The 72,089-nt window shown below is 35.8% G+C and overlaps 1 protein-coding gene across 1 annotated transcript; it reads left to right on the forward strand.

Moving 5' to 3' along the window:
• Window positions 1-20,062: 20,062 nt before the first annotated feature.
• LOC145614145 (uncharacterized) lies at window positions 20,063-31,947 on the forward strand. The gene is made up of 8 exons (XM_081669150.1): window positions 20,063-20,252; window positions 20,835-21,119; window positions 22,121-22,173; window positions 22,269-22,314; window positions 25,711-25,788; window positions 26,333-26,467; window positions 29,654-29,733; window positions 31,465-31,947. Exons 2-8 carry the CDS (start codon window positions 20,865-20,867, stop codon window positions 31,550-31,552), a joined length of 735 nt encoding a protein of 244 aa, XP_081525276.1. The 5' UTR covers window positions 20,063-20,252; window positions 20,835-20,864; the 3' UTR covers window positions 31,553-31,947.
• Window positions 31,948-72,089: the final 40,142 nt, after the last annotated feature.

Raw genomic sequence — 72,089 nt, forward strand, 5'->3', positions numbered from 1 at the left:
TGCATAATCGTGGCAAAAAGACAATGTTCAACAAAAATTCGAAGTTTCTACATATGACTTTGCAAAAACAATACTAATGATGATCAATGCGTCCATCTATGGACACTCTGGCTCTATCATTGTTACCTATGATACAAGTATTAACTTATTAAGGACAATTATAATGAAATTTAATCGTCTCTCATTGACTAATTACGGCATCATTTATGCCTTTGGGTCATCTTCTCTTTCACGTAATTACTTATTTATACAAAAACGACTTTTTAAATTATCTTTCTTGAAGAGTAGTACTAGCCAACGTACAAGTCAAAGGGGCAACATGTCATGTGGTTCAAAAATATAATTAAATAAATTTGGTTTGGGTTGTGGTTGTATCATTAATCATTCTCTATTTTTTTTTTTTTTTGTTATATTCAAGAATAATTATTGTTCCAACGGTCTGAAATCACTAACAAGTTAATTTGGTCGGAATTAGTAGGTTATCACTTGAGTAAGGGGAAGTTATAGGAATTTCCACCCTTTAAGGGTCGTTTCTGTTCAGCTTAATTTCAGTTCAGTTTGGTTCAGTTCAGTTTGGTTCAGTTCAGCTCCAATCAATTTAGATTAGTTCATTTCCTAATTTTCTTCTCTCACAAATAGTTTAGTTCTTCGGTTAAGTTGTTTTCAGTAAATCGGAACAGGGCCTAAGTCCCCCCTATGGTGAGAATTGATTCCCCAATATTACTATATTAAGGTCGAATATGTTTTTCCTTTATCAACCACTAGATTAACACTTATTTAGTGATTAATCATTTGGAATTGGTAAGTGAACTTGGTCATACTAACATATATAGAATTACAGAGTATATAATTCATCATAGTGATGAGGCCCTATTCTTTTCACCCTTAAAATAATAATTTTGATTCGATAAATACATAGCTTAGCAAAACTAATTTCAGTTTAGTAAATGTCAGTAACTTTATAGAAAAAATGTAAAAGTGAACAAATAAAAATAAGTTTTAATCAGTAAGTACAAAAATAATTTAAATTCAGCGGTTTTTCTAGATCACCCCGACCAATGATCGTAATCTCCCCTATCACTACTCTGACCCTGTTCTCCCTTATCCCCACCTAGACCCTGCTTCCCCCACCCCTTTATACCCACCATCACCCTACTTTCCCCACCCCTTATCCGATCCCCACACAACCTCTTCTCTCTCCCATTCTCTCGTTAGTTGGTGCAAAAGTTCTTGGATGGCGGAGTTTTGAGGGGGTGTTCAACAGTGGTGGAGGGGATGGGGTGGGTGTCCATGCTAGTTGGGGGCTAGGTGTGGGAGTTTTGGGGTTGGTGGAGGGTAGGGGTTTCAAGATGGTGTTGACTAGCAAGTGATGGTCGGTGATGAAAGGCTGGGGGTACGGTTGATGGGAGAGGTGGTTGTTTATTTTAGAAAATTTTAGAAAATTATATAAAATTCTACCAATCACAATGCGACACTTGTCACAAAATGAACCTATTAAATATAGGTTACCAATGTGCAGGTCACATTTTATTTTGAACATCAAAAATTTATTTTATTTTTGAAAGAATAAGCAAATGTTGTATTGTTGGCCATTTTTTCAAAAAAAAAATAAAAGATTTTGAGAGGATATATGTTTGTTTTTTGACAAATGAGATGATATATGTTGTGTCATGTCAGCGAGGTATGTTAAATGACTAATAGCCTATTATAAAGGCCCATGCATTCGGGAAATTTAGATTACATGTAAAACAACATTAATAAATCAACAATGTAAAATATTTATCCCTTTTGTGATTAGAGATTACCCTAACTAATAGTAGTATAACCCTTTGAATTTTCTAACATAAATGACTAATCGTTAAAAAAAAAAAAAATGTTAGAATGAAAAATAAAAGTAAAAGAATTTCTACAAATATATGTAACTATTCAATTGTATGATTTTTCACATCATCACATAAAAGCTTTAACGATTATTTAAATTTTAATGTTATTATGATTATGGTTAAAAGAATAATAAATAAAGGTTAAAATAAATTATAATAACCCAAATTTATTTGGTAATATATTTTGTTTTATTTTATAGATGCTAAATTGTTAATATTACTCACATGATGTTTCTTTAATTTATATAATGTGTCATAGATAGTTTATAAAAGCTATTACATCATTTTAACTAACAACTTGAAAAATTTCATGCATTGTAATATATTGATGAAATGATAAAATTTTATTACATCAATGATGGACTTAACGATAATTTATGAATAAAAAAAATCAAAATTTGTAACAAAATGTTAATTATAATGTAAAAATATTATACAGATCGGAGTAGCAAAAAAATCATACTCCCTCCATTTTATAATAATCGCAATATTAGGTGTTGACATAGAGTTTTACAAAATTTATTGGTGAGACCACATGAGGAATTTCATAATATAAAATATCGTTAGTAGGGATATATTAATTGTTTGTAGGAGACACAAATAGCAGAAAAAATATCATAAGTGGGTTGATAGGAGAGTTAAATAATAAAATAGTAGTAGGTCCTTACCCAAGGAAGTGTTGCAATTATTATGAAATGTATGTAAAAGAATAGTGTAGCGATTGTTATGAAATGGACGAAGTATATCGTTTTTGTCTTATTTGTTACTGTAATAAACCAATAATAAAAAAAATCGAAAAAAATGATGAATCAGTTAAATAAAACAATTTATAATATATTTATTTAGAAAAAAAAAAGGATTGAAAACCTTAAATTGAAGTGATAGATAAATATGAATCGCTAAAAGTATGATAATTAGAAGATAGTAATTGTGAAAGAGGGTGGAACTACTATATATGTATATGGTGAGTAATCACTCATCTTAGGCCCTATTCTTTTGAGCTGCTATGCCCTGCTGTGCTCTGTTGAAATCTACTCTGCTCTGCTGAAATATACTCAACTCTTCTAAAATCTGCACTGATCTTCCCTGCATAAAAATAATAATTAATAATAATTATTATTAAATTTAAATATAAATATAAATAGAAATTATTAATATTTATTAATAATAACTAATATTTATAGACAATAATAATTAAATTTAAATAATAATAATTAATATATAATACAAATTGATAAAAATAACTAATATTTAATGATAATAATTAATATGTTATATTATTAAACGGAAAAATTGCTGGAAATAATCTCACCTTTGGGGCATCCGCGAAAATTAATCCCACCTTTGGGATATTCTTAAATAATCTGACCTTTATACTCAATCCGCTTAAAATGGTCCCAACCGGTCATGTAACATGTTATAGCAGCCCTAACCACCCACCAGCCCTAGCCACCCTACCTCACCGCTCCTGACTCCCATGCCCCGTTGGCCACTCAAGCCCCCTACCCCAGCACCGACGCCAGCGCCCGACTCCCCTCCCTTAAACCACCACTCTGCCACCCTTTCCCACGAAAACCCAGGAACGTTTAAACCCCGACAGCCGCCCAAACCACCAACCCGCCTCCCTCCCCCATGAAAACTTAGGTAGCAAATAAACCACGCACCGTCGCGATTCTGACCGCCAAAACCACCACCACGCCTCCCTCCCTTTCCCCGTTCCGATTTCGGCACCTCACTCCATGCCCGTCCCGATTACCGTTTCGATTCCGACCTTCTTCTCCTAGGGTCTGGTTTGGTGGGTTTCGATTTTTCGAAATCCTACCTTTGGGGTTGGGCAGGGTGGGTGGGTTTAGGTCATCGGCGCGGTGGTTTCATGGTGACGGTGGTTTCGGGGCTGGATTGGGTGGTGGTTCCGGCGTCAAGGTTCGGGTGGTGTGTGGGGATGGTGGTTGCAGAAACGTGGTGTTGGTTTTTTTTTTATATAAATTGATTTTACTTTTTTTTTTGTTAATTTTTTTTTAACTTTAGACAAATCAAATAATTGTGACACGTGTACATTAAACTTAATAAAAAAAAAATACCTCTTCAACCGATTACTAGTCACAAGGGACCATTTTGAGCGGACTGAGTTTAAAGGTGGGATTATTTAAAAAAATCCCAAACGTTGGATTATTTATCGCGGACGCTCAAAAGGTGAGATATTCCCAGCAACTTTTCCTTATTTAACACATTTTCTAATGTTATAAAAAGAGTAAAAAAAATCTTAAAAAATCAAGTCATAATAATAATAATAATAATAATAATAATAATAATAATAATAATAATAATATTGCGATAATAATAATAATAATGATGATGATGATTATGATAATAATAATATTAAAATAATAATAGTAATAATGCGATAATAATAATACTTCCTCCATTTTTTATTATTGCACCATACAAGTTGGCACAACAATTTTGGTGGTGAGAAAAGGGAAGAGAGATAAAGGTAAAAAAATACAAAAGTGTCCATATAACGTAAACATAAACTAAATAAAAATTGTGAAAAAGTAGGGTATGTTGGGTATTTGTAGTGCGAACAAAGATTATTTTTGTCCTAAAATAAAAAAAAGGTGCAATATTTGTGAAAATTCCTTAAAAGGGTTAGTGGTGCAATATTAAAACAAATGAGGAAGTAATAATAACATTTAATAATAATAATAATAATAATAAAAATAATAATAATAATAATAATAATAAATAATAATAATAATAATAATAATAATAATAATAATAATATAATTACAAAGTCGTTTTGATGAGAGTGCTCCAAAATCCAAATGCTCAACTCTCATGCATTTAGGGGTTTTTTTTTTTAACAAAAAAAAATAACTATCAATCCCACTATTTTATTTTTAGTTTTTTTATCATTTTTTTTTAAAAAAAAATCAATCACTACCCATTCACTATTTCTTTTTGGTTTTTCTTTTTTTTTTTTCAAGGGATTACTACTAACATTTCACTTAGTGATTTTTTTTTTTTTGGTACGTTGTATAACATATGACATGCATTAGCACGAGTATACTTTTATCAACAATTCACTATAGCACTCAAAATCCCTAACATTTCACTTTTTTTTAGAAAAATGTGCAAATTGCAGCCATTTAAAGTTCGTATTTAAAAAATTACAGCCATTTTTTTTTTTTGCAAATTGCAGCCCAAAAGTTTGTAAAAAATGTAAATTGCAGCCCAATTCAACTTTTTCATCGGTTAATGTCAAAAAAAAAATCTTTGTTTAAGGTTTTAGGGGCCATTTTAGTGCTCAGGGGACCGAATTGTGCTCGGAATTAGCAAAAAAATAATGCAAGTGTCTCATTTTTCTAGTTTCCCACAAATCGATATATTTTTGTTACGCAGAACATGGCACTTATGTTATTTTTTTGGCTAATTTTGAGCTCAATTTGGACTCTTAAGGGCTAAAATGGCCCCTAAAACCTTAACCGAAGATTTTTCGAAATGTAAATCGATGTAAAAGTTGAATTGGGCTGCAATTTACAAATTATACGAACTTTTGGGCTGCAATTTGCAAAAAAAAAAAAAAAAATTAATGGCTGCAATTTGCAAAATATGAACTTTAAATGGCTGCAATTTGCAAATTTTCCTTTTTTTTAAACACTACGTACTAACATTTCACTTTTTTTTACGAGTATTTTTTGGTACATAGTATAATATATGTCATGCATTAGTACGAGTATACAGTTCCTTTATCGACAATTCACTATAGTACTCTAAATCTCCAACCCTTCAATTATATGCATTTTTTTAGGGACTACCCTCCAAACATTTTCCACTTCTTTAATCATAAATGTACAACACGTTTTTGTGCAACTAGCCTCAGCGAATAACTACTTGCAATAGAACAAAGTATGTAACTCCTAGAGCAAGACACTAACCCATATGACACTAACCGAGTAACACGAGTAACCCCTATAACATTAAACGGGTAACCTCTATAACTTTGAAAAAGTAAACCCCATAATAGCATTGCGTGGCCACCGACATAAAAGAGTAAGATTCTGTTTTTTGAGCTTCTAAGCAAAGCATAGAATATCATATTTCAGCAAAGCATTGCGTGGCCACCGACATAAAAGAGTAAGATTCTGTTTTTTGAGCTTCTAAGCAAAGCATAGAATATCATATTTCAGCATAGCATTGCGTGGCCACCGATATAAAAGAGTAAGATTCTGTTTTTTGAGCTTCTAAGCAAAGCATAGAATATCATATTTCAGCATAGCATTGCGTGGCCACCGACATAAAAGAGTAAGATTCTGTTTTTTGAGCTTCTAAGCAAAGCATAGAATATCATATTTCAGCATACTACTACTACTACTGCTACTACTGCTACTACTGCTACTGCTACTGCTGCTAATGCTACTGCTACTGCTACTGCTACTACTGCTACTACTGCTATTACTGCTACTGCTACTACTTCTACTGCTACTACTGCTACTGCTACTGCTACTGCTACTACTACTGCTACTGCTACTGCTACTGCTACTGCTACTGCTACTGCTACTGCTACTGCTACTGCTACTGCTACTGCTACTGCTACTGCTACTGCTACTGCTACTGCTACTGCTACTACTACTGCTACTGCTACTGCTACTACTACTACTACTACTACTGCTACTACTACTGCTACTCCTACTGCTACTGCTACTGCTACTACTACTGCTACTGCTACTGCTACTACTACTGCTGCTCCTGCTGCTACTGCTGCTACTACTACTGCTGCTACTACTACTTCTACTACTGCTGCTCCTGCTGCTACTGCTGCTACTACTACTACTTCTACTACTACTACTACTACTTCTACTACTACTACTACTACTACTACTACTACTTCTACTACTACTACTACTACTACTACTACGACTACTACTACTACTACTACTACTACTACTACTACTACTACTACTGCTACTGCTACTACTATTGCTGCTGCTACTACTGCTGCTGCTACTACTACTGCTACTGCTGCTACTGCTACTGCTCCTACTACTACTACTGTTGCTGCTACTACTGCTGCTACTACTACTACTGCTACTACTGCTACTGATGCTGCTACTGCTACTACTCCTACTACTGCTACTGCTACTGCTACTGCTACTGCTACTGCTACTGCTACTGCTACTGCTACTGCTACTACTACTACTGCTGCTACTGCTACTGCTACTGCTACTACTACTGCTACTACTACTAAGCTTGAACCCCACTGTGATCATACACTAAAGTACGGTGGCGTCCAAAGGGAAGGAAGATAGAGCAAAAGAGTCGCCAACAAGTTTTAGGAACTTGTAAACGTTCACGGGGTGAAGGTTACACCCCTTAACGATCCAAGAGATTGTCAACTCCAATAGGTCTGGAACCATGACTGGTAGTTCGGGGAGGAAGGTACAAATCCAACCTAAAAGAGGTTGAACCCGCCCTAATAATAGGCCTCTACTTTATTCTGATCGTATTCATGTGACTAACATGCAATCAATAGGTTTACCCTAAACCTGTTTATCTATGTTGGTTGAATATTAATGCACAAACAAAACTATTATTGGCGATCACTTGAATTATAATCATATTAACCCTAAACAAGATTATTAATTATCTTATTAAACGTGATTATAAGTACCAATTCCCTTTAAACATGCATAAAAGGCATGATCAAGCAATAACAAATAAATATATATCAAGCAACATAATCATAATAAATAATAATCAAAACAATTATCATAATAATAATCATAATTATAATAATCATGTTAAAGCATAATATTAATAGTAAGATCCTAGGCATGATACTAACAAGATTAATAACAAACCCTAGCTTGTCACTAAACATTAAAGATCAAATATATAGCCCTAACATGATACTAACATGCTATTAGAAAAAAATATAGGAAGCATCGCATGAATCATAATTGATATAAACAAATCACCCTAAATATCATACTAAAGAAAGCATCCTAACATGATACTAGGAACATCCTAAACATGATACTGGGAATCAATAAAACATCCTAATATGATACTAGGAATCAAAATAACAATCTAAGCATGATTTCTATATCATAAAATCAATAAATCAATTAAAGCACTTACTTAGATGCCTCGTACCTCTTTCTAATAACAAAATACACACATTAGTAACTTCAAGGAAATTAAAATCAAAGAATTAAATTAAATAATTGAAAGAGAGATTAGGGACCAAACCCTCATAAATTAAAACCTTTCACGTCTAGGGCGAAGGCAACTTCGAATTTGGCTAGGTGTTTCTAGATCTTGTGAATGCGGAATTTTATTTGAGAAAAGCTAGTTTAGAGAAGAGAGAGATAGAGTAATCAAGAGATTCTTGATGAGAGTTTGTGATTGAAAAGGGGAGATATGACCTCTATTTATAGGGAAAAAGAGAGTCGAAAAATAAAGAAAAGAATCTGAATTCGAATCGAAATAGAATTCGATGGACAGCAGTTTTTGCGGATTTTGTTTTTATCATATCTTTTGATCCAGAAGTCCAAATAAGTCATATAATATGTCGTTGGAAAGTTCTTGAAGTCTACTTTCCAACCCAATTAAAATCAAATTAAAATATTATTTAGATAAAAAGAAATAGCCGAAATAGTGGAAGGGTGTCAGTTTTGGATAGAGTTTCATATCTCATTCATATCTTTTTCATTATAGCTCGGATTTAATATTATAATATATCATTAGAAAGATAATTTCAAGATCTATCCAACCATATAAAATTTGGATAAAGATTATGAGGCACAAAAATAATATCTGACTATCTTTGAACATTTTTAAATTCGAATAGAATTAGGATTTAAGAAAAAGAAAGTTTTAAAAAAGGAAAGTTTTTATTTAATTCAAATTCTTTAATCTTATCTTTTCAAAAATGATAATTAAGATCTTTTAGAAACTTATAGAAGCTTCCAATTAATTCTAATTAGTTTAGGAATAGGATTAAACCTTTGGACCCTCCACATGATCATTGGGTCGTAGGTAAAATCCGGTTTGGGCCCAGTTTAGTATTTTGGCCATAACTTCCTCATTATTCATCGGAATTGGGGTTATAATATATCGTAGGAAAGGTCTTTTCAAGCCCCATCCAACTACACCATTATTGGACTCATATCATGGACCAAAATAAACTGGAATGCATGTTTTTCATAAATAGGGTGAGAAAAGAAATATTTTCAAAAACAGAAAGAAGAGATATATTAATAAAAAACATCCTCATCACTAGACTTTTCACACTTTCACTTTGTTCGATAATCAAATAACATGAAAGGTATTCATCACTGGGTTTGGTTTTGGGGAGACACAAATGGGTGTCTATAATTATTATTATTACTACTACTACTACTACTAATATTATTATTATTAATAATAAATATTAATTATTATTATTATTATTAGTAGTATTTATTTATTTATTTATTTATTTATTTATTTATTATTATTATTATTATTATTATTATTATTATTATTATTATTATTATTACTACTACTACTACTGCTACTGCTACTGCTACTGCTACTGCTACTGCTACTGCTACTGCTACTGCTACTGCTACTGCTACTACTACTGCTACTACTACTACTAATACTACTACTACTACTACTACTACTACTACTAATATTATCGCATTTTTATTATAATCATTAAATTTTTAAAGTTAAATATTAATTATTATTATTATATTAATTATAATAATTATTATTATTAAATATTATTTAATTATTATTATTATTAAAAATTAAAAATTAGTATTATCTTTAAATATTAGTTATATAATCTTAATATTAATTGTCATTATAAAAATCAATTATTGTTATCATAATTAATATTATTAGTTATAAGTATTATTATTACTATTAGTATAATTACTATTATTATTACTATTATTATTATTATTAAATATTAATTATTATTATTATTATTAATATTATTATTATTAATTATTAATAATTTATTATTATTATTAAATATTAATAATTAATTATTATTATTTTTTATATAAATATCAATAATTAATTATTATTATTATTAAGTATTAATTATTATTATTATTAAATATTAATTATTTATTATTATTAAATATTAATTATTTATTATTATTCTTATTAAATATTAATTATTATTAATAAATACTACCTCCGTTAAATGTTATGTGCAACTTTGGGGTATTATTTGTGAGATATAAAATATTCCAAAGTTGCACATAACATTTAACGGAGGTAGTATCAAATATTAATTATTTATTATTATTATTAAATATTAATTATTATTATAATAATTCAATATTAAGTATTAATTTTAAGTAGAGCAGAGCAGGCCAAATTGAAGCAGAGAAGAGCATAGCAGATTTCAGCAAAGCAGAGGAGAGTAGAGCAGAGCAAAGCAGATCTAAAGAACGGGGCCTAATAAAATCTACTCTACTCTACCCTACCCTACTTAGAAGCTCAAAAGAACATGGCCTTAGTCATTTACAATCAGATACATACTAATGCAATGAATTTTATAAAGTTAATGTGTAACTTGACCATACATTAGAAAAAAGATTAAGGGGGAGAGATTTTGTTTTGAGTAACTAAATTGGAGATTAGAGGGAATTGAGTTTATATAGTAGAGAATTGCTCTTTAGTTTTGACTTATTTTCGATATCTGAAATATTACATATATATTTTAGGAAAATTTTTAAATTACCACCCAATTATGTATCTGTTTTTAAAATAACCACCTGTTTAATTTTTTATTTTATTTTACCACCTCTTAAATTAAAAACCTACTCAGATTATCACCCATTGCAAAATTCTAGTGGATTTATAGCATGTGGACCTAGCCAATGGCTAGTAACGACTATGTCTAAGCATTACAATCAACCATGTCTTCACTCCACCTCCCCTTTAAACCAGTTTATTAAGTATAAGACAACCTAAAACCAAAAGAAAACAAGTAAAAAAACCAAGAGCTTGTTATCTGAATTGCCACTACTACTGATCATGTTCTTCCTGTTACCACTAAGAGTCGTTAGGTGGGGCCCACATAAGAGAAATCTACCGGAATTTTGAAATGGGTGATAATTTGAGTAGTTTTTGAATTTAAGGGGTGGTAAAATAAAATAAAAATTTAATGAGTGATTATTGTGAAAATGGATACATATTTGGGTGGTAATTTAAAAATTAATTTATATTTTAATTATGATTTTTTAAAATATAATTTTTAAACAAATGTAATACACCCAATTTTTTGGATACTTGGACCAGATTCGTTATCCAATATTCGAAATTCGACTTATTTTGGATATAAATCAGAAATTAATATCGGATCGAATATTTTAGATTATCGGATCGGATTTTTGGATATAAGAAGGTTTTGTGTGAGTCCGTTTCACGTGAGTCCACCACCACCGACCCAAAAGAGCCCAAACCCAGATCGGCCCTCCTCCACCCTCCTCAACCTAGAAACGCAGCAATAATTAACAACCCACCTTCCTCAAATCGCAGCAATTGAACACCACCGTCATCGAACTCTAAACGCTAGACTCACCGTCGATGTGCTGCGATTTGGTTGTGCTTTGATGGCCACCACAAGTAGTAAGGTTTGGAAGAAAAACATCAAGTGGACGTATACTCAGTCTGTCTCGAGACGGTGATACAAACATGTCGGTTGGCATGGATTACACGGTGGTGATGCCACCAACACCAGATAACCAACCAGGTGTTGAGCAAGGGACAAGAAGAACCTCTAACTCTTCGGCTTCTACATCTCCAATAAGTCTATGTTAATGAGAAGCCAAACGGGGGATTTCGACCATAATCAATGGCTTTTCGAGACTAAAGGCAAGTATGGGATTGGGACTTCCTGTTGGTCGGATGAAGAAGCTTAACCTTTGGGTTGTTGAGGAGAGAGAAACAGAGGAAGGAAGGAGGGGTTTTAATAATACTTGACTATTATAATCTTGTTAGAAGACAATGTGAATGTCAATCATTGATTTGATGTTGCAATGCACATATAAGTCCAACCCTTGTGAACTAATATGTATATATGTGTGTAATTATTGTACCCTTAGTTAACACTCATGGTTATATATAAAGAGTGTCATACACAAGAGAAAATTTACCGGAGCAATATATACTATCAATTTCTCCATCTTCTCTTATTCCTTTATATCGGTAAAACTTTAACACGTTATCAGCACGGGTTTCCAGTCAGGTATATTTATACCTACTTCTAAAAATTTATAACAAGTAATACTATCTACATCTAAAATGTTTCCTCTATAGTTGCCCATATTTGGGATCCTCTATACCAGAAACTCAAACATTTATTGTATTATATATACCTCAAAAACAACGGTGAAAAAAAAATTTCTTACTTATAAATTCATTACTATCCTCTTTGTTTGTCATGTTGATGTTTCTTGCTTTATTCATGTTGATGTTTCTTTGTTTGATTCATGTTGATATTACATACTCATGTCTTACGTAAATTTTGATCTTAGTTATTATAATTGCTAAGTAGTAACTTTGCATGCATATTATTAACTAGATTAACAAAAAGATGCAGCCTTTTATACTTATTATTTTTCTTACTTTTACATACCTTTTGTGTTTCTTTCCGTTTTCGAACCCATGATCTCTTATAGATATTAGGGCTCTCGGACCACTATGGCTTGCATTCCCAGTGTGATAACCTTTTACAATTAATAAATATATATATTTAGACCATAATTTTTGTCAGTATTAGATTATTATATGATATTTTTTTTTTACAGTTATACAAAATAGTAACGGATAAACCTACCTCTATAAAAGGCAGATTTTTCCCCCGATTTCACCACAAATCCCTTATCCTTCCTACTTTTTATCCAAAAATTACCTAAAATTTTATCACCCCCTTTCTTCTCCGATATGTTCCCCGACGACGGCAATCAAAACACCCAAAACACCCACAACTTCACTTTTGAGGAAGATTTAATGAAGATAAAATAATATTTCCTTCTAATTACGGCGCTTGTAATTTTATTAGTAGCAATATTAATTTTTGTCATTATGTATAAGTAAAACTCACTTATTTTGTCGTTTTAGTATATTAAAAGCTTGTTTTTGTTTTATTATGTTTGTTTGTTGTTATTAATCATCATTGTATAATGTTACCGTTTTCATTATAATTATTGTTATACTGTTATTGTTGTTGCTTTGCTTTTTTTTTTTTTTAAAAACTAACATGATTAATTTTTGGCTAATCATATAATTACTCACAATAATAAACCAAGGGGGAGAAAAGACTATATTGTTTATGGTTTATTATTATTAAATTTAATTATCACGTGTTTTATTAACTTAATTATAAATATAGAAGAACTAAACGTGTGAGTTGTACATATAATTTTTTATAAACTAATTATCACGTAATTTGTTGTAGCTAAAATGGGAGACCTTATGAAAAGACAGTTCAGCATCTTAGATTTATCGGGAAAGAAAATTCTGGAATGGAAAGTGGATGCAATGATGAATTTGAAAGCTCAAGGCTTGGAGCACACCGTTAAAGAAAATAAAAATCCCTCTGGTCAAACAACTGATACTACCACTTCTGCAATGATTGTTGTAAAACATATTACTGAACAAGATAAGGCAAAAGCCTTAGTGTTGTTAAGGCATCATTTACAAGAAGGCCTTAAAACTGAGTACATGATGGTTGAAGATCCCAAAGAATTATGGGATTGCCTTAATGAAAGATTTGGACACCACAAAAGGGTGCTCCTTCCTAAGGCATTATTTGACTGGACATATTTACGGTTTCAGGATTTCAAATCTGTAATTGATTATAATTCAACCATACATGAGATAGTGTCTATATTGAGATACTGTGATCATCCAGTTACGGATGAACGGATGATTGAAAAAACACTCACTACCTTTCATGCAAGCAACATACTGTATTGCTTGTTGCAGAACAAAATAGTGAACTTCTGTTGAAAAATCATAATCTGAGACCAACTGGGTCTTTGGCCACTCATCATGAGGCAAATGCAACAAATTCTTATCCACCTGAGTCAAATGCTACACGAAGAGGTGGACGTGGAAATTACAATGGCCGTGGAAATTATCGCGGCCATGACCGTGGTCGTGGTAGAAACAATTTTCAAAGAAATAGTAATTTTAAAAATTTTGAAAAACAGAAGGGACAGTCATCTAGAAGCCACAAACAAACTCCTTCGAAAGGAAAAGACACATGTTATAAATGTGGCATGACTGGACATTGGGGACGTACTTGTCGTACAGCTAAACATTTGGTAGACCTTTACCAGGCTTCTATAAAAGGCAAAGAGAAAAATGCAGAAGCAAATTATGTTAACGAGGAAAATGCTCCTTGTCCCAGCCTTGATGTGTCTGATTATTTCATGGATAATGCTAAAATTGGAAATGATTTCATTCTCGGAGAAAACAACAACAATGCTTAGGTTTCCCATCTACTAATGTAACATATGCTATGTTTTAATGTATTTTCTTTATGTCTTGTATTTTAAATTTCTAGTCATGTACTTTTAATCTCTATCATCAATAAAAGTTTGTATAATATTACTCTAAACTAATCTCAAATTTATTTTATGAAGATATGGATCTGCCTGAAGTTAGTTCCGAATATCAATGCCTTTTTGATAGTGGAACAACACATACTATCTTAAAGGATAGAAAATATTTTTCACAACTAAAGTTGTTTCAAACAAATGTAAACACCATTTCCGGGTCAGCTAAATTAATTGAAGGATCTGGAAAGGCTTGTATAATGCTTCCAAACGCAACAAAATTAATAATCAATAATGCTTTATATTCGAGTAAATCTCGAAGAAATCTCATAAGCTTTAAAGATGTACGCCAAAATGGCTATCATCTAGAAACAATGATGACAGATCAAAAGGAGTATATATGCCTCACGGCAGAAAAACATGGCAAGAAACATATATATGAGAAATTGTCAGCATACTCTTCGGGGTTATATCGTATAAACATACGACCCGTGGAAATTAATATGGTGTCTAACCAAAAGTTAGATGACAAACATTTGATTATTCTATGGCATGATCGTTTGGGACATCCAGCAACTGGGATGATGCAAAGAATAATAGCATATTCAGTTGGACATTCAATAAGAAATGTCAAAATTCCCCGATCAGAATTAACATGCTCTGCATGTTCACTTGGCAAATTAATAATAAGGCCATCTATGAACAAAATTGCTACTGAATCTCCAAAACTCTTAGAAAGAATTCAGGGAGATATATGTGGGCCAATTAATCCAGCATGTGGACCATTTCGATATTTCATGGTTTTAATTGATGCTTCCACACGATGGTCACATGTTAGTTTGCTTTCAAGTAGAAATGTAGCCTTTGCAAAATTACTTGCCCAAATCATCAAATTAAGAGCACAATTCCCAGATCATACAATAAAGAAAATAAGACTTGACAATGCTGGGGAATTTACATCCCAAACATTTAATGATTATTGTATGTCAATTGAAATTGATGTCGAACACCCAGTAGCTCATGTTCATACACAAAATGGTCTAGCTGAATCACTAATTAAGAGATTACAATTGATTGCAAGACCATTATTAATGAGGTCAAAATTGCCATCATCTGCTTGGGGACATGCTATAATACATGCAGCAGCGCTATTTAGATTGAGACCTGCAGCTTATCATAAATTCTCACCACTACAACTTGTTTGTGGTCGAGAACCAAGTATCTCACATCTAAAAATCTTTGGTTGTGCTGTATATGTTCCCATTGCTCCACCCCAACAAACAAAAATGGGTCCACAAAGAAGGCTGGGAATTTATGTTGGGTTTGAATCCCCCTCTATAATAAAATACCTTGAACCATTCCCAGTATTCCCAACCTTAGGGGAGATAAAGTAGACCCATGTAAGAAAGAAATTGAACTTATTTGGAATGCAACACAACTGTTGATGTTAGACCCACGAACAAACATGTGTGAACAAGAAGTCAAGAAAATTGTTCTTTACAAAGTGTTGCAAATCAATTGCCTGATGCATTTGTAGACACAAAGAAGGTGACAAAATCACATATACCAGCAGAAAATGCCCCTGCACGTATTGAGATTCCAACTGGTAATAAGGCCATAGAAAGTGAATCTCAAGCACGCAAAAAGCGTGGGAGACCACTTGGTTCAAAAGATTCTAAACCAAGAAAATTGAAAAGATTGGATGGAATAGAAAATGAGATTAATGATGTTCCCCCGTCAGAAGGTCAAGAAAGACAAAATGTGGATGAAAGTAAAGAAAATGATGATAATCCAATAGGGCAAGAACAAGAAGATAACCCTAGGGGGAATGAACAAGACGTTCAAAACATCGATAATAATGAAATTTCAATGAATTACGTCTCTACAAAGACTCAGTGGAATAGGAAAGATGTTATCATGGATGAAATATTTGCAAATTCCATCGCAATCGACATTGTATCTGACGAAAATAATGTTGAACCAAGAATAGTAGAAGAATGTCAACACAGGAGTGATTGGCCAAAAAGGAAGGAGGCAATGCTAGCTGAGTTAAAGTCACTTGAAAAACGAGAAGTTTTTGAAAAAATAACCCTTACACCAGCCAGTGTAAAACTCGTTGGATACAAATGTGTATTTGTGAGGAAACGTAATGAGAAAAACGAGATAGTTAGATACAAGGCAAGACTTGTAGCCCAAGGATTTTCTCAAATTCCAGGGATTGATTTTAAAGAAACATATTCTCCAGTGGTTGATGGAACTACATTAAGATTTCTGGTAAGTTTGACGGTCACAAAAGGACTGCAAATGCGATTAATGGATGTAGTGAATGTGTATTTGTATGGGTCACTCGATACGAACATTTACATGAAAGTCCCCGAAGGACTAAAACTACCAGAAAACCACAAGCCTAGACAATTGCTTTCCATAAAACTAAAAAGGTCACTTTATGGATTGAAACAATCCGAAAGGATGTGGTACAACCGTCTGAGTGAATACTTTATGAGAGAAGGATTAAAAAACAACCAAGTTAGTCCCTGTGTTTTCATAAAGCGATCACAATCAGGATTCACTATCATTGCAGTTGATGTTGATGATTTAAATATCATCAGAACCCCAAATGAACTCGAGAAAACTGCAACATACTTGATGAAAGAATTTGAGATGAAAGACCTTGGGAAAACTAAATTTTGCCTTGGACTATCAATCAAGCTATACAGAAAGAGTTTTGAAAAGATTCTTCATGGACAAAGAAACCCCAACCAACTTCCCAATGGTTGTTCGTTCTTTGAACATGAAAAATGATCCATTCAGACCTCGAGAATAAAATGAAGAGATTCTGGGTCCAGAAGTACCATACTTAAGTGCAATTGGAGCCTTAATGTACTTAGCTAACAATACTAGACCCGACATAGCTTTCTCTGTGAACTTGTTAGCCAGGCACAACAATGCACCAACATATAGGCAATCAGGCATTGGAAGGGAGTTCGACACTTACTCCGGTACCTACGAGGGACACAAAACCTTGGTTTATATTATCAACCAAAACAAGATGCTGCTCTCATTGGGTATGCAGATGCTTGCAAAATGCCAAGTCACAAAATGGATATGTGTTTACTTATGGCGGCACTGCAATATCATGGAAATCGATAAAGCAGACATTGACCGCGACATCATCAAATCATACAGAGTTGATAGCTCTTTATGAAGCAGGACGAGAATGTGTATGGCCGAGGTCGATGATCGGTAATATCCAAAAGGAGCGTGGAATGAACGCAATAATAGAAAATCCAACCATCATCTTTGAAGACAATACAGCTTGTATCGCTCAAGTAACTAAAGGATATATTAAGGGAGATAAAACGAAACATATTGCCCCAAAACTGTTCTTCACACATGATCTGCAAAAGGATGAGGAAATAAATATCCAGCAAATTCAGTCAATCTTGCTGATCTGTTCACCAAATCACTTCCTTTGAAGAAATTTGAGCAGTTAGTTCACAAAATCGGGATGCGACATCTTCGTGAACTATGCTGAAATCAGGGGGAGTATTATATGTACTGCACTCTTTTTCCCTTCGATCAAGTTTTTATCCTACTGGGTTTTTCCTAACAAGGTTTTTAACGAGGCTATATACCAAAGCATATAATACTATATCGTTGTACTCTTTTTCCCTAGCTATGGTTTTTATCCCATAAGGGTTTTACCTAGCAAGATTTTTAATGAGGCAACAAATACCTTTTTTATGTATAAGTATGAGCATTCAAGGGGGAGTGTTAGAAGACAATGTGAATGCCAATCATTGATTTGATGTTGCAATGCACATATAAGTTCAACCCTTGTGAACTATGTCTATATGTGTGTAATTATTGTACCCTTAGTTAACACTCATGGTTATATATAAAGAGTGTCATACACAAGAGAAAATTTATTGGAGCAATATATACTATCAATTTCTCCATCTTCTCTTACTCCTTTATAAAACTTTCTATCGGTAAAACTTTAACAAATCTAATTTTTTGATATATTTAACCTATTTTTTGATATATATAACTTATTTTTTGACAATTATAATATAGTATCTGACAATTATAATTTGATTTCTGACCATTATAATCTAATATCGAACTATTATTATCTAATTTCTAACCATTAAGATTTTTTTTCCTCAAATTTTTTTATTCAGATCTTTAGATAGTTTACTCAACCTTAAGTCTTGTTTAATTCAACTTATTTTTTTTTACTTATTTCAAAGAAAATAAGATCAGAAAAAAATAAGTTTAGAACAGATAAAAAAAGAAGTTCAAATTACAATATCATTTTATGTGCAATTTTGTATTGCTAAATATCTGTAATTTTGCTCTAAACAAAATTATAAAAATGACATATCAATAAAATACACATTATTACGAATCTAACAAGACCGCACTTGATGTTTTAATTTTTTTTTTTATTTTATAGATTATCATACACTTCAGGTCAAAGTTTGATAAGACAATTAGATCAAATCAAACAAGACCAGATCATACCAATTCAGATAAACAAAAATAAACTAAACCAAACAAGCCCTTAAGCTAAAGTTTTGCTATTATTGTACTATGTATTAGTTATAAACTAGCCTTCTGGCCCGTGCAATGCACGGCTTGTTCATATAAAATTGCATTGAGAGATGAGTGAGAAAATACCAATAAATAATTATGAGTGTAATATGTAATTGAAAACATAATTAAAGAAATAAAAATTTTTGGACTTTAATTTTAAATAAGACTTAATAGAAAGAAGATGGAGGGACTAAAATCAAAGAGAGAAAATAAAAAGGTTGAATTAAAGAGGGGAGATGAAGATATAGTGTTTAATAAAAGAGTTAAGAAGAATTGTATAATTAAAAATAAAAAAATATAAAATGACATGTGGCACATTGAGTTGAAAAAGATGATAAGGAAGTGTAATAAAATGATGACATATGTTTTTTTGGTTTGATTTTTTAAATACTAAGGATAGATATAGATTTAATACGGAGTACGAAACATAGGAAGTGTATTTTACTTCATTCAACTCGGATTCTACAATCACGTGTCTAGGGATGGCAACGAGTCGGACTCGGAGCAGATTATGCTAAATCCGACTACGCCCTGCACGAAGTTAGAGACTAAATTTGACTCTGAGTCTCCAACTTTGACTTTAATATCTGGCCTCCGACTCCAACTCCAACTCCAATCCGACCTAACTCTGAGTTTTTTTTTTTTTTTTTCAATTTACATTGAGAAATTGGACTATTTAAGCCTTTGCAACCCGCACTACATACACTGATTATAAAAACAAAGCACTAATTGACTCCACAATTAGATTATAAAATTACACATAACCCCAACAAAATAAAAATAAAAAATCATATATAAGTTGGAGTTAAGAGTCAAATTACGTTTTTTTTTTTTTTTTTTTTTTTTTTCCGGATTTTGTAGAGTTCGACTCCGACCCTTCTTTAACTCGGAGTAAGATTATTTTAACAGATTCAATCTTGACCTTGCCTTACTTTTTTCTCAGACTCGGAGCAGACTTTTTTTTCCTCAGAACGGGGCGATGTAGGGTCGAATCCGGACTGGATTACCATCCCTACACGTTTCAATCAAATCGGGTCACCTAAAAAAATGGAGGGAGTATAGACTCGGAGTGAATTTAAAAGTTTATTTTTGCTCGTGTAACTGTGCCCGCTGCACCCCTCCACCCTCTCCTCCATTGCAGTGTTCGTTGAAGTAGCTTGTGGGCTTTTTCTCCTCCATTAAAGCAGTTTCCGAGGTAACATAGCTTATTTTTATTCATCGATTATCAATTTCATATATTAGGGTTTCGTTAATTTAATTGTCAGCATAGTCAATTTAGGGTTCGGATTATTGAATTATTGATTATAAACAATCGAAGAATCTACAGAACCTAGTTTGATTATCAAGCCATAGTTACAGAGTAGCTGCTAATGTGTTGCAAGTTTTTGTTTATTCAACCCCTTTACTAGTTATAGTATTCAATAGACTTACTAAGTAATAGTTGGTTGCTAATGTGTTGCAGCGTTTTGTTTATACAACCCCTTTTACTGGTTATAATACTCGAAGGACTTATTAAGCCATAGTTGTTGCTAATGTATTGCAGCGTTTTGTTTATACAACCCCTTTACTAGTTATAATACTCGAAGGACTTATTAAATAATAGTTGGTTGTTAATGTGTTGCAGCATTTTGTTTACAATTCCTTCTCGTAATACTCGAAGGATCTATTAAGCCATAGTTGGTTGCTAATTTGATGCAGCGTTTTGTTTATACAACCTCTTTATTTGTTATAATACTCCAAGGACTTATTGTATTAGTTGGTTGTTAATGTGTTGCAGCGTTTTGTTTGTACAACCCTGGACGGAATTATGAAAAATGAGTATTTTTCCGTGGGCCCAGGGCGGCCGCCCGTCTTGCCGTGGCTCAGGGACGGGGCTCCACGTGCTCCGGTTCAGTTTCAACAACAGTGCCATCAGTCTCGACAGTCTGGTCCATTAGACACTTCTTACTCAAGTCATCTTGTACGCGGTCCTTTTTTGCATCCCTCTCATGCTCATATGTCATCTGTTTCAATCCCTGCCACTGCCAGAGGCGTTACCTTGAACAGTCATCCTCATACAAAGGTTCATTTCTTATTTTCTTATATTTTTGACTTAATCATTGGTAGCAAATTTTTTTTATCCCGATTATCATTGGTAGCCCTAAACTTCTGAAATTTGTCAAATGTGACATTAATTATTGTTTTGGTTTAAATTTCGGTTTAATTTGACTTTATTTTTAACATTGTATTTTATTTTTCATTGTTTAGTAATTCCTGTTATTTGGGTGGAATGTGTATCTTACCTAGCTAGATTTGGTGGGTATTACATTGTCATATACTTCTTTGAGCCTATTATTCACCAATCCTGAGCTCCTGACCGGTTTGGTTTATCCGCAAAAGTGGGTAGTTCATTATATTTGTTTATTGGATGGGAATCAGCTTCTTCTCTACATTAGGTTCCTTTCCATGTGGTATCCGTACAAAATTTTCTAGGAAAGGTTCATGAAATCAACCATTTAATAGTTAGCTTTCACTGGTTCATAGAGCATAATGTAGGAGATTCAAGTAATCATGTGTATGGAGTACAGATGTACCAATGCTATGTTCAGATATAAGAGGATCTAGTGTTATGCTATGTTATATCTAAGTAAGCTACATGCAATTGCACTAATATAAATCAGATTTTGCTTGGCATAGAATGGTTAAGATTTATTTGCAAACTTTGCAGTTGTGCAATATATTGCTTATTGAGGACTGATGAGCTTCACTCATGCCCAACTTTTTTCTCCATCTTATTTTCAATTTCTGGAACAAACATGTCAACTGACAGGTGTATACTTGATTGTTTACGATTAACACGCTCTGCATAATTTCATACTTGTGGTGTCTTAACCTTGCCAACTGAGAGGTGTCTTTCTGGTTGTCTGTGATAAATGTGCTTTGCGTAATTGCATTTTTGTGCTCTCTTTAAACCTTGCTAACCAAGAGATGGTTATTTGGTTGCTTGTATTGTGTTCAGCATTTGAATTTTTTTTCTTCTAAACATTGACTTTTTTTTTCTTATCAAAATCTTCTTTTGTTTAGGCTGGTTCATTTTCCTACACTGCTCCTGAAAATAGTGCTCCTAAAGATCCCATGTGAGCAAGTTCTTCTGGTTTAGTTTGAATGTTCGATCCCCATGTTAATTTCTGTTTTTAGGTTTTAGCTATAATTAATTTTTTGATTTGTGCAGAGACAAAGGCACAGATGATACATTTGTCACTCTTAGGGATCGAAAGGTGAGGTACACTGTTTTTCTTTAGGAATCATGTGTATGAGATTTCTCACCCAGTCCCAGAATGATGCTACTTGCTTTCATCTCTGTTTTTGCATATTCTCAATGCAATTTAAGTAATGATATGGAAATATAGACATGTTGTAGGGGTAGGTTTTTTTTTTTTTTTTTTTTTTTTTTTTTTTTTTTTTTTTTTTTGTGCTGGTTTATTTTGTGCTTTAGGTACTTTTTTAAGTGATAGTCTGGAACTTGATCTTTTTATAGAATTTTTCAGTTTTTACACTTTTGATCACTAAGATTTTGTTTTTTTGCTCTGCTGATCACCCTTGCTATAACTTCTGTTTCTTTTCATATATATATATATATATATATATATATATATATATATATATATATATATATATATATATATATATATTTTATTGTGAAAAATTCATTTTATTGCAAGTCATAAACTAGAGCTGGCAACTGGCAAACAATTTGGGACATAGGAAATGTTTAGTAAATTAATATTAGTTCAGTCCTAATATAATAAGAGATCAGCTTAAAAAGTCAACTTAATTTTAAACAATTTTAAAACTATAGCTAGCTTTACTCCACTCATATTAGACTTAGACCTTATTAAGCTATTACACTGATTTCAAGCCTATCAAACTTGGCACTGATAGAGTGCTAAACTACTTGGTTAAATAAAACATTAACTCTGATAAGTTTATGCAATGATGCAAATAGATTAAGCTTGGAATTCAAAAATCCTATATAACAGCTCGTACCTTTTGGGGAGGTTGATTTCCTTGTATCAAAAGTAGGCGGTGGCTACAAATTCGTTTTGTGGGGTTTGGTAAGGACAATGGGAAGTTGTTGTGCAAACGTGCAATGCTAGTATGGCTATTTTATGGTGTATTTGGTTGGAGCAAAATTCCCGTCTTTTCTCACTCTTCCTAATTTACTAGATTTGGTCTGGCACAAAGAAACTTATCTCAGCGTCATTGAGGGCTAAGACTGCTGGGGCATTTAAGAGCTGTTCGACTGGGGATATGCAAAGAAACTGGCTTAATCTGTATATTAGATTCGTAAACAGAGGAAAATTTGCCTTTTTTCTCTGTATGCAATTTTTCAACTGTTAAAATTTTTAAAAACGAATACATGTAACAATTTATACCTGTGAGCATCATTCTCCTTTATGTGAAAGAAGACGTGAGCAAGTGACCTGAGATCCTTTATTCCTTAGTTCGACTAGGATTAAGTACAAAGAATAAAAAGACAAAATATGACATTTTTTGCTGAACATTTGCACTAGAGTCAAGACACAAATCAGCTGCAAATCTATACTTTTCCAACCTCTTTTGTTGTTGATAACATCATCACCATCACAGCAGTAAGGATTACTGTTGTGCTGCATATAAACTAGTAACTCCTTATAATAATTATGTAAACCAGATTGCGTATACTCCCTCCATTTTTTTTAATGTATCCATTCACCGTAGACTCTTGTTTGTAAGAGAAGTTTGTGGATGTAGTAAATTGGTGGGTGAGTGTAAAAAAAGCATATAAGTAGGGGAGGTAGTTGGAAGGTGTAAACTTTATGGGAAATAGGAGTAAGAAGGAAGATTTTGTTTGCCAAAAGTATAATGAAGTAAAAGTAGGTAGAAAAAGTGTTGAACAAAATTCCCTCTTTATGGAAAGTGGGTACATGAAAAACAGAAAATAGGAGTAATAGTTTTGTATATCATCGTTGTCGCTGCATAAAAATAATAAATAAAGTGACTGCCTTTATAATAGTAATTAAGTCAATTGATTTTGCTTCCATTTCATTTTTTATTTTTATTTTTTATTATTTATTTTTATTTTATTTATCTCACTCAAACAAAGCAGTTACTGTAGTATATGGTTGGGATTGAGTATGTGACTGTATATAGTCAAATAAGGCCGTGGAAGCTGCCATTGGCTCAACTTCAATTATCAACAATTAAACTGCAATTCTAACATCCCAATCTTACAACTTGACTATTAAATTTGATCCCTTTGCTCCTTTATAACCAGGATAGCTTGAAAAGCACTCTGAGTTTTGAGCAGTTCACCAACACTCTCTGCTCAACATTCTCCTCCATAGTAGAAGCATCTTCTACTGGAAATTCTTTTTCCTTCAAGTTCCTCACTAATATATCTTTTGTAGGACCATTGTATGCCTATTAAGGCAGTCACGTTGCACATGCTCATTGGTGGGCTCTTTGATGGTACTTCTTTGCTAACATTGGTAAAAAAAAAAATCAAAATTTGGTCTGGAGATTTCCATCAAAGAAAATTCCTCAGATACATTGTTTTTACAGATTAACACTGCATGTGAATTCTGGATGAAGGTTTCACACCATTGGCTTGCCTGTACAGTTTCAGGGCTTAAGCGCAGAATTCCACACTCATCAAAATTCTACCATGGTGCAACTATGTCCAAGTTACCATAATATGGATTTTGACAGATATATGTGAAGCTTAATAATCTAATAAAATGAATTAATCCTGTTTCTTGGCTATGAAGCTAAAGTCCAAGTTATGAAGTCTAAAAGAAACACCAGGAAATGAGTACCCACTTTGATGTAAAGAATGGAGCACCATTTTAAGACATTGTGATTGAAATATTACCATCTGATGAAGCATGATAATTATTTAATTAATTGGTGTCTTTCTAATCTTTGGGTATGGTACTAACTAAAGTAATCTTGATGATGAAGTAATGGTCATTTGGGCTAGATTTTTTTTTTTTCTTAAAAAAGGGGGCTTAGTTACATTGCTGCTAATATGGAGTCGCATGTGAAGAATTATAATCACATGGTAGGAACTTACACTGATAGTGAAGTATTTCCAATAATATTCTAATGGTTTAAAGTGCAACTTCTTTTATGCTTGTAGTTGTAGTAGTATGTTTTCCAATTTGGTTCTGCAAAATAACTACGTAGTAAATAAAGAATTGTTATGACCCTTAATGTGAGAACAAGCTGGTTATTGTTAGATAATGCAGGTTAGGGGTGGATGTCTAGGTGTTTGTTTTGCTAAATGTTTCTTGTGTTTGACTTATCCACTTGGTATTTTAGCTTATGCAGCTATGTTTTTGAGCCCATACATCATAAAATTGTGAGTAGCCTTTTGCTGCTAGGAAAAGTTTTTATTAGTCTTATTATATCTAGTTTTTTGGGTCATGGGCATAATCTTTGCCATGGCAAGTAAGAAATCTTTTGATATACTGTCTAGTGAGCTTGAGTCTGTCAGCTGCTGCATACTCCACTATATAGTTTTTGGAATTTTCTCCTGGTCTCCTTTTCGTGCAATTATAACGTGAAACAAAATCATGATTTGGTCCATCATCAGATTTAAGTTCTAATCTATCTTTTGCTACTTTTTTTAGGTCAGGGTATCAGATGGGGCTTCATTATATGCGCTTTGTCGATCATGGTTGAGAAATGGATATGAAGAAGATAACCAAGTATGTAGAATTCGTTCATGATTAATCGATGGATCTATCTTTCTTATCCTATGCAAGTGTATGCAGGCATGCAGCTGTTTAGATATCTATGTATCTCCAGGCAATTTTTTGTTTGATCAAAACCATATGAGTCTTGGAATATAAGACAAGGAAAGTTGTTATTAGGTATACCAAGTTTATATCGTGAACTTAGCAGTTGCCATTACAAAATACATGTCCTGTCCACTGGCAGAATGAAGGTAGTAAATAAGAATGTAAAGAATAAGAATAATATGTTATTTTATAATTAAAACTTGCTTTTTTTGTTGGCTAATAGACTCTATTGTTTGAAGATTATCATGAGCAAACCACCTCTTCTCTGGTTCTCTCTCTGTCAAGTAGCTAACAGTTATAATCTCTATTCATCCATGGTTATTAAGTGAGTATGTATTTATGTTGGAGTTTGAAGTACCAATGAAACTTTTCTTACTTTGCATTCTTGTTCATGTTCATCTCTCTCTCTCTCTCTCATATTTTTTTTCCTGAATTGTTTTGAAACTTGCAGCCACAGTATGGCGATTTTTTGAAGTGTCTTCCGAAACCCTTGCCTCTTCCTCTTCCTTTGCCTCTGCCTCGGCCTTTGTATGAATCTTCTTCGCCTAAGAGAAAGGATAGAGATGATGAAACAGAAGCTGACGAGGTTGGTTTTTCTTGGACTATACTGTTATTACTGAGTCCTGTCTTTTATCTTAAATATCTGTAATTGCATAAGGGTGATCTTGAACTCTGTACTCCAATACTTGTCATCTTTTAGCAAAAAAATTGCATATTTGGTTGTTTGTTTTATTATTATTATTTTTTTTTAATTTTTTATTTTTGAAGTTGGACCATTTGAATTATTATGCTTATTAATGCATAATTTTGATTGTGAATATTTTTTTTATTGTCTTTCAGCAAAAAAAATTTAAAATATGATATATCAAGACGAAATTAGCTTGCCTTTTTTTCTTATGTACTTATGCATAAGTCACAAAATTTGGTCAAAGGATAGTACGGATGTGTAAGTCCAAATGATACAAGTATTAAACAAACGGAGAAAGTATGTAATTATGGAAATAATTAATTATATGCTAGATTACTTAATTTCATAGTTTTATATGTTGATAATTTAATAATTCGTTATATGTTGGTAAGTATGATTCAGTTAGTAAGCTAAGCAGTAGGCAAACGTGGATGTCATTAGAGTAATCAATCATGATAAGTTTTTGGATGTTGTTAAACTTTTTATTATGAAATCTGGATGTTGTATTAGTATTTTTGTATGTTAGATTACTTAATATCATAGATTTAGAAACCATGCCACTGCGCCTCCCCCCTACGGCCCTACCTTGGTGCAATGCATACCATAAGATGCAGAAAACCACTAAGAGGCAAGGCACTGCGCTTTTGTGGTTTTTGCTCAAAGTGTATTCCGGAAGGCATAGAAGAACGCTGATCACCTCTCTGGCAAGGTGCAAGGTGCTGTGTTTGTGTGCTTTTTGTTCAAAGCGAACCTGAGTGAAAACCTAAAAAAAAACCAAAATTTCTTCAAATTAATTCTCAGTCATCAATAAATGTTTCCAAGCCCCTCAATTAGTTGCATGAATTTACTTGATTTTACCCTCCAAATAGAAAGCCCAAATAATTGAAAACCCTCTTCTCTTTTCCTTCTTGATCTGGAAGCATTTAACACTTGATTTTACTCCCACTCTGATTTTGCTATTCTCTTTTCCTTCTCAATCTGGAAGCATTTAATACTTGATTATATTCCCACTCTAATTTTGCTAGTCACATGATACCTCCCTCTCTTCCTCTTTCTGATTTTTTAAAACTTATATTGGGCTTTTTTTTTAAAAAAATTTAATACCAGAATTAAAAAAATATAATAATTAGTAAAATAAAGTTGTGCAGTTGCACCTCATATACAAAAGACGAGTGCTTTGCACCTAGGCTAGGTTTTCAGGACCCTTTGCTCTGTTTAAAACTAATTTTATCATAATGCACTATTGTAGTGATTCACATTAATTTCATTTTTTTACTGGAATGTTGCATTCTTTTAGATTACAGAATTGGAAAATTTTCAGTGAATGCCATTAGTTTTAATTAGGAGAGAACTTCAACAGAGTTATGGGGTGATCATCCCTCTGATGTCTAAGCTAGTGTTACTTTGCACAACGGAGAGAGAGTAGTTAGTTTGGAGAATGTAGATTAGTGTTATCAGAATTTCTGTTAGTGCCTTGTCTGTGAAGTTGAAATTTTATATGAATGAGGGTAGTTAGTTTTGAGCTGATTGTAGGGCTGGGTTGGACTTTTCAGGTCAAAGTATCAGGCTGAGCTAGCCTTTAAAACCCTGAAATTTTGGGGGTTTAAGATCTTGGGTCAATTCAGGCCAAAATCTGGTTGGGTCACCCTTCATGGCCAGGATGGCTGGGGTTATATAAGTAAGAGGTCAGTTGTGAGGGAATGCTATTCTGAAATACTGAGTAATCTAGTTTTAAGGTCTGGGTTGTATTATCTCCATTGGTGATTCAATTCAATAATACAAATATGTCAGCTTTTTTACTTTTCCTGCTTTTCATAATTAATTGCTATTCAAGTGAATTCTATCCCTGTAATGTAACAATAACACCTGATAGAAGGGAATGGAAAGAGAAGATCTTTGTTGATGACCACCGGAGATAAAAGTTTGGTTTCACGTAGCTGACCCCGTTATGTTAAAATAAAGACTTTGCAGCGCCTAGAAACTCCTTGAAGAGAATCGAAAATCTTGGCCAGTTGTTATGCCAATAGCAGTGCCGGGCGATGTGAGGGATAACAGAGTGAATTATAACCAGCATGGATCCATGTTGATTCTTGGATCACAGATCGGTGTATTGTTGTTGTGGACTTTCTTAGTGCTTTACTCTCTCTTGGCCTGCTGATTTACACTATGTTTGGATAACAATAGTGAAGGGAAAGGGAGGGGAAGGAAAAAGAGGGAAGGGAAAGGGAGGTGAGGGGAAGGAGAAGGGAGCTTCCATTTTCCTTCCAAATCTCTCCAACAATGGAGAGACTTGGTTTATTAAAAGGGGAAGGAAAATGGATCCTTCCAATCCCCTCCCCTTCCTTCCTTGCATTAGCATCCAAATAAAGGATGATGTATCCTTCCTTTTCTCTTCTCTTCCCTTCTTTCCATTTCTCTATATCCAAACATAGTGTAATTTTCTCTCTCATGTTGGCCGACTACTAGTGGCCTGCTACGGTAGGACTTGTGACCTTGAGTAGTTGAGTTAATTTTGTGAAGTGAATCTTAAGAGCATTGTGTGTGTGTGTGCCTAGCTCATTATTAAGGTAAAAACAACTGCTTGTTTGCCCAAAAAAAAAAGCTGCTTTCTTTGTTCCTTAAAATGTTGCAACATTAGGGCAATTGGGCTTTACAAAACACACTTAAAACTTGATATATCCTTAATTATATAATTGTAAAATTTATAAAAAGTTGATGTGAAAGTATGTATTGCGACAAATCTAATGAGACATCACATGACTATTCATTTTCTTATGTTACACAGTGTGATTTTTTGTTTGTGTGTTTTTTTTTTCCCTTACGTATATAACACAATGTGTGTGTGTGTTTTTTTTTAAACACACAATGTGTGTTTAAAAGAGGAGTGTATAAATATTTTTCAAATGCGTGAATATTGTAATATTAAAAAAAAAAAAAAAGTATTAGTTTATTAGTGGTGGGGTGTGGAGTCATGGACGAATAAGATAAGGATTTGGCATGGCAGCTCAACCTTTTGTTGTGAAGATCGTCATGGTTTGACATTTTTCAGGAGTGTTAATTCCAGTTCTCTTTTTCTGTATGCAGGTTGAAAAATCAGTTGAGATGTCAAGTGCTGAAGAGCTTCTAACCAGGCATGTTAAGCGAGCTAAGAGGGTTCGAGCTAGGTATTTACTATATTTTGGACATTTAACATTTTACGCAAATGCTATCTCTAGGTCACTTACTCCCTCCGTTTCTAGATTATTGGGTTTAGGGTCTTTTAATAATTGCAGCATTCTCACATTTTGAAAGTTTTAGATTCCAAATATAATTTTCCTTTCATAACCAAACAGCCAATTAAGTTTATTAACCAAAGAATATAACCCGACCACCCCAAGCAATATAATAAAAAAATCCAAATAATTAGAATAACCCCACCACCCCAACCAACACAGAAATTAAACTAACACCACCGCCCACCGCCCAGTCTCCCACCTCCCTTTCGCACCATCCCACCCTTTATCTCTCCAAACCTATCACCAACTTCACAAACACATGTACCAGCCACCACCATCGTCCCTCTTCTTAATTTCTCTGCTTAAAAGTTAGGATACTGATCACACAGCCTCACACTGTCAACAACTACCGCCAGCCTAGAATAAAAATCCTAGCTGTTGGTCTGCTGCAAAGTGCAAACCACAACCAAAATCCATTGGAATGAATAAGTTGGCAACCACTAGCATTGAAGCCTTTTCCACAATAGAATCTCACAACCTCTACCATGAAATCCCAAGCTACTTTTGACAGTAAGCCCCCATATTTCAACCCTGAAGGTCCAATGTGGCTGGGTAGGCTTTGAAACCTCTGGTTGAATTCGGCTGGTTAAGGTTCAAATCTCAGTCATAAAAATTTGCATTACTAGGCACCCGGGAGAGGGGAGAAAGGAAATGGAGAGACATGCCAGTAATTTACCACTTGAGATGTGAGAGAGAGAGGGAGTATTACAATGGCCTTTTCAGTCTTGTTCTCTGAAGTTTTCAGTTTAGAGATGTGGAAAAGATATGAGAAACGCAGAATAACCCCCCCCCCCCCCCCCCCCCCCCCCCCTTTCCTCCGTTCCAAATTAGTTGACATGTTTAAAATTTGACACTACAAAATCTATTTTGACTAGCTATTGTGATTTACAGATAAAAAAAAGTCACGTGAGATAATTTGAGATATTTAATGCATTGGTAAATGTCATAGAAAAGAAAGGTGTCAGCTAATAACAGAGGTAGTATATAATTACAACTTTACAAGTATATTAATAAAGTCCAGACAACTTCATTGTTAGAAAGTAACTTATCCACCGTTTCCCACTTCTTTCAATAGATCCCAATTCTATTTGGTCTTCCTCATAGATGCCTAGATGGGTTAGATTGTAACTGTTTTTTTTTAATTTTTTTTTAGAAAAAAAAAATCTAAACAATTTTTTCCCACAAAACAGTGATCTTATAAAAATCTTAATTTTAGTGGAATGTGAAGATATGTTAGTAATCGTGAATCGCTTTATATTCGTAGACATCTCTCTTTGATAAACGGGCCTAGGCCACACCCGTCACAACTGTCCACTTTATACGACCAAGGAGGTTTCACCTCAAAACCATATGACAATGAAGGGACTGCTCCTTAACCTTATAAAGTGGACACAACTTTCTTATTTCTTCAATGTGGGATACACATCCCAATACAAACTCCCACTTATAAACTCAACCAATGTGGACAACACACCCTCTGTTTCGATTGTGTTTGTAGACATATATAACTTAAAGCGTATGAGCTAATTTACTTTGACCTTCCTGCTATCGTTTACCATGTACTAGGATATGCGTGTAAAGTAAGGATGGACATTTTAAAACTATTGCTTCTCTTTGCAGATTGAGGGAGGAAAGATCGCAACGAATTGATAGATACAAAAGTAGGCTGGCTCTTCTTCTTCCTCCTAACGGAAATTTGCAGGAATGATATAAGCAATGGAAAATTGGTCCCTGATTCATATCCACATTCTACCAGGTCTGCTATATTGTGCAATGTTTGTTGGCAGATGATGTCTACCCTTTCAAGTGTGTTTGATGAAGCAAAGTTCCATTCACTTGCTTGTTAATTTCCTAAAACGTTTTTCTGAAAAATATTTGCTTGTAATTATTTAATATTTTATTTATTCATTTTAGAAAGGGGGGCTCCAATAGCTGAAAAAACCGTGACTTTTGCAGCCATCTAAATTAGGAGATTTTTCTCGAAGTTAATTTTCTAGTTTATCATGTAAAACTAAACTACTCGTAGCAAATATTCCTATTATCCTAGTTCTAGTCCCATATTTACAAGTTAATATCTAGACATGTTTATTGTTAGTTTTGGATATTGTTTTTGTTTTGTTTGGTTTTGTTTTGTTTTGTTTTTTTTTTTTTTTTTTTAAATTTTTTTTGGGAATAGGCTTAAGCACACTCTAATCTATTTTTTTTGAGACGGTTTGGAAGGACTTTTGAAATGATTTTATAGACAACGTTGCATACGCTGATCGTGTGGAATTCAGTTATATTCGTTGGCTCTTTACATTTTGGAATAAGTAAAACAAGGTTTATTTACACTACTCAGTTCAGCTAGCTACCAATTCTCTCCATTAGCCCACCAATTCTGAACAACGTCCACAACGTTTCCTCTTTCCCAACAATGTACCAACATTTTTGATAAAAGAGAGTATGCGTATCATCAATTCCGGGAGTTTTGTTTGGGTGCATTTGGGAAAGAGTGTTACAAATTTCCTCTGCCAATGGAACAATAGTCAAGTTTTGGTTCATCTCCTCATTCACCGAACAAGTCAACCCTGCAATAGCCTCCTCAAAATCAGAAGGCAATGATGAGTTAAAAATATTAAAAAAAACTAATATAGCACATGTGTGATGCATGGTTTACTAATAAATCTTCATTTTAACACACATAAAACCTTAAAAATTGAGTAAAAGAATAATAAATCTTTTCTGTAAATTAGGACATTAATAAAAAAAATCTTTTCAATATTAATCAAAAAAAGATTTATGGCCTATGTTCTAAATTATTTATATAGTTTATTGATTAGTATTTCATGGCCTAAGTTCTAAATTATATCTATATTCTAAAGCTTTCTATGCTTTAAATTATTTCATTCTATGTTCTATATTTAATATATTTATGGCCTATATATGTTCTAAATTATTCCTATGTTGTAAAAAATGTTGATATGTGTAAATTAGAGCAGGTTGTAGGAAAATTTAGCTTATGATGCAATTTTAGCCAAGAACCTAATAAAGGTTTCAAATAGCAAAATTCAACACGCGCGCGCGCACACACACAATCTTGCTATGGTGGAAGTGTGGTAGCTCATCAATTGATACATTTATGGTAATGGAGTTTGATTTGTAGAGTGTTGCAGCTTATTATAGGAGAATAATCACAATTTGGAATGCTTCCTGTTTGGCTTACGGATTGAACTTAATGAATGGATTGTATATATTTATATGAAGTCCAAAGGGAATCCATTATGTGTCATAGGAGAAAGCTGGGAATTCTAATTGTAATACAATTCCCAATTTCCCAAGACAGTCCTAGGGGATGCCAAATTGCTTATCTGCAATTCTGAATTTGATTCATTGATCCGAATTGTGGATCAGAACTAACAAAAAGTTAAGAGTAGTAGGGCTACTAGGCAACCAAAAGTTGGTTTTCTTTACTTGGCCTAGCTAGTGTTCTACATTCCAATAATTAGAGCTGTCAGTTTCTGACCCGAACCGTTAAACCCGACTGTTTCGAACCGATCCGAAAAGGAACTGAACTGTTTAAAACCCGTTTTTTGGAAACCGAAAACTGACCCGACCCAATTTTTTCCAAACCGAAACTGAACTAAACCGAATTTGTGCAAACCGTTACTAACCCGACCCGTTATCAAGCCAAACCGTTACAACCCGAAACTGAAAGCAACCCAAACCGATTACGTTTAAACCCGATAGTAACCCGACCCGTTTTAAACCGAAAACCATTAAAACCCGATAAAAATCCGATAAACCTAAATCGTTCCAACCCGTAACCCGTTGTGATCGAACCGGTTATAATCCGTAACCCGTTGTGACCGAACCGTTTACGACCCGTAGCCCGTTATGACCAAACCGTTTAAAACCCATAACCCGTTATGACTGAGTCATTTACAACCTGTTACCCAATATGTTTATGATCTAATCTGCTTCAACCCACTACTCGATAAACCCAACTTATTTATGACTTGACTTGATTATAACATGACTCGTTCCTACCCATTATCTGACTAATTCGACTCGATAATCATCCGACTCAATTTTAACCCGATATGATTTTGATTAGAAACCCGTTTCAAATTAGGTAAACTCGTTTTCAAACCAACCAAGTTCAATCTAAACCGATTATAACCGAAACAATAATGGTTGGACCCGATTTCACCCGATCTATTTTGAACCGAAACCCATTTTCGAACCGACCCAGTTAAACCCAAACTGATTATGACCCGAACCAATTACAACCCGTCCTGATTAAGACCCGAACTGTTTTTAACCGAAACCCACATTAAATGGGCTAAACCCGTTTTCAAACCGACCCAGTTCAACCCAAATTGATTATGACCCGAACCGACTAGAACCCGATCCGATAAGAACCCGATCCGAATAGAAACTGCAATTAAAAAAACCAAACCGAACTGACTCGATAGTTTTCAAAACCGACCCAAACCGACCCGCTTATTATTTCAATCCGTTATAAACCGACCCGTTATAACCCGAAACTGATAAATCCAACCCAAACCCGAACTGTTTAACCGAATTGACACCCCTACCAATAATAGAGATCAGTTTTAGGCCACACTGGTTCAAGTTGACTTCCTCTTTATCTACTTACCTAATCTTCCATTCTAGTGTATTTTTTCTCATTTTTGTTTAAATGTTGCTAATGGGGTAGCCCATTTTGATTTTGTGGCTAAAACTAGCAAAGAGTATGGTGTGATGATGGTATGGATCGAGCAAGTTCCCATAGTTTCTAGTAATGTTGTGTATCTTGATGCTTCAAGTAATTAATGAATAATATCTTTGCTTCTTGTTAAAAAAAAATTAAAAAAAATATATTAGTTGAAGTGGTAGAGTAAATAAAAACTTATGTTACACAAATGAACCTACTGTTGGGGTTTGGTGAGTCCGACTCACCGCGGAAACAACCCCGACCCGAGGAACCACTCGCAATAATTAAAATCATAAAGCATAAATAAATAATCACAAAGAAAAGATAACGAATCTTACCCTCGAAGCGAGCTTCGCCCAAAAACCGGGGCTCTTACTTGAAAGCTACGAGCACGTCAAGCGCCGCGCCTCCGACGGTATCCACCCACAAAAAGGCGAACACAACTTTAAGGTCCGCTACCTTGGGGTTAGCAAGGTCCGACCAAAACCCGAGTGTTATATGAGTTTAAGAGTTTTCCCAAAAATTATGGAATGCTCTTTTTAACTCCCACTCAAGCAAAGAATTCTCAAGCCATGCCATGACTATTTATAAGGAAGTATGCCTTGTGAATTTCACTCATCTTTCAATGTGGGACTTTTCACAAAAAGATCCCACATGGAAAGATTGGTGAATTCAACCCTTAGTTAAATAAACAAAGGAACAAGTAACAAGTGTCACATGGTTAGGTGTGGACCACTTTCTCACTTGGTCCCCAAGGCATTTCACATGCAATGTGAACTAACTATGTGTCACCCAACCTTGAGCTCCAAGTTGGGTTCGGTTGGCCCATTTTATTTTGGCCCGTGTCCATAACCCATCAACCCGGGTCCACGGCCATTGCCACATGTGTCGCCACCGTGGCGTGCCGCCACCATGGCGCTGCCACGTGGCACGCTGCCACTTGGTGGCTGCCAATGTGGCGGCTGCCAACGTGGCGGCCACGTGTACTGCCACGTGGCATGCTCCTATTGGGCATGCATTCCTAGCCTTTCGCGTGGCTAGGATTTTACTTGTTACTTGATGCATTTTCCCGTCTCGCCAAATCCTAAATTTTGGCTCGACATTTGAGATTCTCCGACGCTCGATTTCGACGCTCCAAGCTCGAATTTCTGACATCTAAATGTTTAAAACTCGGGCGACGAATTTATTTCTTCTGAATTAATTCGTCGAGTTGGTTCGTATATTTTGCTTGGGTGTGACTCGAAGGGTTCAGTCAAGATTAAGCTGTAATATTAATTATATTAATATTACTGATCGGAAGCGGCCTCCACCCAGGCATTCCGATCACTTGACCTTACTGAATATATTAGCTTTCTAATAATTCTGAACCCGCTATCAGAATAATACACTTGTTCGAAGGACACCATTCCTTTCACCTACATGGGGTTCGGACTTTTTTTTTTTTTTTTTTGTAGCATTTGCATAGTGCTTTGCCCGTTGAGTTAATAGGATAATGTATACAAACCTCTCGAATTAGAGAAAAAATTACTAACTATATAAAATTATCACAAAAGTAATTTTTTTTTGTTTAGTTATATCCCTAAGCACTTCTATACACTATTTTTAGCGCCATTTTTCTTGTAATTTGATGATTGAATACTTGCATCTAGGTGGGTTAATTATATTTGCTACACTATCATTAGTAGTCCTTTAAGGCAAAGGCTATCCCAATTTAAGACTAGTGCTAATTAATCAAGCTTAGACAAAAAATTAAACAAAACAAATTAACAATAGGGTAATAATTTATGACAAAAACACGCGCAAATCAGTGTAATTAGTGTTTATATTCTGATGATTTCTTAATTTTTTACGATTTTCAAGTGTAAATTTAATGCTTATATGTAGCCCTAAGGGTTATGTATAACATTTTCCTTTAATATATATGCTAAATAAAAGTTTAGAGCATGCTAAGAGTGTTAAATAATAGTTTGGAACATAGTGAATTTCTTTAGAACATAGGGAATTACTCTAGAACATACATAAAGAGTAAATTTTAGAACATAGAGGGAAAACTTTAGAACATAGTGAATTATTTTATGTTCTAAATTTCCTTATAACATAGTGAACCAGTTAGAACATAATTATGTTCTAAATTTGCTTTTGCTTAGAACATATTGAAATACTTTAAAACATAGTGAATTACTTTATGTTCTAAATTTGCTTATAACATAGAGAAATATTTTAGAAAATAGTTATGTTATTAATTTTCTTTGGAAAAATTGCTGGGAATAATGCTACCTTTTGAACGTCCACGATAAATAATCCCACATTTGGGATTTTTTTTTTTTTAATAATCCCACCTTTATACCCAATCCGCTTAAAATAGTCCCAACCGGTCCTGTAACATGTTATAACAAGTTACATGACACGTGGCGGTCTGCGATTGGTAAAAAAAAATAAATTTTTAAAAACAAGTTAGATATTTTTTTTAAAGAAAAAACAAAAAAAAAAAAAAAAAAAAAAAAAATTAAAAAACCATCCACCACCCACCAACTGCCGCGAGTGCCGCCTGAGCCCATCCCCTGCCCTGCAGCTCTGGCAAACCCAGCCGTCCCCAACCACAGTGCTGGAAGCGCCGGACCCCCTCCCCTTCCCTTGAACCACCAACCCCCTCCCTCACCAACCCTTGCCCCTTCCCTTGAACCATCAGCCCAGGCGAAGCTACGACGACCAACAAAACCATCCCACATGTTCTTTCTGTCCCGAACGGCCGAACCCAACCCCCTCCCCTTCCCTGATCCCTTTTCCGGCTACTTCCCCTTCCCCACGCCCCAATTTCGTCCTATATCCCCTTCAAACACCTTGATTTTGACCCTTCAAACACGCTCGATTTTAGTCATGGTTATGGTGGTTTAGTGGCGACGGAAGGGGGTGGTGGAGGGTTGCAAACGGCGTGGTGGCCGGTATGGCTTGGGTCTGGTCGATGAGGGTATGGCGACGCGTCTGGGCCGGTGATAGGGGCGGGGAGGTGGTTAGGTAGCGGTGGAGCTAGGGTCTGGTTGAATTTTTAGTTTTTCAATTTTTTTTTGACAAAATAATAAAAATAATTAATTAATGTTAATTGCTAATTATTATTTCTTAAAACAAAATTAAAATTAAAACTAATTTTTTTTAACCAATCACGTGTTGACACGTGTAAATCAAACTTAATAAAAAAAAATTTACCTACTCAACCGGTTACAAGTCACTTGGGATCATTTTTATCGGATTGGGTATAAAGGTCGGATTATTTAAAAAAATCCCAAAGGTGGGATTAGTTTTCGCGGATGCCCTAAAGGTGGGATTATTCCCAACAATTTTTCCATTTTCTTTTGCGTAGAACATAGTGAATTATTTTATAACAAAGTGAACTACTTTAGAACATAAAGGATAAATTTAGAACATAAAGTGAAAATTTTAGAACTGTGGGGAATAGTTTCAAGCCTTTAAAATCCCACTAGCTTGAACCCCACTGTGATCATACACTAAAGTACGGTGGCGTCCAAAAGGGAAGAAGATAGAGCAAAAGAGCCGCCAACAAGTTTTTAAGGAACTTGTAAACCGTTCACGAGGTGAAGGTTACACCCCTTAACGATCCAAGAGATCGTCAACTCCATAAGGTCATGAACCAAATAAGGGTTCGGGGATGATGGTACAAATCCAACCTAAAAGAGATTGAACCTGCCCTAATAATAGGCCTCTACTTTATTCTGATCGTATTCATGTGCGCTTTCTGATCAACATGCAATCAATAGGATTAACCCTAAACCTGTTTTATCTATGCTGGTTGAATTTAATGCACAAATAAATCTATTATTGGCGATCACTTGAAATTATAATCACAATTAACTCTAAACAAGATTATTAATTATCTTATTAAGCGTGATTGCAATACAAATTCCCTTTAACATGCATAAAAGGTGATCAAACAATAAAGAATAAATAATATGTGTCAAGCAACATAATAAATAATCAACATCATTAATAATAACATTAATCATAATCATAATCATCATAATCATGTTAAAGCATAGCAAGATCCTAGGCATGATACTAACAAGATTAATAACAAACCCTAGCATGTCACTAAGCAATAAAAATCAAATCTTTAGCCCTAACATGATACTAACATGAATAAATATTAGGAAGAAAATAGGAAGCATCGCAGGAATCATATTTAACATTAAAAATACCCTAGACATGATACTAGGAATCAAAATAACAATATAAGCATGATATCTACATCATAATATCAATAAAACCAATTAAAGTACTTACTTGGATGCCTCGTACCTCTTTCTAATTACAAAATACACACGTTAGTAACTTCAAGGAAAATAATAATCAAAGCAATCAAATTAAATAATTGAAAGAGAGATTTGGGACCAAACCCTCAGAAATTAAAACCTTTCACGTCTAGGGCGAAGGCAACTTCGAATATGGCTAGGTGTTTCTAGATCTTGCGAATGCGGAATTTTGTATGAAAAACAAGGAAGAAAGAATGCATGAATGTTATTGAAAATTGATGAACGATAATTGACAATCCGTGAATATTCATCTCTGAAACCGGAGTTTTGATACGATATTTATAGAGAAAATCATCCAAAAAAGATAATTTATCAAAACAGAGTCTGAAGACCACAAAAACACCTTGGCGCCAGCCCTGGCTCATTGGCGCCAGGACCAGTGGCTAGCGCCAGGCGCCAATGCTGGCCTCTGGCGCCAATCCTGATTCCAGGCGCCAAGGCCTGGGGTTGGACGCCAATTTGGATTTCAACGCGTTTTCGAAAAACTGATAAACTTACCGTACTAGAAGATAAAATAATATAATTTCAGTCAAAAATGCTATTTGATCTAATTAAAACTCTGAAGAGTCCTAACTGAATTAAGAATGATAAGACCTTCTAGAATGTTCTAGAAGACCAAAACCATTCCTAATTACATTAGGAATGATAAATCATATTAGGCCCTCCCCTAGATCATTGGGCCGTACTTAAAACTCAAACCGGGCCCAGTTCAGTAAATTGGCCATAAATTCCTCAATATTCATCGGAATTGGGCTTATAATATATCGTTGGAAAGGTCTTTGCAAACCCCATCCAACTACACCACTATTGGACCATCATGGACCAACCAAACTGGATTGGCTGTTTTCTTAAAATAAAGTTTTCAAAAACAGAGAGAAGAGAAAAGAAAAGAAATAAAACTTTCCGCAACACTAGACCTTTCCACACTTTCGTTTCATTCGATTATGATTCGACGTGAAAGGCACTCATCACTAGGTTTGGTTTTGGGGAGACACAAATGGGTGTCTACAGAAGCCCCCACTTTGACTGAGTTTGGAGAAACGCAAGTTTCGAAGACGAAAGCCAAAGTAACGATAGGGACGGAGAATGATTCAGAACGTTCTGCGATCCTAAATCAATCTTATAACGCCGATACCTGCAAAAGTAGCATTAGTTAAACAGATAGAAGAGTTAAGAAACGCGTATCTTGCACCGTCGAGCACACGTCTCTGAAAGTAACCGATTTGTTTTGATGACCTCCTGCAAGCTAGAGAATGCCATCCCACTTGAAAACCGCTACGCCTTGTAACTGCTTCCAATTAGAAGATTGCTTCGCTTGAAACTATCCTCTCCGCTATGATAATATTCCACGTCCAAGGGAATATCATCGAAAACTATTTCTCTTGAAATAATTCTCATCCGCATTATGATCATCTTCCATGCCTCAGGAATTATGATCATCTTCCATGCCCTGAAATTACCTTCAGTTGTTTGTGACAACCTTCCGCAAGCTAGGGAATGATGCCGAAGACATCTTCTTTTGAAGTCATCCTCACTTGATGCGATAATCTCCCAAAGGAAAATACCGAAGATCCACGCCCGTCGATCTTTAAAAGTTCGCCTGAACCTTGCTTTTGCTATGCCTGTATGTCGGCGCTCTTCTGCTCTTGAAACTATATGTCGGTGCTCTTTGCTCTTGAACCTGTATGTCGGTGCTTTTTGCTACTGAGCCAATGCTTAGGCACTTTAAGCTAAGTGAGACGATCTTTTCATCAAGTCGATCACTTTATGTAATCAAGCCAATTACTTAATCATGTCAAATTGCTTAGAAGGGCTAACTGGCGTACCAAGGAACCCAAAATATGTTGCAGAAAGCTAGCACAACCCCAACAGGTGGCTGGCTGCTTTGGCGTCGCTGAAAATCAATCAGCGCCAGCTTTATTGCACTAGCGCCATGCGCTGATATTGGCGTCTGGCGCCAAGCACAGAATGTGACGCCAATGCCTAGGGACTGGCGCCAACACGGGAATCACTTTAAATTCCCGTTTTCAGTTCATTTCGTGCTCTGGTTTGTTGCGAACGCTGCTCGAAAGAAGTCGAAACTTCAATTGATCGTTGCTCATTCGTTTCTCAACCGAATTCGCTCAAATTTGTTGCAAATCAAAGCTTTTTTCATCCATATTCCCGATCTATGTAAGTTTTTCTCCAACTCACACGGTTTTTATGAATTATTGGCATGTTCATTCACGAATTTCATGAAAATTCGAAACTTATGATGCTCAATTTGCTTTGTTTATCAAATTTTATGCCATGAAATTGCTTGTTTATGTTTGTATATTGCCTTGGGAGTAATTTGAGACTTGTTTGACCCAATTTGGTGAAGAAATGAGCAATCCACCATTGTTGAACCTCTTAAGGTCGTGAAGAACAATGTGACCCTTTCTTGATGTTTTTGCTAGCAATTCTTGTTCAATTTGTCACAATAATCACTATAGTGTTGCAAGAAATTGTTTGATTGCTTGAAAAAATGCTGTCATGCTCAATTCGAATTTGTGCTCTGTTTTTGTACTACGTACTCTGTTTTTTTTTTTTTTTTGCGAACATAGTATCATGCGGCTAGGCGAACCTTGAGATACTATAGAACCTCAATTTATGATGATTCTGCACAATGTAGCATGGCTAGACGAAGAGGCTCAGGTTCACGGTCCCGAAACACTAGACGGGAGCATGAGCCCGTGGAGGACGACACTACACCGTCCACTTCGCTTGGTCAGCTCCCAGAGTGGGATGAGCAGACCTTGTTCTTTTCCCCTGTCCACCACATTTCTGAGAGGGTGAGACGGGGAACCGAGCCTGGGAGGACACGACATCACGGCTCTGGCTGTGATGGTCTAGGCGATTTGTATAGGATGCATATCGCCAGAGATCGAGAGACGAGACTCCTATGGGAGCCTTGCGGACTGGTTGCCCTGTTTGAGACCTCCGAGGCTATGGTTGCCTCCAGCGGGGGTCACCACGTAGTACGCGCTCTGGTGGAATTCTTTTGGGACACCACCAACACCTTTCATTTTCCTTGGGGTGAGATGATGGTCACTCCTACAGACTTCAGTCTCATCATAGGACTGGAGTTCTCTTCTGTGCCGCTGCCATTCGACGGCAGTATCGATGTATTTTCTCCAGAGGTCGAGGAACTATTGGGGCCGATTGCTGTTCGGGCCCGAGCTGAGGTCGAGACGACTCAGTTCAGTGCTAGGGGGATTCGCCGCTCGACGCTGGCAGCGACTCTTGATGACGATGCGACCACCCGAGAGCAGCGGGTGCACATCTTTGTGCTGATGTTGTTGTCAGGGACATTCTCCCCTGACAGGGGTAGTAGGGTGTTGCTTTATTACCTCCCTGCTGTTCGCGATCTCCGGCGGATCGGGACTTTTGACTGGGCCAGCTTGGCCTATACTGACTTCGTTCGCGCGCTGAGGGACTCGTGTCGCCACCGGTCCTTTAGGACAAATGTTGCTCTGTCTGCTTTCTGGAAAGTCGTAGAGGTAAACATTATTCCCTATAAAGTCTAGCCCTATATGTTAGGCAGCATTTACTCATACTTTAGCCTTTTGTAGATCTGGTTCTATGAGTACTTTTCTTCCATTGCGCCGGCGAGACCATCGCCGAGGGGATATCCGGTGAGCGCCTCTTGGGGAGGCCACCATGTGGACCTGTCTACTGCACGTGTCCGGAGTCGGATCATCTCGGTACAACTTTAGTGTTTATCTTGCTCTTCTGCAACGTTTTAGACATGTTCTTATGTGATTGGTGCTTTTGTAGGGACCTGAGGTAGTATACCGACCATGGGGTGGTTGGACAGTCCCTGGATTAGCCGCGCAGTACTCTGCTGAGCGTCGCTACTTTTTGGGGACCTACGGAGCGGTTGTGTACTTAGGAGAGAGAGTTGCTAGACAACACTCTTCCGATATTTTTGTTGTTCCTGCTCCTCCACCACGTCACATGTTCGACGAGAGAGAGTTGTCGAGCATGGCTGAGGAGTCTGGTTCCCTCTGGCGGTCCCATGTGATCCTTGGGCGGAGTTATGCTGAGGAGCTACTTCCTTTGTTAGCTCCAGCCCCCGTGCCGGCCGAGGATGTGAGGGTAAGATTCTTAACTTCTTGTTTTTCGCTAAGTAGCCCCCAAGTAATGCTTTGCTGATTTCTTTCTATTTCATCAGGATGGTCCCACTGAGTTTGTGCCACCACGCATGTCCATCCACTACCAGGGGATGTACGGGCCGATCGAGGAGATGATTTCTTCGGCTCCTGAGGGCGAGCGCTTCGTGGAGCGGTCGATTCCTCGTCACCAGACCAGGGTAAGTCTAGTTCTAATTAAGAATTTTGCATTCAGTTATCATGCATTTTTACTGACTTAACTTTCCTTGACAGTTCTCACGCGAAGTGGTTTCGGCTATGGCACGATGCATAGATGCCTTCCGGAGCCAACTCGTTCGGATGAGGAATGCGGCTACCTGTCGTCGAGACGATGCTGTCCGAGAGGTAACTTTTCTTTACTCATTATATCTGCATTATGGCTTGTTTTTGCCTTGTTTCTGATTTAATCCTTTTTGCAGGGTCAGCCGATTGCTTCTCACACCCGTACGAGGCCTGAGGGGCGGAGAGAGCCGGCGAGGTCTAGCTCGAGACGTCGTCGCACTTCGTCAGGAGGTAGAGGTGGTCGTTCTGAGGCTGCTCAAGCCGATGTTGCTGAGGGCTCCGGGTCTTCTTCTGAGGGTGCTCCTGCTGCACCGGTAGGAGAGGCTACCTCGGCTTTCAGAGGTGGTGGGATGTACGAGGTTGGCTCGTCATCGCAGCAGCCTCCGCGGTCTCAGCCTCAGGTTGACCTTGGCTGGAGCGGTCCTGTTTTGAGCTTCCCTCCTCCTACGGAGACTGGAGCTGGTGCTGAGGCCGGAGCTGGTGGAGAAGTGACTCCTCGGACGGCGCAATTTTATGGCATGATGGGCCTACGTCCTCCGGTGCCGTAGTTTGCTTCTGTATATGCATTTTATTTTGACTTTTTATAGAACTTTGCCTTTGACTTGTTATTTAGACACTCTGTACATTCTGTTATTGCGAATTTATCTACTATTATGTTAGTGTATGTTAGTGTGTGTAAATGTGATGACAATTATGCGCAAAAATTCCGTCATTTTTATTATTGATGGAGGGTATTATCCGACTCTCTCCCCCAAAAAGAAAAAAAAAGAAAAAAAAAGGAGAAAAAAAACGGAGAAAAAAGCTGATTTTTGAGAATTAATATAAACTCAAAAGAAAATAAAAATTAACTAAAAATAATTGTTATATTTAATTAATTAAAAAAAGGATAGAGAAATATTTAGAAAAAAAAAACGAGGCCATAAAGTCATTAAACCGACTCCAGTTTTAATATCAAAACGCAAGTTAAGCACGTGCGGCCGTCCTGCTGACTTAGCGCCAGCTGGCGCCAGCCTGTGGTGCGTGGCGCCAGACGCTACACATAGCGTGTGGCGCCAATAACTGATGGGTGACGCCAATTTCGGGTGTGTGACGCCAATTGACGCTGACTCCGTATTCCAGTCAGATTGAAATTCCTCGCAATTCATGCATAAATAGCCCCCTGCTCAGCCGATTATTCACATAATTCCAGCGAAAAAAAAATTTATTCTTCTCTTTAGAAAAAATAATTATCATGTCTTTAGCCACTAAAACCTTCAACCAATATTGTCATGAATGGTGTCGATCTCTTAATGCTAGAGAAAGAAAAGAATTGGATTTATTTCACTTGGGGGGAATATATGGCATTAAAAGGGTAGATCTAGACATAGACTTCATACATACCGCTTTAGAATATTGGAGCATTGATACACATTGTTTTAGACTAGGGTATGATGAAATTAGCCCTTTGCCAGAGGAATTTGGTGCTATTTTAGGCTTCCCTGCAATAGACCTGATAGTAATCCCTAGGGTAGATGCATATTACTATAAGGATTTCGAGCGCTTCTTTAACTTGAAGGAAAGGGATTTATCAAAAATAGTAGATGGCAATGTAGTGAACTTAAAAGAATTCGCACGCTATTATTTTGATAAACCGCTTTCTGAATCTTTTCACATATATAGAAGAAGGGCGTTTTTATTTTGCATGCTTAATCAATATTGTCTTAGTAGTGGTAAAATTAACGAGGGTCAATCAATTATAACCACTGTGCTAGAACAAATTGAATCAGGGAGAAATCCAATGCTTTTGATAGTTGGAGAGACTATGATTAGTCTAGATGAGTTGAAAAGGGACCCAAAAGCACCTCTTCGCGGTTCTCCAATTTTATTCCAGGTAGAAAAATAATATTTTTAATTACAGAAATCAAAAAATATATTTTTGTATTGTAATATTAATTTATTTGCATTGGAAATTTTTTACAGATGTGGCTAATGGAAAGGTTAGGATTAATTAGTCCTCCAGATGATATTGAAAATTATACGCCCACTTGCTTTGTGAGGAGAAAGAAGCGCATCCCTAAATTTGGGCGCCATGGGTGGAAGAAAGTCTTTGAATCATGTGATTTCGCTATCAAGTGGGTCATCCCATGGTGGAAAATAAAAAGGATGGTTGGTGTTAACAAGCAACCTTTCTGCCGTCTTCCAAGCTTATCTCGCATGACATATTATTACCCCTGCAGAGTAAGGAGACAATATGGCTTGCTTCAAAATATTCCTTCCGGGGATCTTCGTCCTCCCTATGAGTATCCCATATCTCAAGAAGTAGATAAATTTGACACTTATTGGAGCGCTAGACCTTTATGGGAAGTGATTACCCAAAAGGTTCCCCCTTCTTTACCTAATGATGTAAAGAAGTGGTTGTTGAAGAAGTCTTCAATTGATCAGGGTAGAACCGATGTGAAGAATCGTCTAGGTGACAGGGTGACACCGGCCAAGGAACGCTTAGGTGCAAGAATTGAGTTCAAAACACCTACAATGCCTAAGAAGAAGAATACTACTAAAGACAAAGGGAAAAGGAAAGCTATAGACAAGAAGGTTTGGGTGGAAAAGAAACATGGGGTGCTAGCTGAAGGAGAAACAATCTATTCTAAGATTGAATGCAGGTCCTCTAAAGGATGCCTACTAGCTAAAGTAATGGATGAAGAGGAGGAAACGGAAAAGAATTGGAAAAGAGCAAAGAAGGAGAAGAAAGACTAGAACATTGCTTAGCTTTAGATTTGTTAATTTTTTTTTTATTTAAAGTTAATTTATTTCAGCTTTATTTAAATTCCATTAACAATGCAATTTTATGAAATTTTAGCTTTCAATTAAATTGTTACTTTAAATTTATTTTATTAAAGCAATGAAAAACCGAAAAAATTGATTTTCCAGAAATTCTTCGAGTACGGAAGTCGAAAATTTTCCGAAAAAACACCGAAATTCGCCCAGATTTTATTACTGAATTGGCGTCAGTAATTGGAGATTGGCGCCAACTATTGAGGTCTGGCGCCAGGCGCCAATACCGTCGTCCGGCGCTAATGGCTTTTGGCTGGCGCCAGGCTCTGTTCTGTGACGCCAGTTGCTTTTCCGACTTTTGTTGACTTTTTGTTGATTCTGGAACGCGGAGATGTCGAAAAATAAAGTGGCCGCACCCGTAATGGGTTGCCTACGTATCCTTTCCTAAGGAATTAGGCCGAACGTAGCTCTCTTGAGTGTCCTACTCAAGTAATTATGGGTAGTATTTTTTTAAGTTGGTCAAGATTGGTCATGTTTGAGAATTCATTGCCATCCATGTCAGTTAATTTTGCTGCACCACCTGACAGGATTGTTTTGACAATGTAGGGGCCAGACCAATTAGGTCTAAACTTTCCCCTTGGGTCTAAAACATTTTTCCTTAGCGCTTTTAATACCAAATCTCCTATTTTGATATTTCTTGTCTTGACCTTCTTATTAAAATGTCTAGCCATACGAGTTTGATAGCACTGAGTGTGGTGTAGAGCTTCTAGTCGTTTTTCGTCGAGTAGGATCAATTCTTCATATCGTGCCCTAGTCCATTCAACTTCATCGAGTTTACTCTCTAGCGCAATACGTAGAGATGGTATTTCTAGTTCGACGGGTTGTACGACATCCATTCCATATACCAAGGAAAATGGTGTATTTCCTGTTGACGTACGGATTGACGTGCGATAACCCCACAATGCAAAGTGAAGCTTGTCAGGCCAATCCTTATAATTTTCTGTCATTTTCTCGATGATAGTCTTTAAATTCTTATTAGCTGCCTCGACTGCTCCGTTTGCTTGAGGTCTATAAGGGGACGAATGATGATGTTGGATACCATATTTATGTAGCAATTCTTCACATTCAGCTTGAAAGTGAGTTCCATTGTCACTTATCATTTCATGTGGGACTCCATATCGACAAATGATATTCCTTTCGATAAAGAGTGCTACATGTTTTGCAGTGAGTTTAGCATATGATTGTGCTTCGACCCACTTCGTAAAGTAATCAATTGCTACTAGAATAAATTCATGGCCTCCTGTCCCTGGAGGAGCGATCTTGCCAATTATGTTAATTCCCACGTAGAAAATGGCCATGGTGATGTGTAGGTGTAGAGCAAAGATGGAGGAACGTGTTGTAAGTTGGCATAAATTTGACACTTAGGGCATCTTTTTACATATTGATGGCAGTACCTATTCATGGTAGTCCAATAATACCCTTCTCGCATTATTTTCTGGACTAACATTTTGCCATTTATATGAGTTCCACAGATTCCTTCGTGGACCATTCTCATTATTCTTTGTGCATCCACTTTCCCTACACATAGGAGAGCTCGACCTTTAGGTACCCTTTTATGTAGCTCGTTGTCTATGAGTACATATTGAGAAGCCAAAAGTCTCAAGGCTCGTTTTGCTCTTTTGTCAACATGAGGAGGGTATTCTCCCTTGGTGACATAGTTGAGAATGTCTGTATACCATGGTTCTTCTTCTTGTTCTTCATCTTCGTCTTGGACTGGGTCGTCGTCTTCTATAGCCTGTATATACGCCGGTTTGTGCCTTTTTTCGATAGTTAGAGGCATTTGCTCAATATCCGTGGGAATCCTAACCATTGAGGCTAATCTTGCCAAGGCATCAGCAAATTGATTTTCTTCTCTAGGTAGATATGTGTATTCCACCTTCTCTAACTGATCGGTAAGAGTTTCTAGATAGGTTTGGTAAGGGGCTAGGCTTTCACTCCTTACTTTCCACCTTTTAGATATTTGATTGATGATTAGAGAGGAATCTCCAAATATCCTTAACTTCTTTACTCCCAATGCCAGGGCTGTTTCAAGGCCTACCACACATGCTTCATATTCAGCAGCATTGTTGGTAACGTCGAAATCAAGCTTTATTGAGATTGGGACGTGTTCTTCTTTGGGTGATACTAGTAGAACTCCGACACCACATCCCTTTTGGTTTGAGGATCCGTCGAAATACAAGGTCCAAGTATCATCTTCGGTGACCATCAAATCTTCATCTGGAAATTCGTTGTCCTGTATTGGTGTCGAGTCTTCTATTGGAAAATCTGCCAGAAAGTCTGACACCACGGATCCTTTAATAGCTTTTTGTGGCATAAACCGCACATCGAACTGGGCTAAGTTGACTATCCATCTTGAAATACGTCCATTGAGTGTTGATTTCTCGAACAAGTATTTGAGTGGATCTAATCGAGATACTACGAAAATGGTATGCACCAACATGTAATGTCTCAACTTAGTTGTGGCCCACACCAAAGCGAGGCACAATTTTTCGAGTGGTGTATAGCGTGTTTCGTATTCAAGCATCTTCTTACTTAAGTAATAGATTGCATTCTCTTTGTTTTCTACCTCTTGTGCTAGCATGGCTCCCATTGTCTCTTTGGTAACCGTCAAATATAACCTAAGAGGTATTCCGGGAAGTGCTGGCGCTAATACGGGAGGATTTGCGAGATAGGCTTTGATCCGGTCAAAGGCTTTTTGACACTCGTCATCCCATACTACCGGTACGTTCTTCTTGAGCTTTTTGAAGATTGGTTCGCATATCGTTGTTAGTTTTGATATAAACCTGCTTATGTATTGCAACCGGCCAATGAATCCTCGAATCTGTTTCTCGGTCTTGGGCGGTGGCATTGAAATGATTGCTTTAATCTTGGTTGGATCTATCTCTATTCCTCTAGAGCTTATGACGTACCCCAAGAGCTTGCCTGAGGTGACTCCAAAAGCAAATTTTGATGGATTCAACCTCATATTGTATTTTCTTAGCCTTTCGAAAAATTTTCTTAAGGCTACTTGATGGCCTGGACGGTCCTTTGATTTCACAATCATGTCGTCGACATATACTTCAACTTCTTTGTGCATCATGTCATGGAGCAAGGCAGTTGCTGCACGTTGGTAAGTAGCACCTGCGTTTTTCAACCCAAATGGCATTACCGTGTAACAGTAAGTGCCCCATGGTGTGATAAAAGTTGTCTTCTCCATGTCTTCTTCCGCCATGAGAATCTGATTGTACCCTGCGTATCCGTCCATGAATGAGAGAAGTGCGTGATTTGCTGTGTTGTCTACCAGAATATCGATGTGTGGCAAAGGGAAGTCGTCCTTCGGACTTGCCTTATTTAGATCTCGATAGTCGACACACATCCTTACCCTTCCGTCTTTCTTTGGAACTGGGACGACGTTGGCGACCCATTCGGGGTATTTGGATACCTTGATGAAACCTGCAGTTATTTGTTTTTGAACTTCTTCTTTTATTTTAAGTGCTACGTCGGGTTTCATTCGACGTAACTTTTGTTTTACAGGTTTCATTCCTGGAATTAATGGTATAGTGTGTTGAGCTATTTCTCTGTTAATGCCTGGCATATCTTCATATGACCAAGCAAATACATCGATAAATTCTTTAAGCCAGTTAATTAAATCGGTTCTTTCTTGTTTATTCAATGTTAGTTCGATTTTAACTTCTCTTTTATGAGTTGAATCATTTGAGATGTCAACTGTTTCGGTCTCTTCAATTACTGATGTTTTCTTTTCAAGTGTTTCCATTGCTTTAATAAATTCTTTATCTTTTTCATCGTTAGCTAAGCAAAGTTCTTCATCTTGGGTTAGGGAAGAACACGAGAAGTAAGAAGAATGAGCGATATTATTATACTCTGAGACCATTACATCAAAGAGTGATATGTCCTCAGGGACTGGATCATTAACTATCCTAGGAGAAGAACAAGGAAGAGGAGGCGTTATATCTAAAGACCCAGAAGATTTTAAAGGGAAAGACTCTGACTCTGACGATTCTTCAAACATTGGCCCTTGTCCTGTCGTGATTGATATCTTCCTCCCACTCGGAGTGGTCACCTTGATAGTCTTGCGCCACCCTTGCAGTGATCCTTCAGCTGGAGTAATTAGCTTTGAGGGGTCGAAGTTTTCACTTTGTAGGACCGTTTGAATGAGTGAGGAGTTATCTTCCTCATAAACTGGCTCATTCTTTTCTCGCCCAAACAGTAATCCCATGATGTTAAAGTCAAAGCATGGAGGTGTTTTCTCCTTGTGGACGGGAGTTGGGATTTCGTCAGTGAAGTAGCAATCCAAGAAAATCTCGAATCCTGGTTGTCGTATGCCATTTACAACAAATGGTTCGGGAAATTCATGGCATGGATAGTCTTCTCCTTCTTTTATAAACTGTCCATTAAGCGTAAGAGGGTACTGATCCATTGCTTTCTTTTGAATGCGAGCGTCCTTACGTGCTTTCAATTTGTCCTGGGCTCGCTTGAGATCTTTCCGAGTCGGTTTGAAACCAAGTCCGAAAGTATCTAGTTTAGGGAGGCCAGGTGACTCTATCGATTTTGCTATCCCCTTCTTCTTTCCTAAGGTCATCCCAGGGAAGTGTCCTTGTTTCTTTAGCATAGTGTTGATAATCATGTTGGAATGGGGGTCGTGGCAAAGAGATGTCCTTTCATCCTCCTGGATTAAGGAGACTTCTTCGTTAAAGCCCCATAGGTCTTCATCATCTTCGTCGTGCTCCACGTTGATGATTGGATTCTCTACTGATTTGATCCTCATTGGCGAAGCGTCAATGGTGATGGGAATTCCTCCAACTATAGCTTTCACCTGTTGGTGGAGAGATGAAGGGACGGCCTTTAGGTCATGGAGCCAAGGGCGTCCTAACAACAGATTGAATGAGGCTTTGATGTCTACCACTTGAAAAGTAGTAGCGTGTTCTATTGCTCCTGCCGTCACATTTAGAGTTATTTTGCCAAGAGCTTGACGTCGAGTGTTATCGTAGGCTCTTATTCCTTGTGTGGACGGAGTTAAATCCTCATCTTTTATGCCGAGCATCCTCGCAGTTCTAAGTGGACAGACATTAATAGCCGATCCATTGTCTACAAGAGTCATGGGAACATTCATTCTTTTGCAGACTACTGTGAGGTTTAACGCTTTGTAGTGCTTGTCACCTTCCGGGGGTAAATCTTTATCAGAGAAGGTGATTAGATTAATTGGACTAGGGAGATCACTCGTGAGGAAGTTAGCTAGTCCCTCAGGAGTGGTGTCAGAATCTATCCCGATTTTATCCAGGGCATTCGTCACAGCCAACCTATGTTCTCGAGATGTTGCCAGAAGCTTCCATACATTCATCTCCACTTTTGTCTTCTTGAATTGTTTAACGATGTCATTGTCTTCGATGATAGGTATGGGAACTTGTTGTACGGTAGGCATGGGTTGTGTTGAAACAAGAGGTTGTATTCTCCCAGATCTTGTGAGGATGTCTATTGATGAATCTTCTTCAGCCCAAATGTCGTCCGTGGTGTATGATATGGAAGGTGAAGGTTCTAATATGTCTTTTAGATAAACATCTTCTTCATCACTGTCCCATACTCCATTGACATTTATATCCTCTTCTTGTTGAACTTGGACTAATTCTTTTCTATCAATCATTTTCTGCACCAAATCCTTGAATTTGAAGCAGTTTTCTATGGTGTGTCCTCCTGACTGATGATATTGACAGTAATATCTATCTGTCCTTTTTAATGATTCAAATGGTCTCGGTTCGAGAGGTTTGACCTTGCCACTCTCGGAGAGCATTTTAAACATTTGTGCATACGGGATCCCAATTGGAGTATAAACTTTATTGCTCTTCTTGGGTTTTTCGGTGACTTGTAAGGGAAAGTGTTTTGCCTCATAAGTCGTTTTTACTGGTGTGAATTCTCTCTTAGGTTCTTCATCATATTCCTTGTGGAGTTCATTCAAAATTTTGAGATTTTCACGTAACAGATGCGATGTCTCCCTCAGATACAGTGTGAGTATTCGTATCTCTACCTCATTTGCTGGTTCTGGAAGATTATCTTCGACATCGAAAAAGGTCTCTTCTTCTTCTTCTTCGACGTTGGTTACTTTGACAGGCTTAATGAGAGATGAGGGGTCAACTTCGCTTTCTTCATCGGAGATAGACAATGTGTGAGCTAGAGGTGCATTATCAATACTCGGTTTCTTACTGGCAGGAGGCAACGACAGCTTATTACTGTCAATCAGGTCTTGTATAGCTTCCAACAGCTTTCAGTGGAATGGCCCCTACCTTGATGATATTTGCAATGTGCATTGGGGTTCCAATTAGGCGACCTCTTCTCGACTGGTGGATCTCTAAATGGTCCAATGGGAGTTATAAAACCTTTTGCATTTAGCCGATCAAACGCGGTGTCATAACTCATGCCAATAGGAGTGAAGTTTCTCCTAAACGGTTTCTTTTGTCCTTGGTTGTTCATGGCGAGGACTTCTCCCAGATTAAAGGCGCTAACATTATTTGAGTGGGCGGTTTTGGAAGAAGAAGGATTGTCGTTTTTCTTTCCTTTCCAGCCACTGTTGGAGTTATTGTTGGCGGCTTTAGATTTAGCTAGGTCATCTTCAATATTAATCCCAATATCATAAACAGCCTTAAAGGTATGAAGGTTATTTTGATATTTAAGATGTTTTGAATATTTTTCTTGGAGGTTTTTAATGAACAATCTCACGGACTCTTTCTCACTTGGTACCTCAATCATTTTAGCTGAGGTTTCTCTCCACTTGTTAAAGAAAGATGTGAAGCCTTCATTCTCCTTCTGTTTGAGGATTTCAAGTTCTCTATGGTCAGTTTCGACTTGGACGTTGCACTTGTACCTATCAACAAAAGCGTTTGCTATGGATTCCCAGGTAGAGGTCTTTTCTTTTTCAAGAGAAAAGAACCATTGTTGGCAAACGGTCTCGAGAGATAGCGAGAACAAAGAAGGGAAGACTTTCTTATCGATACCCTTGATACTCATTATTGTTTCAAATGCCCTTAGATGGAAGTAGGGGTTGTCGATTGCCCTAAACTTTGGGATGTCGTTGGCACTGAACTTCTGTGGAAGAAGATCCTTATCCACCGAGACCCCTTGGGATGTGAGTTCTTGGAACTTGTAGTCGCTGGACAATTTGCTTAGGCTTTCTTGCATGAGGTCCATTTGTTGTTGCTTTGCGGGATCCTCGATCTTAAGTGCGAGAAGTTTCAGTGTCTCAGTTACAGTAGCCAGTTGGTTCTTGAGATCATTAACTTCTTCCTGAGTTGTCATTATAACTCTTGCTTTCCTCTTGCGAGTTATAGGTTTGTCGAAAAGTTGGACTTGTACGAAGAGGTTATCTTTGATTAATCGTCCTTCCTTTCTTGACCACGCGCTGTAAATTAAGCCAGTTTGCGTTTTAATTACTTGACTCGAATCAGTTTGACTCTTGTGTAAGACCATGGGACTTAGTGCCTAAACTCGAATATTAATTCAATTAAGCATTATTGCCAGCAAAAATAACCGAATTAAACAGGAAACTGATTAATTAGACATTAGGTGATGACTCGACAAATAATCCGAACTATCGGCCAAGCGACAGGACTGGCGTCACAATATGGTGGTTGGCGCCAGACTTTTTAGTAAATGTCTGGCGCTACACACCATACAGTGGCGCTACAGCTCAGATTTTGTCACCGACTTTGGAGCCTCGATCCGGGACTGTTTTCGGTATTATTAGTCAACTGGGGTATGCCTAAAGTCGTACTAGGTCAATTCCGATTAAAAGAAGAAAAAAAACGTTATGGACTCGATTTAATTAATTAATTAATTAATTAGGCAAAGCTCTTTAAGTCATTAATTTAAATCTCAACACAAATCAACAAACGGTTAGGAGGAGCATAGAATATATATGCACAACAAATAATGCACAATTAGGCAAGTAGGCACAATATGATGCAATGAGTTCGCAACCTAACCATGGCTCTAGTTCTCTAAAATTCGGGATATGGTTTAGTCAAATAGGGTCCATGGTTAATTGTTCAGATGCACCGCGTAGAAGCCTAACCGTGAAGGGTTAACGCGTGTGGATAGAACACCGCGAGTTTTTTTAGAAAAAACTCACTTCCATGGTTTGGTCAATTCAACCTCTCAGATGTACCCTTTGTTTCCAGGAGCGTTCAATCGGGTAGATAGAGCATGAATTCCCAGAGGGTTATGTCCATATGTAGAACACATATGGGTTTCAGAAAAATGAGAAAAAATTCAATCAGGAAGTAGGATCGAGCAAACAATACAAAAAACCGGTCGAAATTAGGAACGCATATTTCTGGCTCGGTATTGGGGGAAATTGGCGCCAGCAAACAGAGACTGGCGCCAACAAACAGAGACTGGCGCCAAATTTTAACTGTAGCGCCTGGCGCCAATACTGGCGTCTGGCGCTACGGCTAAAAGTATGGCGCCAAGCTCTGGCCCCTGACGCTACTTCCCACATGCCTCAGCAGCTTTCTGTGCTCAATAAAATCATCCAGTTTCGCGCGGTGTTATTTCAGTCCTAGTTGTGAAAGACATTTCTCAAATTTCCTACGTGTAAAAATCCTATGTTTTTGACTCATTACGGATGGTCTTTCCAACGAGAACCTTTTTATGCATATGCCACAATGTTAATCAAGATTACGCACATGAAATACTTAGAACTTTTCGAGTCTCATCCACTCATTCTAAATCATTGCCGAAACAAATTCAGGAATTAAAATAGAAATCCTCCCCAGTGGAGTCGCCAAAAACTGTGGGGAATAGTTTCAAGCCTTTAAAATCCCACTAGCTTGAACCCCACTGTGATCATACACTAAAGTACGGTGGCGTCCAAAAGGGAAGAAGATAGAGCAAAAGAGTCGCCAACAAGTTTTTAAGGAACTTGTAAACCGTTCACGAGGTGAAGGTTACACCCCTTAACGATCCAAGAGATCGTCAACTCCATAAGGTCATGAACCAAATAAGGGTTCGGGGATGATGGTACAAATCCAACCTAAAAGAGATTGAACCTGCCCTAATAATAGGCCTCTACTTTATTCTGATCGTATTCATGTGCGCTTTCTGATCAACATGCAATCAATAGGATTAACCCTAAACCTGTTTAATCTATGTTGGTTGAATTTAATGCACAAATAAATCTATTATTGGCGATCACTTGAAATTATAATCACAATTAACTCTAAACAAGATTATTAATTATCTTATTAAGCGTGATTGGAAGTACAAATTCCCTTTAACATGCATAAAAGGTGATCAAGCAATAAAGAATAAATAATATGTGTCAAGCAACATAATAAATAATCAACATCATTAATAATAACATTAATCATAATCATAATCATCATAATCATGTTAAAGCATAGCAAGATCCTAGGCATGATACTAACAAGATTAATAACAAACCCTAGCATGTCACTAAGCAATAAAAATCAAATCTTTAGCCCTAACATGATACTAACATGAATAAATATTAGGAAGAAAATAGGAAGCATCGCAGGAATCATATTTAACATTAAAAATACCCTAGACATGATACTAGGAATCAAAATAACAATATAAGCATGATATCTACATCATAATATCAATAAAACCAATTAAAGTACTTATTTGGATGCCTCATACCTCTTTCTAATTACAAAATACACACGTTAGTAACTTCAAGGAAAATAATAATCAAAGCAATCAAATTAAATAATTGAAAGAGAGATTTGGAACCAAACCCTCAGAAATTAAAACCTTTCACGTCTAGGGCGAAGGCAACTTCAAATATGGCTAGGTGTTTCTAGATCTTGCGAATGCGGAATTTTGTATGAAAAACAAGGAAGAAAGAATGCATGAATGTTATTGAAAATTGATGAACGATAATTGACAATCCGTGAATATTCATCCCTGAAATCGGAGTTTTGATACGATATTTATAGAGAAAATCATCCAAAAAAGATAATTTATCAAAACAGAGTCTGAAGACCACAAAAACACCTTGGCGCCAGCCCTGGCTCATTGGCGCTAGGACCAATGGCTAGCGCTAGGCGCCAATGCTGGCGTCTGGCGCCAATCCTGATTCCAGGCGCCAAGGCCTGGGGTTGGACGCCAATTTGGATTTCAACGCGTTTTCGAAAAACTGATAAACTTACCGTACTGGAAGATAAAATAATATAATTTCAGTCAAAAATGCTATTTGATCTAATTAAAACTCTGAAGAGTCCTAACTGAATTAAGAATGATAAGACCTTCTAGAATGTTCTAGAAGACCAAAACCATTCCTAATTACATTAGGAATGATAAATCATATTAGGCCCTCCCCTAGATCATTGGGCCGTACTTAAAACTCAAACCAGGCCCAGTTCAGTAAATTGGCCATAAATTCCTCAATATTCATCGGAATTGGGCTTATAATATATCGTTGGAAAGGTCTTTGAAAACCCCATCCAACTACACCACTATTGGACCCATATCATGGACCAACCAAACTGGATTGGCTGTTTTCTTAAAATAAAGTTTTCAAAAACAGAGAGAAGAGAAAAGAAAAGAAATAAAACTTTCCGCAACACTAGACCTTTCCACACTTTCGTTTCATTCGATTATGATTCGACGTGAAAGGCACTCATCACTAGGTTTGGTTTTGGGGAGACACAAATGGGTGTCTACAAGAACATAGACAGAAAAAATTTTAGAACTTAGGAAAAATATAAGAACATAGCTTACAAATATTTAGAACATAGAAAAAATTTAGAACATAAGAAAAGTTTTAAAACATAGACTAAAAAAATTTAGAGTATAGGGCAAACTTTAGAACAAAGGCAGAAAACTTTAGAACATAGAAAAGGCTTTCAAACACGAATATAGGAAAATTTTTAGAACATAAGCACGAAATATTAGAACACAGAGAAAAAAAAAATTAGAACATATGAAAAATTTTGAACATAAGAAAAGTCTTAGAGCATAGACAAAATTTAAATTTAGAACATAAGAAATTTTAGAACATAGCAAAAAAATATAGAGCATAGAAATGGTTTTCAAACAAGAAAAAATATAGAACATGGGTAGAAAAAAATTAGATTAATATAGAACATAGGTAGAAAAACTTTAGAATATAAGCAAATAAAAATTAGAGCATAGGAAAAAAAATTAGAACATATGTAGAAAAATTCAGAACGTAGGGAAAAAAAATTAGAATATAGGTAAAAACAATTAGAGCCTAAAATGTCCCAAAAAAAATAGAACCTAAAATCAATACTTAACGGCAAGCATCGTTCACCAAAGCAAGCAACGAGCCTACACAGGCGTGCCGCAGAAAATAAGAAAATGAGTAGGAACTCAGTGCGGGGGGTAGCGCGACCTTTGCACGGGCGCGCACCAGGGCCGCGCGGGCACGCCACCTGACTCCCCTATTCTGTACCCAGTTTATTGCGAGCGCGCTGATCGTGGAGAGGGAGCGCCCCAACATGGTCTATTTTGAGATATTTGTAGACACCTAGTTTTGGCCTCTTGTCCCAAAAGGAAGTGCGATGATGTTACAAAAATCCGTTCTTCATGTTAGATCAAAGTTGAAATGTTTATGGACTATGAAAAGAATTATGAAGTAAGTTGAAACCCATATTTGAGATCAAGTTATCTTAGATCCTTGTCCGATTACTAATTAGGCCTAAAACATGTTCATACTTGTTTAAACTTGATTAATAACAGACCCAAATGCGTTAAATGCAATGATTGGATCTAATGGAACCTACATTGTTGAAAATTGAGCCAAACAGATAAACCATCAAATTCCCGTACAAGGCCTATACAGATGGATATCCCTTTCAAAAATCTTTCCAACGGTATATTATAAGCCCAATTCCGAGCCAAAACAAAGAAGTTATGATCAAAACACTAAACCGGGCCCAAAACTAACACCCTTTCACTCCAACTGCCATAACATTTGATCCATAACATATTTTAACCTAATTCTAACGAAATTAGAAAGTAGACATTTAGAGATTTCCAATGATATCTCACACACCTTAATCAGACTCCACAATCAAAAGTTATGGAAGTTTTAAAAAAGCGCTTTCGTATAAGGCAAACCGTAAACCAGCGCAACTCAATCAGTTGCGCGCGACTCATTGAGATGTGCGCGGCACCCAGTGCGAATAAAAGAGTTGCGCACGCCACCTAACGGCGTAGCTCTAAAAACCTAAACCTAGATCCCTACGCCTATAAATAGGGGTCTTCATTCAGCATTACGAGGACCGGAAAAAATCAGAATTAAAACCCTATTATTCTCAAAACCCTAATCTCTCTACTTCTCTTACTATCATACTACTTTTCCCTCTTTCTTCCCAACTAATCTTCAACCCTAATCCATTCATTGAATCTCTTGAAAGTACGAAGAAGAAATAAATTTCATAAACACATTAAACGGAGATTTAACATAAAAGAACGTATAGTTTCCTGAGCACTTAGATAAATCACTTTTCCTTTATTGTTTAAATAACTTTAATTGAATAAATAGTGTTGTGTGATCACTTTAAAAAAACTTTTAATTAATTAATTAATTAATTCACATAGTATTATTTTGTTAATCAAGAATAGAACTTGATAATTAATTGTTGTTTTATCACTTAAGACAAGGCGAATATTGTTTATTTTGTTCTTTTCACGAATATTGATTAAATCAAAGAATAACGACTTTTGCAATGTAATTCCTAAGTGATTAATGCTTGTAAATAAAATCAACTAACTTAGTCTTTAGGTGTCATGTTGCTTATATTGTTTGGTAATGAAATTGTGAAAAAGGAAGAGCTAGTAGAGGCCATACTAAGGCTAAGATAGCGATTCCCCTCTAAAGGGAACGTTATCTTAGTACCCTCGCTCCCGAACTCCTTTTTGGTTTATGTAGACCAATTTGGGCATGGGTAAACTTACGATTCGTGCTAATTATCTCTTGAACTCTACTTGGGAGAAAGGCATGAACGAGGTTTATGAGTTTTCCTAAAACTCATTGGCGACTCCTACTTGTTTCTTACAAAAAAGCGTGATGAGAGTATCATTTCTAATTCAAGGTCTCCCAGTCAGGAATTCAAATCCTAATACACCCTAAGAAGTGTAAAGTCCTAGGCTTTTAAATGGCCATGGGAATCTAAGGAAGGACCCCCTTACGATGGGATCACCCTCCTTACAGTGGCGACTCCACTGGGGACTTAGAGGTTACAAGATTAGTTCGTAGTTATGGTTCAAGGTTTCAAACACTAGGTTGCCTATGGATTGTAACGAGAACTAACTTGGATAATATCTAGTTAGAGAGCAAGACTCGAACACATAATATCTTCCTTTTTCACAAAAGTAAAAATCAAACAAGCAACATTGCATCATGCATAATCATAGCACAATTTAACCATTGGGGATTGGCTCATTGACTAGGGGTTGCCAACACAGGCTTCTATCCCAAAATTAATAACAATCATCCCACCCATATCGCCAACAAAATTTTGGGAAAGCTATGTCGTGGGTCAACACGTTGAGTGATTGATTTGTGCATCGTCCCTTAAGATATGGTACCTTTGGACACCCAAGCCTTGACCTTAGAATGACATTGTATGCTATGCCGGTTCCTTTTATGTGCTTATGTGACTACATGAATATGTGCTTCGTGTCTAATCTAACTAATTCCAACTTGTTACCTAGAGATATAATAAAAAAAATTTCGCAAAAATTATGGTTCGACAAAAAAAATAAATTGTTATTGTTCTTTTTGCGTTTTTGCAAAAAAAAAAAAAAAATTGTCGAACCTACCAGGTGGCACGCGCAACTGTCAAAGTTGCGCGCGCCCTCCTAGCGCAAGTTCAGAAGTTGCGCGCGGCACCTCCGCGCAACACAGTGTCTTGTGCGCGCCCACTGTTCAACGTTGACTTTGACTCGTTACGAGCAGTATCATACGGAGAAAACGATACTACCGCTTCAAGGTTAATCGTTAAGTAGGTGTTAAAAGTATCTCTTTGGCTAACAACGTTGGCTAACTTTTACTATGATCGTCTTTCTTCGAAAAACATATTTTTTTTTATCGTTCTTTTTGCGTTTTCGCAAAAAAAAAAAAACCTTGCTTGTGGTAGATGCTACTCTTGAGGATGCACTTTCCACCTTAGCGCAAGACGGAAAATTGCGCACGATACTATTTTTGATTATGATGATTCGTGTACGTACTTTATAATCGAGCTAATGACATTACTTCTTGTGAGGTTCGTCATTAGAAGTTCGCATCTCTTAATAGGACGTCATCAATATGTTTATTCTTAAACGTGCCTATTTTCGTGTTCATCATTTTTTTAGTTGTAATTGGTCAACCTTGATTTAAGAGTATAATTTATTTACCTCTTCTATGGTTTAAAAAGAAAATCCCGAGAACTTTACTTGGGATGATTGCCTCACAAAAAAAAAAAAAGAGAGAGAGAGAGAAATAGAACGAAAAAAAAGAAATGTCGTTCTTCAAAAAAAATATAAAAAAATAAAAAAAAGAGAGTCTGATACCAAAAAAAAAATAATAATAAATGATAAAACCGAGAAAATGATTTAATTATTTATTGGATTTTACATTCGGAAGCCATCATTCTTTTTAAACAAATAGTAATATATTATCCTTTAAAGATAAGCAATATGAGAATCATAATTAAAAAAAACGATATTGATCTCTATTGTAATCTAAATGATCAACAAATACTATAGTATATTTGATCATTTTGAGGAGTATGTTCGGGTTGATTAATATTCCTAAAATTTGATGAGCATTTTCAATCCAACTTTCTTGACCTTTTCTTCTACCTTTTTCGAAAACAATTTATTTAAAGTAAAATCCTTAGATGATTACCTTGTTGAACCAACACAAATCATGACATTCCATTAATGATTGTTCATGAATTTTTGACATTCTTCATCAACAAACTTGCTTAAAGTGAATTCGTATTACAAGGATTAAAAAAAAAGAAATAAAACAATCATTTTGAATTTGGTTCTTTGTTTGAATGCTTGGCAGAAAAGGTTTAAGTGAACGCGCTCAATTTCTCGTGATACACATTACTAGATCATCTTCCGCATTCGCATACTAGTCCAATCATGGGTGACAAAGCAGCATTGGAGAAACTTAGAGAGGAACTCCAAAACCTAAAGGCCCTATGAGAAGAAGAAGCCCAAATGAAGGCTCATAAAAAAGCAAAAAAGGCTAAAATAAAAGCAGAAAAAGAAAAAGAAAACATTCTGTAAGAAAAAGCAAGAGCTGAAAGAGTAGAGGTCTTGGAGAAACTCGTCCTTCGAGCTAACTCAGGGAATAAGTACTTCACTTATGAGCTTGCACCACAACCTAGTGGCAAGACTCTCCCAGAAAAGTTATTGACTACGGATTTGCCAACCTTTAAGGTTAGAGAGAGGGAAAAAAAACCACTAGAAGCGATTTAGGATATAAACCCTTTTTGATCCACTCAGGTTTCTTTTCAGCAAATGTCTTAGCCCCCATACGATGGGTGTACTTGAAATTATGGCATTGAAAGGGGTTGAGCTAAGCCTATATGCATTTACTTTTCCTCTTTCATTGGACCCAACTGCTAGATCATGGTTTTATAACCTCGATGCAAAAAACAAACTTCCACTTGGAGTGACGTTGTAAAAGCATTTTTAACCCAATATGGAGATAACATTGAACTCACAACTACCTTGCGCGATCTCGAATTGCTTAAGCAAGGGGAAGAAGAAGGCTTCATTGACTTCTTTTCCAGGTGGCGATCAAAGGTTGTTCTTATTCCACAAAGACCTCCGGATCATGAACTTGTCCCAAAGTTCATAGACAATATTCTCCACCATACAAGTGCCATTTAAAATACCTTAGTTTAGACACATTTCAAAAAGTCTATACTGTGGGAACATTAATTGAAAGGGACTTGATAAATGAAACCATGAATCATATAGATGGACTTGATTTTTAGAGAGGATTTCACCTACGTCAGAAACGGACAAAGCTCGAAGACGCAATCTCAAGAAGTTGTCAACAATTCAAGATGTAGCACCCTAGGTCTTGTTTTGTTTCTGTCCTTTGTTTTTTTTTATGATAGACTAAGAGATTCATGCTGTCGAATCTACTTGTTTTTTACTTTCACTAATTAATGAATAAAAAATATATTTTCAAGTACGTCTATCTTGTTCTCTTTTCAATCTCTTTATTGTTATTGACTTGAATTAAATAAAACGTATACATACAAACAGGCAATATCAAAAGGCATACATACTCAACACCTTAATAATCTTGATAAGATTTGGCTTACTAGATTTATCGAACAAAAAGAGGCCCATCTTTGGCCCACAAAGAAAGGATATGATGATTTCACCAACACAGGAGGCAACTTGAAACTCCATAAATATAATCCAATGTTCTTAACCTTAGAGAAAATCCATCTTTTTGGCAGCCCTTTTGAGCCTCGTCAATTGAGCCTTAGTTATTCAACCTACATTATTTAATACCTTGGGATGAGAATGGTGCAAAGATACAAATAGGAAATTGGGGAACGAAACATAAGAGGGGGACACAAAGTTAGTCTAAACCCAAAAGGAAAGATCAAATGCAAAATAAAAAAGAAAAATCGTTCTAAACCCAAAACAAAACTTGTCAAAAAAAAAAAAAAAGAAAAAAAGGAGAGATGACAAGGAAAAGGCACCAAATGTAGGAGTAGTCACACAAAGCAGAAAAATTCTAATTTGATAAGCACCAAAAGTAAAGGATTTTGGAGTATACTTGAGCCTTTCCATTGTTCATAACCCCAAGCCTAGCCACGTTACGACCTTGGAAAGGCCCTCCTTGAGGCAGACCATAACCATATACCAAAATCACCATTCCATGAAAATATGGCCAATCTTAGGCCTTTGCACATATGGACCTACTATTAAGTAGTCATGCCCATATACAAAATGCATGAAGTGTTGAGTTATGATTACAAGATCATATAAAAAATAAATTTAAATGATTTGGATGATTGGATAGCCATTGGCTTGATTACATCATGTTAGTAAAGCAATCAAATCAAACTAAATTCGATGTTTTCCATATCCTCTGCCAAAGAAAAATGAGACGACTATCAGTTTAAAAAAAAACACAATCATCTTATTTTCTTTTAATAATAGGGCTATTTATTACCAAGGTAATTCAGGTTCTATATACATTGCCTAAAAGAAAAAGAGTTAATACAATAAATTGATTTGATATATCGACAGCCTCGACGTCAACTTTAGATGTCTTTTAAAACTCTTGAGAATTGGTCTTTTCACTTGTCGAGCAACTAAAATGTCCGCCTACGTGGGATATCTCCATCTTCTCTAAGAGAGGAATATTGATTGAACATGATCTCTACATGAAAAAAAATGATCGTTATCGCTATCACGCGTATACCTCACTGCCAAGTCATCACGATGATTCAAATATTAAGTCAATAATCCTTACTTTTCAAAAACATGTTTAATTTTCTTTCTTTATTCTTCTATGGGAAAGTTGGATTCCCTTTCCTTTTTATACAAATCCGTCTTTTTTGTTCATTTCTTTTATAAGGGGGTAAGTCGGGATGATCCCTCCCATTTGGCATCTAAAATACTCGAAAATAGTATAATTTTTTCACTCGTTGCCTCAAATTGGGGGCTTAATAAATCCAGGACATCCCCACTTCTCTCTATATACAGATTTGAACACGCTATTTATGCTGCAAAATCAATGTCATGCAAAGCTTATTACGAACCATCTAATAACTTTAAATGACAAAGGGAAGAATACGACTTCCTATTATTTGACCAAGATAATTAATTATGTTACTTGATCAAACAATTTGTGATACATATGCAATATTCCACAAATTAAAAACACAAGTCTTGGGGCTTTAAATAAACATGAGAAACATCCCCTAGCATATGTATACATGAATTCCAAAAGCCACCTAAAGTCTACGCTTGGGGGCTTCAAATTAAAAATACAGGTCTCACCTTAACTTTCATTTTAAAATGAGACCATATTTTAGAAAGTGATTCGAATGATTTTATAAATTATTCTAACACTTCACCAAACCTAAGTTTAATAAACATTCATTTTCAAACTATGGTACTTATTTAATTGAAAGAACTTCACTTTTAATTAGAAAAATATGACAATGATGACAAGCAGAATAACATAAACAAAATCAGATATACGAAAGTTTGCTCACATTTTCATATCTTTGTTGAAATATGTTGCAAATTACAACTTGTCTTCATCGATCTTGGACAAAAAAGTCACACTCAATTACAAGCTAGACTTTTCTTTCCATTTTGGTTCCAGTTTTGAAAATAATATAATTATTGGATCCCTTTTCCAATTTTGAATTCTAGTTCGAAACAACATGTTTCTAATAAAAAATAGTATTCAAAATTTCTTTCTGAAATTTTGTTTTCTCAAATAAATAATGTTCAGATTCTCTATAATTGTTTGGATAATACATGTATTTTTCCAAAAGAAATGAATTAAGATTCGACTTCTTCTTGACTCAAAATTATTCTCGCTTAGTTCTTCTGCGAATATTGGCTAATATAAGGGATGGTACACAAACCACCTACTAGACCAAAATCAAAGATTGATAAGAACAAAAAAAATACTTGATGTTCTAAATCAACTTTGAGAATAAAATGACCACAATGATCTTTACAAATATTTAGACATTAGGTATGATATACTAAACCTTAAACACAATTGTTTTGGTTTATAAACAAGCAAAGAACTAACTTTCTTTCTTGAACACGACTTTAACTAAAATGTGAAAGCCATGTCATTGTCCTAAATATCTCAAAACAAAATAGGACATATACATAGGTCCATCTCAGTATCATATGAATGGCCTAAATGATAGCAAGTCACTAGAACTACCCCAAATTGGGGGCTCCAAGACTTGTGAAATAGAAAGAATGCGCATAACCCGACACATGGGGCTCCAATATCAACAAAAAAAAAAGAGATATTCATGCCATTCGAGCTACTTTCGAGAATCGCCTAAACTACAAATGGTTTACATAGATCTCGAGCCTTACAAATTTTCAAATGTATCACAATGATTTAATAATCATGTATGTTGTTCCTTTGAAAACTAAGTTTGCAACTAAACTTGGCCATTAAACATGTTACATATTCAAGCCATTTTCAAGTTCAACTTCAAAAACTAATCTTAGTGCATAATTGTTGTTTCAATACTTCAATTTACTCTAGAGATTAGAGAGTATGACTAGTATAGAGCAAAAGAAACAAAATCATACTTGCTCATACGAAAGTTTAGTACTCAATCATTCATCATGAAAATTGTATCAAGACACTTTAGTAACATAAGACAAACAATTTCATGAGTTAGAATGTAAAAAAAAGACTCCTAAATACTAAATTAAGGAGTCTTCATTTAAAATTATTCTCCATTGTTGCACACATTGGAATTTCGCGAGGAGGATAACATCTACTTTCTCGAGCTTCAAAACAGTGACAAAGTTTGAACTCAAAAGAAAGAATTCAAAAGTAGCAAGAATAGATGAAAAATTTGAACCACATTTCATTTTTCCCCTTACTTGTTCTAATGAATGACCAATATTACTAGACTTAGCAAATTTATTTGTTAAAACTATGAATGGTCAAAAAACGGTTTAAACACCTAGTTTAATCGTTTCCAAGATCCTAGTTATTATCATAATAAGACGAAACACGGGATTTATAGACCTATTTTAAGCTACATGAAAGGGTCTAATTATTGAAAACAAGACAATCCTTGAAGTCACCCAACACTGGGGGCTACAACATTCGAAAATATAAAATGGGGACTTACGAACCCGAAATATAACCAAGCTACACCATTTCGATGATCTCTTTAAGAATTTCCTAAACTAACTAGTTTTGTGCAAATCTTGAAATCACGGTTTTATAAGTGAATAATAATAACCATCGGTTATTTTTATCATTTATAAAGCCAATTTTGCAACTTACGCATGAAAAAATATGAGTCGCAAGAACCAAATTCATGCTATTATAAAAGTTCAAAATATCATTTATAGTTTTAATGCATAATTGTTTTTATAAACACTTCAATTTACATTAAAATTAACAAGTATAGTCTATGTGAGCAAAAAAGAGGGAAATAAAGATCAAGCACAAAAGTCAAAATTAGAACAAAAAAAAACATATATATGCTTGACATGCTCATACAAGATCAATGCTTTGTCACTTAACATGAAATTTGATGCAATATGTTGCTTAAACATGTCACAACGACAAACAAACAGATTCATGAAAACAAGTCGAATAAAAAAACCCCCCAAATTCAAATTTTGGGGTTTAACGGTTCGAAAATCGCCCAAATACTGCCAAGAATGAACGAATTATGGCAAATATGAATAAGGGACGAGATCTACTTCCTTTAGCTTCGAAAAACAAGAAAATCCAAGCTCTTTAGAGAGAGAAAGAAGCGAAAATCGTGAAGGAAGGAGAGAGAAAGCGAAATGAAAAATCGCGCTCAGCGATTCTCTTTTTGCTGACTTAAAATTTCGCGCGCAGCTAAATTAGTTGCGCGTGACAAACTAGCGCAACTCAGAAAGATACGCGCGCCTGGCCAGCGTGACCTACTGAATTGCGCGCGGATATTGGTCACTAAAATGACCGATATCCGGATTTTGATCCGTTTGATCATTTTTCAACGGTTTTTGCTCGTCATTAGACGTAATGGTGCGAAAATTATCAAAATCTTTTAAATTTCTTTGCATTATTCTGTAGTTTATTTCCTTCTTTGTTAGTTTTTTGCATCATGTTGCATGCACACCGTGCTTTGTACCTTCCCCAAGCATACGTTTTGAACGTTTTTCGTAAGAGTGCCTTAAGACGTTCCGTGGTGGTGCTTTACGTAAAAGCACCCATAGACAGGTTTGTTATTTTACTGTACTGACGTTACAAATGCCCGGGTTTTCTTCTTTTTCCACGTCCGAAGCAAAAAGGAAGGCGTTTTCATGCAGCGTAAAAATGCAAATGGTGTATCGTACGGCGCAAAATTGTACGGTGTAGGTGTTGCGTAAAATTTCACTTCACCCCAAGCTTTGCGAGATCTACCTCTTAGAACTAAAAGGTAGAGAATTACTGTAGGCGTTAGCTCACGAGTCGACAGGCGCGCTGAACCATCAGGAACATGCACTTCTTGAATGGAAGCAAATACGGTAGTTAGTGCGCTTACTAACTTACCGGACAGTTAGGGTGTCCGACCACCCCCTGTATAAAGAAGCTACGAGACAATGTCGCGCCTATGTAGTCATGTGCCCCCAGTCCTGAGACACGTGTACTCATCTTGTGGACAAAACTGCTGAGAGAGTTGCTGACTTTCTTCCCTCTCACTGGATTTGGATATATGCCTTCAGTCCTGAGACATGTATTTCTATCTTGTGGACATCCGGCTCGAATACCGGACCATTTCGGCTTGAATACCGAAAACCTCTTTTCATCTTTTTTACTTTGTTAAAATCAGGCTAAAGTTTCAATGACATATCGAGGGACTTTAGACCAACGATGACACGATTGAGAGGAAATCATCCCCTTTTATCCTTTTAAAACCGATATCTTCTCATGACTTGACATCACCCAAAACACCTTTACTTGTAAAAGCGTTCTACAATTGCAAAGTATCAATCTAGATTCTTTAGCACGTTAAGACTAGGAAAAACTTTTTCTAGCTTTAATAGCTACTTGTTTCAAACACTTAGCGAACCAAGGATCGTTTCGACATCCTTAATATTTCTGAAAGATTCTCTACTCTTAGGGAACTTCACAGAATGAGTCTCAGATTTATTTCCTTGACTACTTTGATCATCGTCTATTCTAAACTCGATCAAAATGGGGGCTAACTATAGACACCTACTTTCGGCCTCTTGTCCCGAAAGGAATTGCGATGATGTTACAAAAATCCGTTCTTCATGTTAGATCAAAGTTAAAATGTTTATGGGCTATGAAAAGAATTATGAAGTAAGTTGAAACCCATGTTTGAGACCAAGTTATCTTAGAGCCCAGGGCCGTCCTAATCATTTTAGGGGCCCTGTTCTAAACTCATTAATTGGGCCCTTATAATGAAGTACTACCTCAATTTTTTAAATCTACAATTTTAGAGTATTATTTAAGAGAGATAAAAAAAATGTCAAAGGTAATATTATGTTTTTCTAAGAAATTATCTCAAAATATTATCATAGATTAAATAATTAACTGTTTTAAACAAAACCCAAAAACTCAACTACTTTATTTAAATTGTAAATAATATGATTAATATCCCAATACAATCTAAATTACTAAAACTATTTGAACAGAGTTCTCTTTGAGATTGAGTTAGCTCTTCCATTTTTCTTCTTTCTCATAAGTTTATCATAATAAAACACATACTTTATTTTGGGAGGCATAATTTTCTAAAAGAAAAACTGCAATAGTGTAAGTAATTAAACAAACAATTCGCCAAAAAAACAACAAATCATGCAATTAAACTAATAGTTGAAATCGCAAAAAGGATTTAACAACTTGCAACTCTAATTGTCGTAACTCACTTTAGCATTTCCATGGATGACTATGAGCAATTCACTTGGAAAAAAGTAATTTGAGTATGATAATAACATTAGTTTTTTCTCTCTCTCTCTCTCTCTCTCTCTCTCTTTTTTTTTTTTTTTTTTTTTTTTTTTTTTTTTTTTTTTTTTTTTTTACGGGGTATAATAACATTTGTTATTGAAGAAGATAGGAGATTGAAATAATATTTATAGAGGGTGAAAAGTTCAATCGTTAATTAACGAACATTAAGGGATTTCATTGTACAAAACACAAAATTAATTTCTCCATTAAAAGCAATTCAAGATTTGAGAAATCATCTACCCATTGTAATTAATAGAAGACAAACATTTAATTTGGAAATTGAAAATTTGGGAGTAAAACAATTTATTAAATGGGAAATTAGGAAAGAAGATGAAGATTATAGGAAACTAAAGGGATTTGGGAGCAATTTTCGAGATACTACGGTACAAGAATCTGGATAATTGGGAGTAAATGAAGGATAGATTAAAGGAGGAAGATAAGCTGCTTTCCCTCTTTCATGTGAGAATAAGAGTAAATATATATATATATATATATATATATATATATATATATATATATATAACATTTAGAACTAGGCTCAGCATAAATGGGCCTTTTAAACTTCGGGGTCCTGTGCTAAGGGTCTGTTTGCACAGACCCTTAGCCGACCCTGTTAGAGCCTTGTCCGATTACTAATTAGGCCTAAAACATGTTCATACATGTTTAAACTTGATTAATAACAAACCTAAATGCGTCAAATGCAATGATTGGATCCAATGGAACCTACATTGTTGAAAACCGAGCCAAACAGATAAAACAACCATCAAATTCCCGTACAAAGCCTATACAGATGGATAGCCCTTTCAAAGATCTTTCCAACGGTATATTATAAGCCCAATTCCGAAACAAAACGAAGATGTTATGATCATAACACTAAACCGAGCCCAAAACCGACACCCTTGCACTCCAACTGCCATAACTTTTGATCCATAACATATTATAACCTAACTCCAATGGCATTGGAAATTAGACATTCATATATTTCCAATGATATCTTACGCGCCTTAATTTGAATTTGCAATCAAAATTTATGGAAGTTTTAAAAACACGCTTTCGTATAAGGCAAACCGCAAATCAGCGCAACTCAATAAGTTGCGCGCGCCTGGCGCGCGCGACTCATTAAGATGCCCGCGGCACCCAGCGCGACTCAAGGAGTTTCGCGCGCCACCTGACGGCGCGACTCTAAAACCCTAAACCTAGATCCCTATGCCTATAAATAGGGATCTTCGTTCAGCATTACGAGGACCGGAAAAAATCAGAATTAAAACCCTATTATTTTCTAAACCCTAATCTCTCTACTTCTCTTACAATCATACTACTTTTCCCTCTTTCTTCCCAACTAATCTTCAACCCTTATCCATCCATTGAAGCTCTTTAAGGTACGAAGAAGAAAGAAAGTCCATAAACACATTAAACGGAGATTTAACATAAAAGAAGAACAGTTAGTTTCCTGAGCACTTAGATTAATCACTTTTCCTTTATTGTTTAAATAACTTTAATTGAATAAATAGTGTTGTGTGCTCACTTTAAACAAACTTTTAATTAATTAATTCACATAGTATACTTTTGTTAATCAAGAATAGAACTTGATAATTAATTGTTGTTTTATCACTTAAGACAAGGAGAATATTTTTTTTTTTTTCTTTTCACGAATATTGATTAAACAAAGAATAACGACTTTTGCAATGTAATTCCTATATGATTAATGCTTGTAAATAAAATCAACTAACTTTGGCTTTAGGTGTCATGTTGCAAATATTGTTTGGTAATGAAATTGTGAAAAAGGAAGAGCTAGTAGAGGCCGTACTAGGGCTAAGATAGCGATTCCCCTCTAAAGGGAACGTTATCTTAGTACCCTCGCTCCCGAACTCATTTTTGGTTTATGTAGACCAATTTGGGCATGGGTAAACTTACGATTCGTGCTAATTATCCCTTGAACTCTACTTGGGAGAAAGGCATGAACGAGGTTTATGAGTTTTCCTAAAACTCATTAGCGACTCCTACTTGTTTCTTACAAAAAAGCGTGATGAGAGTATCATTTCTAATTCAATGTCTCCAAAACAGTCAGGAATTCAAATTCTAATACACCCTAACAAGTGTAAAGTCCTAGTCTTTTAAATGGCCATGAGCATCTAAGGAAGGACCCCCTTACGATGGGATCACCCTCCTTACAATATTCCCTTAGTTCATTTGTAGTAAGTTATACTATAAATAGTTTTCCCTCTTATTTTTTAATATATTTATATTACATCAGGTTATGTCAGGTTCAGGTTGACTTGATCTAATTTGACCTGAAAATATTTTCGTGTTAAATGGATCATTTTCGGGTTGAAAATTCCAACCTTAAACTTACCCATTTTAATTATCAAGTCGAGTTCGTGTCGACCCATTGAAGTTTTAGGTCAGAAATCTCAACCCAAACCCGCTATTTTCATGCGGGGTTCGGGTCAGGTTTTCAAGTCGTGTCAGCTTATGCCAGCCTAGTAAATATTGTATTAAAGATCTTCTCGATTATCAATGAACATTTCTTACTTTATCTAATCTTATTGATTTCTTTAATTTCATGTTTGTTTGATTTAATTTTGTTGCTTGGTTCTTGATTAGATTAGTTGTAGTTCATGTTTGATCGAATCTTGATCTCATTTACTTTATTTGATGTGATGATGATTGTTAGTGAGTAGCTGCTTGCTAAGGTTTGGGTAAAACTTATATGATTGATTGATTGTGATTAATTTGGTAATTATGTTGATTGATTGTTAAAATTAAATTAATTAACGGAAGTGTGCATGTGCTTAGTTTGATTATATAACACTCCCCAAATCTCCCTCTACGGAAATACTAGTAAAATACGTACATTATACCGTAGAGATAGACTTGAGCGTGTTACTGCCATGTGATTATGCAAGGCTACTCAGAATACTTAACTTAATAACAAACTTGTAGCGGAAACTCAACTTTCTTTTATTAATACTTATAAAAATTGTAACATTGTTATCAGTACTCAAAAGAAAACATATAAACCAACATTTCCTAATCTAGATGAAACCATTCCCGGGACTCCCATAAGCTCATTTATGACTCCACCTAAAAATAGTCAACACTGCTTACCATTACGGTAAACAGGCGAACCAAAACAAATAAGAAATATAAATTAGCAAATTATGCTAAGTACGATAAGTGCAAGATAATGTAAACTCAATTTATTTGCAAACATGCTTTTAAAATCAATTCCAATAATTAATCCAATAATTTCAAACTCATTATTCCAAAACCGATTC

The sequence above is a fragment of the Chenopodium album genome, chromosome 3, assembly GCF_948465745.1.
Source record: "Chenopodium album chromosome 3, dcCheAlbu1.1, whole genome shotgun sequence".
In the NCBI taxonomy this organism is placed as follows: domain Eukaryota; kingdom Viridiplantae; phylum Streptophyta; class Magnoliopsida; order Caryophyllales; family Amaranthaceae; genus Chenopodium; species Chenopodium album.

Bases quoted from the DNA above. Each gene is read 5' to 3' on its own strand.
- LOC145614145 (XM_081669150.1), top strand. From the start codon at position 20,865: ATGAAAAATGAGTATTTTTCCGTGGGCCCAGGGCGGCCGCCCGTCTTG. The intron at 26,468-29,653 runs GTTGGTTTTTCT...TTCTGTATGCAG, and splicing joins ATGAAACAGAAGCTGACGAG to GTTGAAAAATCAGTTGAGAT. The intron at 29,734-31,464 runs GTATTTACTATA...TTCTCTTTGCAG, and splicing joins GCTAAGAGGGTTCGAGCTAG to ATTGAGGGAGGAAAGATCGC.